Source organism: Mus musculus, chromosome Y (genome assembly GCF_000001635.26).
Source record: "Mus musculus strain C57BL/6J chromosome Y, GRCm38.p6 C57BL/6J".
NCBI classification, from domain to species: domain Eukaryota; kingdom Metazoa; phylum Chordata; class Mammalia; order Rodentia; family Muridae; genus Mus; species Mus musculus.
In genome coordinates, this window is record NC_000087.7 from 43302416 (window position 1) to 43374504 (window position 72089).

Here is a 72089-nt window from a genome sequence, read left to right on the forward strand (position 1 = left end):
AGACACAATAAAGAAAACCCAAAGTGAGGCGACGCTGGAGATAGAAACCCTAGGAAAGAAATCTGGAACCATAGATGCCAGGATCAGCAACAGAATACAAGAGATGGAAGAGAGAATCTCAGGTGCAGAAGACTCCATAGAGAACATCGGCACAACAATCAAAGAAAATGGAAAATGCAAAAAGATCCTAACTCAAAACATCCAGGAAATCCAGGACACAATGAGAAGACCAAACCTACGGATAATAGGAGTGGATGAGAATGAAGATTTTCAACTCAAAGGACCAGCAAATATCTTCAACAAAATTATTGAAGAAAACTTCCCAAATCTAAAGAAAGAGATGCCCATGAACATACAAGAAGCCTACAGAACTCCAAATAGACTGGACCAGAAAAGAAATTCCTCCCGACACATAATAATCAGAACACCAAATGCACTAAATAAAGATAGAATACTAAAAGCAGTAAGGGAAAAAGGTCAAGTAACATATAAAGGCAAGCCTATCAGAATTACACCAGATTTTTCACCAGAGACTATGAAAGCCAGAAGAGCCTGGTCAGATGTTATACAGACACTAAGAGAACATAAATGCCAGCCCAGGCTACTATACCCAGCCAAACTCTCAATTACCATAGATGGAGAAACCAAAGTATTCCACGACAAAACTAAATTCACCCATTATCTCTCCACGAATCCAGCCCTTCAAAGGATAATAACAGAAAAAAAACAATACAAGGACGGGAACCACGCCCTAGAAAAAACAAGAAGATAATCCATCAACAAACCTAAAAGAAGACAACCACAAGAACAGAATGCCAACTTTAACAACAAAAATAACAGGAAGCAACAATGACCTTTCCTTAATATCTCTTAATATCAATGGACTCAATTCCCCAATAAAAAGACATAGACTAACAGACTGGCTACACAAACAGGACCCAACATTCTGCTGCTTACAGGAAACCCATCTCAGGGAAAAAGACAGACACTACCTCAGAGTGAAAGGCTGGAAAACAATTTTCCAAGCAAATGGTCTGAAGAAACAGGCTGGAGTAGCCATTCTAATATCGGATAAAATCGACTTCCAAACCAAAGTTATTAAAAAAAGACAAGGAGGGACACTTCATACTCATCAAAGGTAAAATCCTCCAAGAGGAACTCTCAATTCTGAATATCTACGCTCCAAATGCAAGGGCAGCCACATTCATTAAAGACACTTTAGTAAAGCTCAAAGCACACATTGCACCTCACACAATAATAGTGGGAGACCTCAACACACCACTTTCATCAATGGACAGATCGTGGAAACAGAAACTAAACAGGGACACAGTGAAACTAACAGAAGTTATGAAACAAATGGACCTGACAGATATCTACAGAATATTTAATCCTAAAACAAAATGATATACCTTCTTCTCAGCACCTCACGGGACCTGCTCCAAAATTGACCATATAATTGGTCACAAAATAAGCCTCAACAGATACAAAAATATTGAAATTGTCCCATGTATCCTATCAGACCACCATGGCCTAAGACTGATCTTCAATAACAACATTAAGAATGGAAAGCCAACATTCACGTGGAAACTGAACAACACTCTTCTCAATGATACCTTGGTCAAGGAAGGAATAAAGAAAGAAATTAAAGACTTTTTAGAGTTTAATTAAAATGAAGCCACAACGTACCCAAACCTTTGGGACACAATGAAAGCATTTCTAAGAGGGAAACTCATAGCTCTGAGTACCTCCAAGAAGAAACGGGAGAGAGCACATACTAGCAGCTTGACAACACATCTAAAAGCTCTAGAAAAAAAGGAAGCAAATTCACCCAAGAGGAGTAGACGGCAGGAAATAATCAAACTCAGGGGTGAAATTAACCAAGTGGAAACAAGAAGAACTATTCAAAGAATTAACCAAACGAGGAGTTGGTTCTTTGAGAAAATCAACAAGATAGATAAACCCTTAGCTAGACTCACTAGAGGGCAAAGGGACAAAATCCTAATCAACAAAATCAGAAATGAAAAGGGAGACATAACAACAGATCCTGAAGAAATCCAAAACACCATCAGATCCTTCTACAAAAGCTTATACTCAACAAAACTGGAAAACCTGGACGAAATGGACAAATTTCTGGACAGATACCAGGTACCAAAGTTGAATCAGGATCAAGTTGACCTTCTAAACAGTCCCATATCCCCTAAAGGAATAGAAGCAGTTATTAATAGTCTCCCAACCAAAAAAAGCCCAGGACCAGATGGGTTTAGTGCAGAGTTCTATCAGACCTTCAAAGAAGATCTAATTCCAGTTCTGCACAAACAATTTCACAAGATAGAAGTAGAAGGTACTCTACCCAACTCATTTTATGAAGCCACTATTACTCTGATACCTAAACCACAGAAAGATCCAACAAAGATAGAGAACTTCAGAACAATTTCTCTTATGAATATCGATGCAAAAATCCTTAATAAAATTCTCGCTAACCGAATCCAAGAACACATTAAAGAAATCATCCATCCTGACCAAGTAGGTTTTATTCCAGGGATGCAGGGATGGTTTAATATACGAAAATCCATCAATGTAATCCATTATATAAACAAACTCAAAGACAAAAACCACATGATCATCTCGTTAGATGCAGAAAAACATTTGACAAGATCCAACACCCATTCATGATAAAAGTTTTGGAAAGATCAGGAATTCAAGGCCCATACCTAAACATAATAAAAGCAATCTACAGCAAACCAGTAGCCAACATCAAAGTAAATGGAGAGAAGCTGCAAGCAATCCCACTAAAATCAGGGACTAGACAAGGCTGCCCACTTTCTCCCTACCTTTTCAACATAGTACTTGAAGTATTAGCCAGAGCAATTCGACAACAAAAGGAGATCAAGGGGATACAAATTGGAAAAGAGGAAGTCAAAATATCACTTTTTGCAGATGATATGATAGTATATATAAGTGACCCTAAAAATTCCACCAGAGAACTCCTAAACCTGATAAACAGCTTTGGTGAAGTAGCTGGATATAAAATTAACTCAAACAAGTCAATGGCCTTTCTCTACACAAAGAATAAACAGGCTGAGAAAGAAATTAGGGAAACAACACCGTTCTCAATAGTCACAAATAATATAAAATATCTCGGCGTGACTCTAACTAAGGAAGTAAAAGATCTGTATGATAAAAACTTCAAGTCTCTGAAGAAAGAAATTAAAGAAGATCTCAGAAGATGGAAAGATCTCCCATGCTCATGGATTGGCAGGATCAACATTGTAAAAATGGCTATCTTGCCAAAAGCAATCTACAGATTCAATGCAATCCCCATCAAAATTCCAACTCAATTCTTCAACGAATTAGAAGGAGCAATTTGCAAATCATCTGGAATAACAAAAAACCTAGGATAGCAAAAACTCTTCTCAAGGATAAAAGAACCTCTGGTGGAATCACCATGCCTGACCTAAAGCTTTACTACAGGGCAATTGTGATAAAAACTGCATGGTACTGGTATAGAGACAGACAAGTAGACCAATGGAATAGAATTGAAGACCCAGAAATGAACCCACACACCTATGGTCACTTGATCTTCGACAAGGGAGCTAAAACCATCCAGTGGAAGAAAGACAGCATTTTCAACAATTGGTGCTGGCACAACTGGTTGTTATCATGTAGAAGAATGCGAATCGATCCATACTTATCTCCTTGTACTAAGGTCAAATCTAAGTGGATCAAGGAACTTCACATAAAACCAGAGACACTGAAACTTATAGAGGAGAAAGTGGGGAAAAGCCTTGAAGATATGGGTACAGGGGAAAGATTCCTGAACAGAACAGCAATGGCTTGCTCTGTAAGATCGAGAATTGACAAATGGGACCTAATGAAACTCCAAAGTTTCTGCAAGGCAAAAGACACCGTCAATAGGACAAAAAGACCACCAACAGATTGGGAAAGGATCTTTACCTATCCTAAATCAGATAGGGGACTAATATCCAACATATATAAAGAACTCAAGAAGGTGGACTTCAGAAAATCAAATAACCCCATTAAAAAATGGGGCTCAGAACTGAACAAAGAATTCTCACCTGAGGAATACCGAATGGCAGAGAAGCACCTGAAAAAATGCTCAACATCCTTAATCATCAGGGAAATGCAAATCAAAACAACCCTGAGATTCCACCTCACACCAGTCAGAATGGCTAAGATCAAAAATTCAGGTGACAGCAGATGCTGGCGTGGATGTGGAGAAAGAGGAACACTCCTCCATTGTTGGTGGGATTGCAGGCTTGTACAACCACTCTGGAGATCAGTCTGGCGGTTCCTCAGAAAACTGGATATAGTACTACCGGAGGATCCAGCAATACCTCTCCTGGGCATATATCCAGAAGATGCCCCAACTGGTAAGAAGGACACATTCTCCACTATGTTCATAGCAGCCTTATTTATAATAGCCAGAAGCTGGAAGGAACCCAGATGCCCCTCAACAGAGGAATGGATACAGAAGATGTGGTACATCTACACAATGGAGTACTACTCAGCTATTAAAAAGAATGAATTTATGAAATTCCTGGCCAAATGGATGGACCTGGAGGGCATCATCCTGAGTGAGGTAACACATTCACAAAGGAACTCACACAATATGTACTCACTGATAAGTGGATATTAACCCAAAACCTAAGATACCCAAGATATAAGATACAATTTCCTAAACACATGAAACTCAAGAAAAATGAAGACTGAAGTGTGAACACTATGCCCCTCCTTAGAAGTGGGAGCAAAACACCCTTGGAAGGAGTTACAGAGACAAAGTTTGGAGTTGAGATAAAAGGATGGACCATGTAGACACTACCATATCCGGGGATCCATCCCATAATCAGCTTCCAAATGCTGACACCATTGCATACACTAGCAAGATTATGCTGAAAGGACCCTGATATAGCTGTCTCTTGTCAGAGTATGCCTGGGCCTAGCAAACATAGAAGTGGATGCTCACAGTCGGCTATTGGATGGATCACATAGCCCCCAATGAAGGAGCTAGAGAAAGTACCAAAGAAGCTAAAGGGATCTGCAACCCTATAGGTGGAACAACATTATGAACTAACCAGTACCCCGGAGCTCTTGACTCTAGCTGCATATGCATCAAAAGATGGCCTAGTCGGCCATCACTGGAAAGAGAGGCCCATTGGACACGCAAACTTTATATGCCCCAGTACATGGGAACGCCAGGGCCATAAAAGGGGAGTGGGTGGGTAGGGGAGAGGGGGTGGGTGGCTATGGGGGACTTTTGGTATAGCATTGCAAATGTAAATGAGCGAAATACCTAATAAAAAATGGGAAAAAAAAAAGATATAGACTAACAAACTGGCTACACAAACAAGACCCAGCATTTTGCTGCTTACAGGAAACTCATCTCAGAAAAAAAGATAGACACTACCTCAGAATGAAAGGCTGGAAAACAATTTCCCAAGCAAATGGTATGAAGAAACAAGCTGGAGTAGCCATTCTAATATCTGACAAGATTGACTTACAACCCAAAGTCATCAAAAAAGACAAGGAGGGGCACTTCATTCTCATCAAAGGTAAAATCCTCCAAGAGGAACTATCAATTCTGAATATCTATGCTCCAAATACAAGGGCAGCCACATTCATTAAAGAAACTTTAGTTAAGCTCAAAGCACACATTAAACCTCACACAATAATAGTGGGAGACTTCAACACACTACTTTCACCAATGGACAGATCAAGGAAACAGAAAGTTAACAGGGACATAGAGAAACTAACAGAAGTTATGAAACAAATGGATCTGACAGATATCTACAGAACATTTTATCCTAAAACAAAAGGATATACCTTCTTCTCAGCACCTCATGGTACCTTCTCCAAAATTGAACACATAATAGATCACAAAACAGGCCTCAACAGTTACAAACATATTGAAATTGTCCCATGCATCCTATCAGATCACCATGCAGTAAGGCTGATCTTCAATAACAAAATAATTAATAGAAAGCCAACATTCACGTGGAAACTGAACAACACCCTTCTCAATGATATCTTGGTCAAGGAAGCAATAAAGAAAGAAATTAAGGACTTCTTAGAGTTGAATGAAAATGAAGCCACCTCATACCTAAACTTATGGGACACAATGAAAGCATCTCTAAGAGGAAACCTCATAGCTTTGAGTGCCTCCAAAAGGAAACTAGAGAGAGCATACATTAGCAGCTTGACAACACACCTAAGAACAAAAGGAAAGCAAATTCACCCAAGAGGAGTAGATGGCAGGAAATAATGAAACTCAGGGGCAAAATCAACCAAGTGGAAACAAGAAGAACTATTCAGAGAATCAACCAATCGAGGAGCTGGTTCTTTGAGAAAATCAACAAGATAGACAAACCCTTAGCCAGACTCACTAGAGGGAACAGGGAAAGCATTCTAATTAATAAAATCTGAAATGAAAAGGGAGATATAACAGATCATGAAGAAATCCATAAAACCATCAGATCCTTCTACAAAAGGCTATACTCAACAAAACTGGAGAACCTGGATGAAATGGAGAAGTGTCTAGACAGATACCAGGAACCAAAGCTGAATCAAGATCAGGTTAATGATCTAAACAGCCCGATATCCCCCAAAGAAATAAAAGCCATCATTAATAGTCTCCCAACCAAAAAAAAAAAAAAAAAAAGCCCAGGATGAGATGGGTTTAGTGCAGAGTTCTATCAGACCTTCAAAGAAGATCTACTCCCAGTTCTGCACAAACTATTCCACAAAATAGAAACAGAAGGTACTCTACCCAACTCATTCTATGAAGCCACAATTACTCTAATACCTAAACCACAAAAAGACCCCACAAAGATAGAGAACTTCAGATCAATGTCACTTATGAATATTGATGCAAAAATCCTCAATAAAGTTCTTGCTAACCATATCCAAGAACACATCAAAACAATCATCCATCCTGATCAAGTAGATTTCATCCCAGAGATGCAGGGATGGTTCAATATACGGAAATCCATCAACGTAATCCAGTATATAACAAACTCAAATACAAAAACCACATGATCATCTCGTTAGAAGCTGTGAATGCATTTGACAAAATCCAACACCCATTCATGATAAACGTCTTGGAAAGATCAGGAATTCAAGGCCCATACCTAAACATGATAAAAACAATCTACAGCAAACCAGTAGCCAGCATCAAAGTAAATGGTGAAAAGCTTGAAGCAATCCCACTAAAATCAGGGACTAGACAAGGCTGTCCACTCTCTCCCTACCTATTCAACATTGTACTTGAAATCCTATCCAGAGCAATTAGACAACAAAAAGAGATAAAGGGGATACAAATTGGAAAGGGAGAAGTCAAAATATCACTTTTTGCAGATGATATGATTATATGTATACGTGACCCTAAAAATTCCACCAGAGAACTCCTAAGCCTGATAAACAGCTTCAGTGAAGTAGCTGGATATAAAATTAACTCAAGTCAATGGCCATTCTCTACACAAAGGACAAACAGACTTAGAAAGAATTTAGGGAAACAATACCCTTCTCAATAGCCATAAATAATATAATATACCTAGGCGTGACTATAACTAAGGAAGTGAAAGATCTGTATGACAAGAACATCATGCCTCTGAAGAAAGAAATTAAAGAAGAACTCAGAAGATGGAAAGATCCCCCATGCTCATGGATCGGCAGGATCAATATAGTAAAAATGGCTATCTTGCCAAAAGCAATCTACAGATTCATTGCAATCCCCATCAAAATTCCAACTCAATTCTTCAACGAATTAGAAAGAGCAATCAGCAGATTCATGTGGAATAACAAAAAACCTAGGATAGCAAAAACACTTCTTGAGGATAAAAGAACAACTAGTGGAATCACCATGCCCAACCTAAAGATGGACTACAGAGCAATTGTGATAAAAAATGCATGGTACTGGTATAGTGACAGACAAGTAGACCAATGGAACATAATTGAAGACCCAAAGAAAAATCTACACACATATGGTCACTTGATCTTTGACAAGCAAGCTAAAACCATCCAGTGGAAAAAAGACAGCATTTTCAACAAATGGTACTGGCACAACTGGATGTTATCATGTAGAAGATTGCGAATTGATCCATTCCTATCTCCTTGTACTAAGGTCAAATCTAATTGGATTAAAGAACTCCACATAAAACCAGAGAAACTGATACTAATAGAGGAGAAAGTTGGGAAAAGCACTGAAGATATGAGTACACGGGAAAAATTCCTGAATAGAACAGCAATGGCTTGTGCTGTAAGATCGAGAATCGATAAATGGGACCTCATTAAATTGCAAAGCTTCTGCAAGGCAAAAGACGCTGTCAATAAGACAAAAAGACCACAAACAGATTGGGAAAAGATCTTTACTTATCCCAAATCGGTAAGGGGACTAATATCCAATATATATAAAGAACTCAAGAAGGTAGACTCCATATACTCAAATAACCCCACTAAAAATGGGACTCAAACTGAACAAAGACTTCTCACCTGAGGAATACCGAATGGCAGAGAAGCACCTTAAAAAATTTTCAACATCATTAATCATCAGGAAAATGCAAATCAAAACAACACTGAGATTCCACCTTCACACCAGTCAGAATGGCTAAGATGAAAAATTCAGGTGGCAGCAGATGCTGGCAAGGATGTGGAGAAAGATGAACATTCCTCCATTGTTGGTGGGATTGCAAGCTTGTACAACCACTCTGGAAATCAGTCTGGCAGTTTCTCAGAAAATTGGACATAGTACTACCGGAGGAACTTGCAATACCTCTTCTGGGCATATATCCAGAGGATGTCCCAACCGGTAGGAAGGACACATTCTCCACTATGTTCATAGCAGCCTTATTTATAATAGCCAGAAGCTGGAAAGAACTCAGATGCCCCTCAACAGAGGAATGGATACAGAAAATGTGGTACATTTAAACAACGGAGTACTACACAGCTATTATAGAAATTGAATTTATGAAATTCCTAGCTAAATGGATCGACCTGGAGGGTATCATCTTGAGTGAGGTAACCCAATCACAAAGGAATTCTCACAATATGTACTAACTGATAAGTGGATATTAGCCCAGAAACTTAGGAAAACCGAGATATAAGATACAAATTGCTAAACACATTAAACTCAAGAGAACGAAGACCAAAGTATGGACACTTTGCCCCTTCTTAGAATAGGAAACAAAACACCCATGGAAGGAGTTACAGAGACAAAATTTGGAAGTGTGACAAAAGGATGAACAATCCAGTGATTGCCATATCCAAGATCCATCCCATGATCAGCTTCCAAATGCTGACACCATTGCATACACTAGCAAGATTGTGCTGAAAGGACCCGGATATAGCTGTCTCTTGTGAGACTATGCCAGGGCCTAGCAAATAGAGAAGTGGATGATCACAGTCAGATATTGAACAGACCACAGGGCCCCCAATGGAGGAACTAGAGAAAACACCCAAGGAACTAAAGGGAACTGCAACCCTATAGGTGGAACAACAATGTGAACTAAGCAGTACCCGGGAGCTCTTGTCTCTAGCTGCATATGTATTAAAAGATGACCTAGTCGGCCATCACTGCAAAGAGAGGCCCATTGGACTTGCAAACGTTATATGCCCCAGTACAGGGGAACGCCACGGCCAAAAAGGGTGTGCGTGTGAGTAATGGAGTGAGGGGGGGCTTCATATGGGGGACTTTTGGTATAGCTTTGTAAATGTAAATGAGCTGAATACCTAATAAATGAAAAAAAAAAAAAAAAAAAAGAACTGACCATAAATTTCACCAAAGGAGCAGGTTGTAATTTTAAGAAATAAAAACAAGTGGTTTTACCATTAAACAAAGAAAAAAAAATTATAATAGCTGAATGCTGGAAACAACCCAGATGTCCTTCAATGAAAAATATATACAGAAAATGTGGTACATTTACCCAGTGAAAGACTACTCAAGAGGCAGGCAGATTTCTGAGTTCAAGGGCAGCCTGCTCTACAGAGTTATTTCCAGGTCAGACAGGGCCATACAGGGAGATCCTATCCCGAAAAAAAAAAAAAAAAAAAAAAAAAAAAAAAAAAAAAAAGAAAGAAAGAAAACAAACATACAAACAATAAAAAAAACAACAAAAAAAAAACGATCACTCAGCTATTCAAAATGAGGATATCAGTTTTTTGTTTTTTTTTTTCTTTTTCTTTCCAGGAAAATGCATGGAAATAGAAAATATCATCCTGAGTGAAGTAACCCAGACACCACAGGAGATATGTATGAATATATGGTATGTACTCACTGATAAGTGGATATTACACAAAAAGTTCAGAATATCCATGAAGAATTCACAGACCATATGAAGCTTAAGAAGAGGGAAAGCACAAATGTGGATGCTTCAATCTCCAATCTCACTTAGAACATGGAACAACATAATCATTGGAGGCAGAGGTATGGAGGGACATGTGTTTAACAGGGGAGGTGGAGGGAAGAAAAGGAGGCAGTATCTGGTATGAGGGAGACAGGAAAGAAGCCTTGAGGGTCAAGAGAATGAATAGAAATATCAAGTAGTGTGACGTGAGGAATAGGAAGAACCACTACTAAATCCCAGACAGCATGGTTGTGGGAGCCTCTCAGGACCCAATGAAGATGACATTAGACGAAATGCCCAACAGCAGTGTGATAGAACCTGAAGAGACCATTTCAAGTACAAAGTAAAATGGATCTATTTGAATATATAGAAACGTTCATATAATTTTTGCCCTTAGATATGCATAGGTGTTCTATTATATTGTTTCATGTGTGGTAAATCGTGATTATGAGGGCATATCTCTGATGTAGAGCCAGTTTGATTACGGTGATTTTTTTTTCAATGCAGTATGAATCTTTTTTCTACTAAGGTTGCAAACCTGGAAACCACTTTTGAAAGGAGAGAACCAGCTTTTGAAAGTTGTCCCATGACCTGCACGTTCATGATGTGACGTATGCAACCACAGAAATGAAAGCATATACAGAGAAACACAAATGTAGTTACATTTACAAAAGAAATTCTGTAGTCTGGTAGAACTCATTGTTAAATCCATCTAGTCCTGGACTTTTATGGTACTTTCCCTGCCATGATACCATTACCACATTTCAAGAACATGAGTTCTTATATTGGTTTTCTTTTATCCCCTTCATTTAAATATGTAGGTAATATATACCTATAATTTTTTCAGTTTCTTCAAGATTTTATACTGTTTGTATTATTATTTCAGAATAATATCTTATGTTTCATTGAATTTCTTTGGTATATGTTGGACTATACATGGTTTTGTTGACTTCTGTACTGTACTGTCCTTAGCAATCTGCTCCAATCCAATCACGTGGGACTTGAAACTGCATTAGTCAGGGAAGCAAAAATCCGGTCTGAGTAGGGGCACAAGGCCCTTTCGGTCGGAGCAGCACCAGGATAGCTAGGGCACACAGTCAGCTGACTATCACCAGATACCCACAACACCAGCCATGCGAACGTAAGAATTCTGAGGATTGGGATCTGCCTGGCACGGGAGCGCTTTGCCCGAACATTGGCAACAGACATCTTAGTTCCGGGACCCTGCCAAGTGTATCCTGCACAGCTCCAGAGAATTTCAGAGGGCAAAAGGCAAACGTAAGAATCCTACTAACAGAAATAAAGACCACTAACCATCATCAGAACACAGCACTCCCATGCCACCTAGTAATGGGCATCCCTACACAACCGAAAAGCTAGACCCGGATTTAAAAGCATATCTCATGATGATGGTAGAGGACATCAAGTATAACTTTAATAACTTACTTAAAGAAATACAGGAGAACACTGCTAAAGAGTTACAAGTCCTTATAGAAAAACAGGAAAACGCATCCAAACAGATGATGGAAATGAACAAAACCATACAAGACCTGAAAAGGGAAGTAGACACAATAAAGAAAACCCAAAGTGAGGCAACGCTGGAGATAGAAACCCTAGGAAAGAAATCTGGCACAATAGACGCGAGCATCAGCAACAGAATACAAGAGATGGAAGAGAGAATCTCAGGAGCAGAAGATTCCATAGAGAACATCGGCACAACAATCAAAGAAAATGGAAAATGAAAAAAGATCCTAACTCAAAACATCCAGGAAATCCAGGACACAATGAGAAGACCAAACCTACAGATAATAGGAGTGGATGAGAATGAAGATTTTCAACTCAAAGGACCAGCAAACATCTTCAACAAAATTATTGAAGAAAAATTTTCAAACCTAAAGAAAGAGATGCCCATGAACATAAAAGAAGCCTACAGAACTCCAAATAGACTGGAACAGAAAAGAAATTCCTCCTGACACATAATAATCAGAACAACACATTCACTAAAAAAAGATAGAATATTATAAGCAGTAAGGGAGAAAGTTCAAGTAACATATAAAGGCATACATATCAGAATTACACCAGACTTTTCACCAGAGACTATAAAAGCCAGAAGAGCCTGGAAAGATGTTATCCAGAAACTAAGAGAACACAAATTCCAGCCCAGGCTACTATACCTGGCCAAACTCTCAATTATCTTAGATGGAGAAACCAAAGTATTCCACGACAAAACCAAATTCACACATTATCTTTCCACGAATCCAGCCCTTCAAAGGATAGTAACAGAAAAGAAGCAATACAAGGACGGAAACCACGCCCTAGAACAAGCATGAAAGTAATCCCTCAACAAACCAAAAAGAAGACAGCCAAAAGAACAGAATGCAAACTCTAACAACAAAAATAAAAGGAACCAACAATTACTTTTCCTTAATATCTCGTAATATCAATGGTCTCAACTCCCCAATAACAAGACATAGACTAACAGACTGGCTACACAAACAGGACCCAACATTCTGCTGCTTACAGGAAACCCATCTCAGGGAAAAAGACAGACACTATCTCAGAGTGAAAGGCTGGAAAACAAATTTCCAAGCAAATGGTCTAAGAAACAAGCTGAAGTAGCCATTCTAATATCGGATAAAATCGACTTCCAAACCAAAGTTATCAAAAAAGACAAGGAGGGACACTTCATACACGTCAAAGGTAAAATCCTCCAGGAGGAACTCTCAATTCTGAATATCAACGTTCCAAATGCAAGGTCAGCCACATTCATTAAAGACACTTTAGTAAAGCTCAAAGCACACATTGCACCTCACACAATAATAGTGGGAGACTTCAACACACCACTTTCATCAATGGACAGATCGTGGAAACAGAAACTAAACAGGGACACAGTGAAACTAACAGAAGTGATGAAACAAATGGACTTAACAGATATCTACATAACATTTTATCCTAAAACAAAAGGATATACCTTCTTCTCAGCACCTCACAGGACCTTCTCCAAATTTGACCATATAATTGTCACAAAACAGGCCTCAACAGATACAAAAATATTGAAGTTGTCCCATGTATCCTATAAGACCACCATGGCCTAAGGCTGATCTTCAATAACAACATAAATAATGGAAAGCCAACATTCATTTGGAAACTGAACAACACTCTTCTCAGTAATACCTTGGTCAAGGAAGGAATAAAGAAAGAAATTGAAAATATTTTAGAGTTTAATGAGAATGAAGCCACAGCGTACCAAAACCTATGGAACACAATGAAAGCATTTCTAAGAGGGAAACTCATAGTGCTGAGTGCCTCCAAGAAGAAACAGGCGAGAGCACATACTAGCAGCTTGACAAAACATCTAAAAGCTCTAGAAAAAAAGGAAGCAAATTCACCCACGAGGAGTAGACGGCAGGAAATAATCAAACTCAGGGGTGAAATCAACCAAGTGGAAACAAGAAGAACCATTCAAAGAATTAACCAAACGAGGAGTTGGTTCTTTGAGAAAAATCAACAAGATAAATAAACGTTTAGCTAGACTCACTAGAGGGCACAGGGACAATATCTTAATTAACAAAATCAGAAATGAAAGGGAGACATAGCAACAGATCCTGAAGAAATCCAAAACACCATCAGATCCTTCTACAAAAGGCTATAGTCAACGATACTGGAAAACCTGGATGAGATGGACAAATTTCTAGACAGACACCAGGTACCAGAGTTAAATCAGGATCAAGTTAACGATGTAAACAGTCCCATATTCCCTAAGAAAATAGAAGCAGTCATTAATAGTCTCCCAACCAAAAAAAAAAGCCCAGCGCCAGATTGGTTTAGTGCAGAGTTCTACCAGACTTCAAAGATGATCTAATCCCAGTTCTGCACAAACTATTCCACAAAATAGACGTAGAGGTAACTCTATCCAACTCATTCTATGAAGCCACAATTACTCTGATACCTAAAAAACAGAAAGATTCAACAAGTTAGAGAATTTCAGACCAATTTCCCTTATGAATATCGATGCAAAAATCCTCAATAAAATTCTTGCTAACCGAATCCAAGAACACATTAAAGCAATCATTCCATCCTGACCAAGTAGGTTTCATCCCAGGGATGCAGGGATGGTTTAATATATGAAAATCCATCAACGTAAACCATTATATAAACAAATTCAAAGACAAAATCCACATGATCTTCTAGTTAGATGCGGAAAAAGCATTCGACAAGATCCAACACCCATTCATGATAAGAGTCTTGGAAAGATGAGGAATTCAAGGCCCATACCTAAACATGATAAAAGCAATCTACAGCAAACCAGTAGTCAACATCAAAGTAAATGGTGAGAAGCTTGAAAAATCCCACTAAAATCAGGGACTAGACAACTGCCCAGTTTCTCCCTACCTCTTCAACATAGTACTTGAAGTCCTAGCCAGAGCAATTCGACAACAAAAGGCAATTGAGGGGATACAAATTGGAAAAGATGAAGTCAAAATATCACTTTTTGCCGATGATAGTATATATAAATGGCACTAAAAATAACACCAGAGAAATTTTAAGCCTGATAAACAGCTTAAGTGAAGTAGCTGGACATAAAATTAACTTAAACAAGTCAATGGCCTTTCTCTACACAAAAGACAAACAGGCTGAGAAAGAAATTAGGGAAACAACACCCTTCTCAATAGCCATAAATAATATAATATACCTAGGTGTGACTCTAACTAACAAAGTGAAAGATCTGAATGACAAGAACTTCATGCCTCTGAAGAAAGAAATTAAAGAAGATCTCAGAAGTTGAAAAGATCTCCCATGCTCATGGATCAGCAGGATCAATATAGTAAAAGTGGCTATCTTGCCAAAAGCAATCTACAGATTCAATGCAATCGCCATCAGAATTCCAACTCAATTCTTCAACGAATTAGAAAGAGCAATCAGCAGATTCATCTGGAATAACAAAAAAACTAGGATAGCAAAAACTCTTCTCAAGGAAAAAAGAACATCTGGTGGAATCACCATGCCCTACCTAAATCTGTACTACAGAGCAATTGTGATAAAAACTGCATGGTACTGGTATAGTGACAGACAAGTAGACCAATGGAATAGAATTGAAGACCAAGAAATGAACCCACACACCTATGGTCACTTGATCTTCAACACGGGAGCTAAAATCATCCAGTGGAAAAAAGACAGCATTTTCAACAAATGGTGCTGGTTGTTATCATGTAGAAGAATGTGAATCGACCCATTCCTCTCTCCTTGTACTAAGGTCAAAATTAAGTGGATCAAGGAACTCCACATAAAACCAGAGACACTGACACTTATAGAGGAGAAAGTAGGGAAAGGTCTTGAAGATATGGGTACAGGGAAAAATATTCCTGAATAGAACAGTAATGGCTTGTGCTTTAAGTTTGAGGATTGATAAATGGGACCTCATGAAACTGCAAAGCTTCTGCAAGGCAAAAGACTCCTTCAATAAGACAAAAAAAGACCACCAACAGATTGGGAAATAATCTTTACCTATCTTAAATCAGATAGGGGACTAATATCCAATATATATAAATAATTCAAGAGGGTGGACTCCAGAAAATCAAATAGCCCCCTTAAAATATGGGGCTCAGAGCTGAAAAAAAGAATTCTCACCTGAGGAATACCGAAAGGCTGAGAAACACCTGAAAAAAATGTTCAACATCCTTAATCATCAGAGAAATGCAAATCAAAACAACCCTGAGATTCCATCTCACACCAGTCAGAATGGCTAAGATCAAAAATTCAGGTGACAGGAGATGCTGGTGAGGATGTGGAGAAAGAGGAACACTCCTCCATTGATGGTGGGATTGCAAGCTTGTACAACCACTCTGAAAATCAGTCTGGCTGTTCCTCCAAAAATTGGACATAGTACTACCAGAGGATCTCGCAATACATCTTCTGGGCATATATCCAGAAGATGTCCCAAGCGGTAAGAAGGACACATTCTCCACTATGTTCATATCAGCCTTATTTATAATAGCCAGAGGCTGGAAAGAACCCAGATGTCCCTCAACAGAGGAATGGATACAAAAAATTTGGTACATTTACACAATGGAGTACTTCTCAGCTATTAAAAAGAATGAATTAACAAAATTCCTAGGCAAATGGTTGGACCTGAAGGGCATCATCCCGAGTGAGGTAACCCAATCACAAAAGAAATCAAATGAAATGTACTCACTGATAAGTCAATATTAACCCAGAAACTTAGTATAGCGAGCAATAAGGTACAATATGTAAAACATATGAAACTGAAAAAGAACGAAGACCAAAGTGTGGACACTTTGCTCATTCTTAGAATTGGAAACAATCACCCATGTAAGGAGTTACAGAGAAAAAGTTTGGAGCAGAGATAAAAGGATGGTCCATCTAGAGACTGCCATATCCAGGGATCCATCCCATAATTAGCCTCCAAGCGATGACACCATTGCATACACTAGTAAGCCTTTGTTGCAAGGACGGTGATATAGCTGTCACTTGTGAGACTAGGCCAGGGCCTAGCCAACACAGAAGTGGATGCTCACAGTCAACTATTGGATGGATCACAGGGCCCCCAATGTAGGAGCTAAGGAAAGTATCCAAGGAGCTAAAGAGATCTGCAACCCAATTGGAGGAACAACATTTTGAACTAACCAGTACCCCAGAGTTCTTGACTCTAGCTGCATATGTATCAAAAGATGACCTAGTCGGCCCATCACTGGAAAGAGAGGCCCATTGGTCAGGCAAACATTATATGTCCCAGCTCAGGGGAATGCCAGGGCCAAAAAAATGGGAATGGGTGAGTAGCGGAGTGGGGGGGGGAGGGGGGGCTTTTGGGATAGCATTGGAAATGCAATTGAAGAAAATACGTAATTAAAAAATATTAAATTGAGAAATACTCAAAATGATTCAGCAAAATCAGGAACAAGAAAAGGCTGTTCAGTCTCTGCAAATCTATTTAATACAGTACTTGATATTCTAGTTAGAGGAATAAGACAACTGAAGAGGATCAAGGAGATACAAATTAGAAAGGAAGAAATCAAAGTATCATTATTTATAAGATAGCATAGATAAATAATCCCAACAGTGCTACCAGATGATAATTACCTTGAACACAGATGATAAACACCTGGAGCAATGTGTCTAGATTCAAGATTAATTAATTAAATAATTATAAATAAATAAATAAATAAATAAATAAATAAATAAATAAATAAATAAATAAATAAATAAATAGGAGAAGGTGCTGGAAGAGTGTGACCCAGTTTGGCAGTTCTCTGGTTCCAGGGCAACAAAATTAACATAAAGAAGTTAGTAGGTAATAACCAGGATTGTCAGTGGGAGGTTGACTAACCACATAGAGGCTAGAAAGTGGCCCAACTGTTACACTGTTTAAAGCATAACAAAATATAAAATTTCTGTGAGTTATTTTCATAAGGGAGTGCAAATCATTGGGGCAGGAAACAGAAACATGCCACTATGATTTATACATAAAAATATTGTTACACTGAATATAATAATAAAATAAGTTCCAGAGAACTATTGAATTTTGTACTTGTTATACTTAATATTATCATATACATATACAGTGAGTTAATTGTCAATATTCTTTAAACTCATTATAAAATACCATAACTGTATCAAGTAATAGATTGTTGTAATCAGTTCATTATTATTTATACATATAAAACATGTATAAGACATGCATTTGTGACATACACCTTAATAAAAAAATGGTAATACAAATTTTACAAATATTACAGAACTCTGCCTATGTATTCTGGGTGCTCTTAAATGCACATTAATACAAAAAACAGCCAAGAATCACTGCCATTGAAAAATTAAAATTGTAGTACAATTTACCCTATTGATCCATGAAACTCATTGTACTATAGAAGACATATTTCATAAAGTACAAAATAGGTGAATTAGAGTGTTTTAATTACTTTTCTGTTGTCACAATAAGACACTGTGGCAAAAACAGCTTACAAATAAAGAGTTTATTAGGGGTTTATTCTTGGTTTCAGTGGCTTGGAATCCATGGTCATCATAATGGAAAGCATAGAAGCAAGTAGACACACATGGTATTGGGATAACAATTTGAAGGCAGACAGACTAATCTAACCAGGAATAGTAAAAGCTTTTACATCTCAAATCCCATCCACAGTGACACAACTTCTTCAACAAGGACATATCACCTAATTATTCCTAAAAATATACACTAACATGGGATCAAGTACTCAAGTATTTGAGCCAAATGAGATCATTCCCATCCAAAGAAACCCCCAAAACATACTTATTTTGTTTTTCAGATCATCTGTTAATGTGTTTCTTTATTGTCTGTTGTGGTGTTTACTTTTAATTGTTATCTTGACACAAATTAGAATCACTTGATAAAGCAATCAAAATTGTGTGGATAAGACAGACAAATGTGCCAGGCAGGGTGGCGCACACATTTAATCCCATAACTTGGAAGGCAGAGGCAGGCAGATTTCTGAGTTCAAGGCCAGCCTGCTCTACAAAAGGCGGTCCAGGACAGCCAGGGATATACAGAGAAACCCTGGCTCGAAAAAACAAAACAAAACAAACAAACAAACAAACAAACAAACGAAAACAAAAACTAACAAACCATCAAACAAAAAAGACTGACATATGTTTGTGAGGAACTTTCATGATTATTAGTTGATGCAGGAAAACCCACCCTGAATATAGTTGACACAATTTTTTATTTAGGCTGTGGACACTTCTGAGAATGTAAAAAGTAGCTAAGTCACAAGAACATACAAGGATATACTCATTTCTCAATCCTTCTGAAGCAGACATGTGACCATCTGCCTAGGCAACTCTCATTAGATAAAAAGTGAAAAATTGTAACTTCTAATTACAAGACAAATTAAGCCTTTCTCCCTAAGATGGTTTGTTTAGAGCATTTTATTGTAGTAATAGAAATAAGAATGGAAGACTCATAAAGTAACAAGACATATTTATGAGTTCTCATCATATACTTTTCAAGTTCTGTGACATTTTTTACACACAATAATTTCTACACACCCTTTGATTAACATGGATGTTTGCTGAAATTATAAACAAAAAGTCTAGACCAACTTCAGGCACCCCAGGCAACATTCCACTCTAGGCACTAGGCTCACCAACTCCCTTCAAGTATTTTGAACAATTATAAAGTGCAACCCATGACCTGACTCCATATTCCTTCTCACAAATTGAGCTGAAGATCTCTGCTTTTTTTTTTTGGAGGCCCTATCTAGGGAACCCAGAGGTAATGTTGACACCCAAAACCTCAGAAGACAGAGGAGTCACAAAACTCTCAGCAAAGACACCCTCCTGGACCTGAAGAACGCCTGGTCATTAGAACCCCAAGGCATTAAGACCAGAAAACCTGGAGGAAACAGAGACCAAGGGAAAAAAACATCAACAAAACAAAACAAAAATCCATGCATCTGACAATTACATATGTAGAAATCAATATATAAATCTGTAATAATCTCAAAATTCAAGTAGCTAGAGTACAATCTAAGAACACACTCTACAACAATTTGGAAAACCTGACAGCACTTAGCCACAGATGCCTTACTGTAGAACACTCTGGCTGTTCCATCATAGGTGAAGCACAAGAAAATAATCTTAAATCCAATTTTATGGAGATGGTAGATGTCTTTAAAGAAGAACTGCATGAGTCCCTTAAAGAAATAGAGGCATGCACAATGAAACAGGTGAAGTAATTGAATAAACTGTTTAAGACATGAAAGTGGAAATAGAAACAATAAAGAATGAAAAATGTCGCTAGGAGAGAGAAAATGTAATGAGTGACTTTCTGAAGATAGTCCAACATTTTGGACAGATGTGATGGATCTCTGAATTGCAAGGCCTTCATACATTTCATTTGAGGATTCGATCATTCCTCTAAGTATTCTAGAGTATAATTTTCCCTGGCATATAGCCCATCCTATTGGATGCAGATCAACAAACATGTACTCTCTTGTAGTAATGCTATGTAAATAAATTAATGATTTCTTACTACTTTATATAATTTTATAGAATTACTAAATGTACATAAGTAATTTTGAGCTCTTTATTGAAAAGCTGCAGTTGAAGATCTGTAAGACTTCTTGTGTCACAGACTAATTGCATTAGGATAAAATGCAGGCTTAGAACAAATTTATAATCAGAGAAACTATTCCTTCTATGATAGATGTGAATGCATTATTTGATAAGTATTTTCACAAACTTAGAATGAACAATTTCTAGGACGTTCAAAGACATAAGATAAAATATTGACTAGATTTATCTATACAAAACTTCAAAATAAATGAGACACTAGGCAGATGATTGACCCCCTTGACATAAAATTTAGTTAAAACTTGTATGAACTTGTGGAGTTACAAGCAGCTAATGAATATATAATTAATAACCAATCACAAGGGACTTGCAGGTAAACATTCTTCCTGACATTGCTTATTTGATTTATTGACTTGTATTAATATTGTGAACTTGCTAGTACCTTTTATAAAATAGAAGCTTGGAATACCATATGATCATGTATCCTGAGAAAGTGTAAGAATTTAATACAATAGGAAATAGGTTCCCCCTTTTCTCTCTCTCTCCTAGAAATAAAGTCTAAAGCCTTATTTTGAAGTGAGTACTTTTTCTTGTGAATGGGAATTTCTCTGGCTACACAAGGTTAAGGAACTTTTAGCACTGATCAGGGAAGGCACTGTGTCCTAACTCAATACTCCACTATTAAACCAAAGTTATTAATCATCAAAGTTGGGCAAATTTAACCACAAAATAAACCAGAAAGTTTTAAGCTTCCAGAAGCCATCAGCTTTCAACCATCAGGGCAATTAGAAGAAAATTTAAAAAGGAAAGAGGAATTAAAGATTTTCTAGAATTCAATGAATTGCACAAAATTCCAAGTAAATGGGGTACAATGAAAACAGACCTAAGATGAATGTTCATAGTTATGAGTGTCTTCATAAGAAATTGTAGAGATCTCCTACTCACCAATTAACAACATGTCAGAAAGCTCTGGTACAAATAAAAAGCACAGCCAACAAAGATAAATAGACAGCAGGAAATAATCAAACTCAAAACTAAAATCAATAAAAAAATCAAAGAAAACAAGACAAAAAATCAGGCAACAAATATTGGGTTCTTTGAGGAAATCATCAGGATGGACAAAACTTTTTTCAAAACTAAATAAAAGAAAGAGAGCGAAAGCATACAAATTAACAAAATTAGAAATGAAGAGGAAGACATAACAACAGACACCGAGATCTTTGGGTTTCACTTCAATCCCTGTACTCCAGAAACATGGAAAACCAAAATAAAAAAAAAATAAAAAGGACAATTTTCTCAATAGATACAATTTGGTAAAGCTGAATCAAGATCAACTTCAATAGTCCTATAGCCAAAGGAAATATAACCTATATTTTAATATCTCCCAAACAAAACCAGACAAGGTCAGATGGTTTTAGAGCAGGATTATACCATACTTTCAAAAAAGTGCTAATACTGGTACACAAATTATTTCACTAGATATAAACAGAAGGAAAATTGACAAAATTTACTTTATGGGAATAGAGTCAATGTGAGACTTAAGTCACACAAAGACTCAACAAAGAAAGAGAATTTCGGACCAATTGCACTTATAAACATCCATTTGAAAATACTCAATAAAATACTTGTAAACAGAATTCAAAGATATATGAAAAATATCACCCCTATCCTGAAGTAGAGTTCATTTAACATATGCAGGGATGGATCAACATACCAAACGCTTTCACTGTAATCTACCATGTAAGCAAACTAAAAGGAAAAAATACCACAAGATCATCATAGTCAATTTTGAAGAAGACTCCAACAAAATCCAACACTCCTTGATGATAAATTCTTAAAGAGATGAGGGATACATGTCACATGATTGAACATAATAAAGCCAATGCATTGAAAGCTGACACCCAATATTAAATTAAATGGAGAAAAAAATATTCCCTAAAAAGCAATAATATGGTAAAAGTATATATTCTCTGTATCTATTCTGTATAGCACCTGAAGTTTTAGCAACAACAATAAGGAAAGGAAGAAGATCAAGGTATGCAAATTGAAAAGGAAAAACTGAAACTATTGCTATTCAGATACAGTAGTATACATAAGTGACATGATGCAAAATTAACTGAAAATAAACAGTATACTTCCTATAAAGAGTCTCTCTTCCTATTGATGCCAGATAAGGCCATCCTTTGCTACATGTGCACCTGGAGCCATGGGTCCCTCCATGTGTTTTATTTGGTTGGAACTTTAGATCCTGGGAGCTCTGAGGAGTCTGGTTAGTTGATATTGTTGTTTTTCCTATGATATTGCAAACCTCTTCAGCTCCTTCAGTCCTTCCCCTAACTTCTACATTGGGGTCCCAAAGCTCATTCTGATGGTTGACTGCAAGCATCCACATCTGTATCAGTAAGGATTTGGCAAAGCCTCTCAGGAAACATCTATATCAGGCTCCTCTCAGCAAGCATTTGTTGCCATCAGCAATAGTGCCTGGGCTTGGTGGCTGCATATGGGATATATCCCCATGTGGGGCAGTCTCTGGATGGCTTTTCCTTCAGACTCTGCTCTACTCTTTGTCCCTGTATTTCCTCTCAACATGAACAATTCTGGGTCAAAATTTTTGAAAATGGTAGGGGACCCATCTGTCAACCAGACCCAATTCCTAACCTCTGGATATGGTTTCTACAGGTACTCTCTCCCCTTTGTTGGGGATTTCACCTAATGTCATCCCCGTAGGGTCCTGTGATTCTCTTGTTTCCTGGAATCTGGAACTTTCTTTTGGCTTCCCCCAGTTCCCTATCCCCAGTTTCAAACTGTACTACAGAGAAGAAGCGATAAAGACTGCATGGTATTGTCATAAATAGATAGGTTGATCAATAAATTGATGTGAAGACACAGAAGTGAATCCGTACCTATGAACACTTGATTTTAAAAAGACGCCAAAATTCTACAGTGGAATAGATGAAACATTTTCAACAAATGATGCTGGTAGTAATGGATATCTGCTTGTGGAATACTACAAGTAGATCCATATCTATTACCCTGCACAAAAGTCAAGTCCAAATGGATCAATGATCTGATCAAGAAACACTGATATACTAAATCTGATAAAAGAGGAAGTGGAGAATAACCTTGAAATCTTTGGCACAGAAGATGACTTCCTAAACAGAACTCTAGTAGTTCAGCCACTAAGATCAACAATTGATAAATGAAACCTCATTAAACTGAAAATATTTTGTAAGGCATGGGGCACTGCCAATAGAACATTATGTTAGCTTACAGAATGGCTTAACTAATCCTATATCTGACAGAATGCTGATATCCAAAATATATAAAGAACTCAACAAATGAAACATCAACAAAGCAAATAATACATTAAAAATGGGGACCAGTGCTAAGCAAAGAATTCTTGATAGAGGAATCTAATGGCTGAGAAGCACTTAAAGAAATGTTCATTATCCTTAGTCATAAGGTAAATGCAAAATGATATGATCCTGAGATTTTATCTTACAAACATCAGAATGGCTAATATCTAAGACTTAAATGACAGCACATTCTGCCTCAGGGACAAAGACAGAAAACACATCAGATAAAAAGGCTAGAAAACAATTTTCCAAGCAAATGGTCTGAAGAAAAAAGCTGGAGTAGCCATTCTAATATCAAACAAAATCGAATTCCAAAACAAAGTTATCAAAAAAGTCCAGGAAGGACAGCACATTATTTTGAGGTTGTGGAAGTAATGGAAGACTCCTTCATTGCTGGTACGAATGTAAACTTGTACAACAACTTTGGAAATATATTTGGTGGAGTCTCAGAAAATTGGGAGTAATTGTATCAAAAAAACAAAAAACAAAACAAAACAAAAAACAAAACAAAACAAAACAAAACCAAAAAAAAAACAAAAAAACAAAAAAAAACAAAAAACAAACAAACAAAAAATACAGCTATAACACTCTTAGTTATATACCAAAAGGAAACTCCATCCTACCACAATAAGAGTACTTACTCAATTATGTCCATAGAGACATTATTCATAATAGACAGAAAATGGAAACAACCTAGATATCCCTCAATCAAAAAAAGAGTAAAGAAAATGTGATACACTTACACAGTGGAATACTTCACAGCTATTAAAAACAAAGACAATTTGAAATTTGTACAAAAAAAATAGATGGCACAAGAAAATATCACCATGAGTGAGGTAACCTAGACCCACATAGGAAAACATTGTACATATTCACATATAAGTTGGTACTGATTATAAAGGATAACCATGTTGTAATCCAAAGATGTCAAAAATAATATCTCACTGAGATTGGAATATAGACTAGGCATTTTCATTGGACATGGGACTAGCACTGGACAAGAGTTGGTGTTTGGACGCAAACCAGAAGGATCATGTTGGGGAAAGAATTGAGGTAGGGAGTACTGGAAGAGACAACTGAATTGGGGGAATTCATCTCTGGAATGAGCTAGAAACCTACAGAAATAGAAATTCCTCAGAATCTAAGACAGTGAATTGAGGGTAACAGTAACTAACCCTCTTTGCAATGGGTAATATGAAGCCTGAAATGTCCATCTCCTGTAACCAGGAAAGATTATCAATGGAGGGAATGGGACACCAGTCCTACTATAAAAACTTCATCCTCCAATTTCTCCTGCCTACAAGATGTGCAGGGGTAAAGTTAAAACAAATATTGAGGGAATGGCCAACCAATGACTGGACCAGCTTGAGACATATGCCAAGAAATAGAGCACATCCTTGATATTGTTAACAATGTTCTGCTATACTGGCAAATAGGAGTCTAGCATAACTGTCATGGGAAAGAATTCAACTAGCAATCGATGGAGGCATATGCAAGAACCACAGCCAAAATTTCATTTGACTTTAAGGGATCTGTGAAAAAGGAAGAAGGTTTACTGGAGTCAAGGAGGTCAAAGAAACCACAAGAAAAATTCACAGAATCAACTTACCTGAGTTCTTGGGGCCACAGAGACACTGAGACAACAAGGTAGCATTCATGAGAATGACCTTGGCTCTTGGCACATATGTAAAATTTATGTAGATTGGGATTCATGTGGAACCCTTAACAATGTGAGAACAGTCTCTCCCTGTCTCTATTGCCTGCCTTTGAGACATTTTCAGCTGATTGAGATGCTCCTTCTAGCTTTAATAGGAGAGGATGTTCCTAGTGTGTAATTTTATATGACAAGGCAGTTTTATATCCATGGTAGGTCTCTCCTTTTCTGAAGAGAAAGAGAGGAGGAATGCATTGGGGAAGGTGAGCTCCTGGGAAGGACTTCAAGAAGAGGAGGGAGGGGAAGCTATATTTGAGATGTATTTTCTTATTACAGTTTCCCCTAACAGTTATTCCTTAAGGTTACTTCCCACTTCTCCTGTAATCCAGATTCCTACTGTCTGTCACTTTTAAGGAAACAAATAGTTATCTAAAGAATACTAATGAAATAAACCAAACTAACTGAATAGGACAAAACAACCAAAGAAAATAAACAAATGCACACACACACACACACACACACACACACACACACACACACACACACACACAAAACAAACAAACAAAAAAAATCATATATTGATACAGAAACACACATTCACATACTCTATCTAATCAAAACCCCAAACCAGAAAACATAATATACACAAAGAACCTGTATGATAGGAAAGCAAACAAACAAAATACCCAAAGTTAACTTTCTTAGACAAAGAGGCTCTAAAGATGCTGTCTTAGTTAGGGTTTTACTGCAGTGAACAGGCACTATGACCAAGGCAAGCCTTATAAATGACAACACTTAATTGGACCTAGCTTACAGGTTCAGATGTTCAGTCCATTATCATCAAGGTGGGACATGGCAGCATCCAAGCAGGCATAGAGTTGGCACAGCTGAGAGTTCTACATCTTCATCTGTAAGGCTGCTAGTGGAAGACTGACTTCCTCACAGCTAAGATGAAGGTATTAAGCCCACACCTATAGTGACACACCTACTCCAAGACCACATCTCCTAATAGTGCCATTCCCTGTGCCAAGCATATACAATCACAGATATCATTAAGTGGAATCCATACTCAACAATGCTTGAATGGCCAAGAACCTGAAACTAGAAATGCCAGGGATCTAGAGAAAGACCAAATACTACTATTCTACTAAAGGATTATAGCAGTTAAATGACTCCTGTTGACATTTTGCTATACTCACAGATCTGTATCTTGTTCATTCATCATCACAGAAGTATCCTCATGCAGCAGATGGAAACAAATACAGAGACTTGCAGCCAGATAATATGCAAAGCCTGAGGGACCTTCTAACATTCAGTCCTACAAGGGAGGTCACCATCAAATCTCTACCTCAGTGTTCAGAAAACACTGTAATAAAAGACAGAAACAGTGTAAGATCATAAAAACTTTCTTGATTGAAACTACTAGAATTTAGTCCTAGCTACACACTTTTATTAAAAAACTAACATCAATGAAATTTATATTGTAGAGTTGTTTCTACAACAGAACAAACTATCTACATTTGGGGTTGGTCTTCCTATCTCACATAATCAAATCAGGAAAAAAAAATTCCTCACATGTGCCCCAAGTTCCCAGAGTTTTAATGAATTCCTAATATTATCAGGGTTACAACCAAGACAAGCCATCATAAGTGTACCTCTTGTCAATAAGACATACAATCATATCTCCTTGTATTATGTTAATTTCCCAAGGAAAGCAATAGTTATGCCTAGCATAGTATCCAATATCCAATATATAACTGCAAATAAAGTATATGAATTTCCAGGGCATAATCATGCCTAACATGAGATAAAATTCCATATACAACTACAATCATATTTTATCTTTTAGAAGAGAATACAATTTCTTAATTGTAACACCATATAAAATCAAAGTCAAAACATTGTTTACTTTCAAAGTACACTGACATGAATATACATTCTCATTCAATATAAGAGGAAAAGAAACATAAACAGGAAATACTGGAACAAATCAAGATCAAATCTAGCTAGACAAACCCCAAATCCTAAATTTATGTACATTGTGGCTTAAAAAGATCATCCTATCTAGTTTCATGACTGCAATATATTTCTCTGTCTTGGGCTGGTTCCATTCTTTGTTTGTAGCTTTCTTTGAGAGATATCCCACAGCTGTGGACCTTCTTACATCCTGAGTGCTATATCACAATATAGGCTTCCCTTTCATACCTTCACAAAAAGCCTCTCTAGGCATCTATTCAGGGAATTCGCTGCAACCTGGATGCCCTCATTGGCTTTCCATAACCACGTAGGAAAACTCCATGGTTCTTTTACTTCTGTATCCTTCATTAATCTGACGAAAGAACTCCATGGTGGATTTTGCCAAGTTCTTTTGCCTGCTTAAGATAGAACCTGCCTGCTTCCTTGAATATTTTTTCATAAATTTGATATGTTGTTTTTCTGCTATAAACAGACAAATCCTTAGGACAGTTCTTTGCACAAGTTGCAGGATTAGCTTGGTGGATTCTCACCTCGAGGAAACAATTCCCTTTATTACATTACTCCTTATATCTTTCAACACTAGCTATGGCTCCCACCAAAAACTTTCTGGTGCTCTTTTTTTCTCCAAACTTAAATTCTAGCCCATCCCTTGAAGAATGAGTACAATCTGGAAAACAAAAGTCAAGAAGCATTAGCGATGTGGGAATAAAGTACAGGTCTACTGCTGGTGGGTGTTTAAGTTGGTACATCCAGGATAAAATCAGTGTGGAATTTGCTTAAAATATCTAAAAATAGAACTAACTGGTGACTCACCTATATCACACTTGAGTGTAGAAAAGATAGCATGGTTATCTAGTGATACTTGATCAGTCATTTTTGTTGCTTTTGTTTTCAAATTATCTAGGAGATGCAATCAGTTGTAACTAAATTTGCTAGAGAGTATATGGAACTTGAAAATACTATATAGTAAACGTGTTAACTCAGGCCTATAAAGAGAAATGCTACGTGTCTGTAATCACATTTGGTCTAGCTTCAACTTTTAGATTTTATGTTTAACTTGGAGTATCTGTGGAGATAAGGAACCCCAAAGTGGCACAAGGCATGGAAGAAAGGATGAAGCCTTTATGGAAGGAGGGAATGACAGAACACATGCAACATAATAGGAGGAGGAAACATTAGAGATTACAAGTTTAGGTAAGCATGAGGATAGGATTATGTCTGTTATTCCCTTACGGAATGCCACAATTTAGGAAGTTTATTTAAAATATTACATTTAAGTGGCATTACTCTTGGTTACAGTCCAAAACTTGATACTACAACACTTTCTGAAAAAACCACATAATCGAGTAATAGAACATGAATAAATAAAGTTATAACCAATCTTGAAATTTAATTCTTAGGGCTTGCAGTTATATAGTGGCAGAAAGTTTTGTTTATGCTACTAGCAGGAAAAGTAATCAAGCAGATTACACATCTGTGATCCCTGACAACAAGATTAGTGACTCATTTGAAATATACTGTGTACATATATATCATCTAGGTTTAAAGTAATATATTCCTGTTGTCTATTTTTCTGTGTTTACTTCTAGATCATAGAAACTATTTTACTGTTACCTAGAACTGATTTTAGAACGAGGAGAGAATACTTTGTCTTAATAATTTCATGCCTACCTAAACATAAATACACAATATTGTTTAAAAAATAATAATTATGAATATTTTCTATCTGCATTGGATAGTGCCATAATAAGTACATATTTTAAACTACTGATTAATAATATGAAACAAAAAATGTTAAATTTTAGGATAGATAATTATAATACTTCATAAAGTTGTCAACAAGTTACACAGGGAAGGAGAAATAGAATACATCGGTTTCTCCATCTATGGTTATTGAGATTTTGGCCAGGTATAGTAGCCTGGGCTGGCGTTTGAGTTCTCTTAGTGTCTGTATAACATCTGTTCAGGCTCTTCTGGCTTTCCTAGTCTCTGGTGAAAAGTCTGGAGTAATTCTGATAGGCCTGCCTTTATATGTTACTTGACCCTTCTCCCTTATTGCTTATAATGTTCTTTTTTTTAGTGAATGTGTTGTTCTGATTCTTATGTGTTGGGAGGAATTTCTTTTCTGGTCCAGTCTATTTGGAGTTCTGTAGGCATCCTTTATGTTCATGGGCATCTCTTTCTTTAGGTTTGAAAAGTTTTCTTCTATAATTATTTTGAAGATATTTGCCGCCCCTTTAAGTTGAAAATCTTCATTCTCATCAACTCCTATTATCTGTAGGTTTGGTCTTCTCATTGTGTCCTGTATTTCCTGGATGTTTTGAGTTAGGATCCTTTTGCATTTTGCATTTTCTTTGATTGTTGTGCTGATGTTCTCTATGGAATCTTCTGCACCTGACATTCTCTCTTCCATCTCTTGTATTCTGTTGCTGATGCTTGCATCTATGGTTCCAGATATCTTTCCTATGGTTTCTATCTCCAGCGTTGCCTCACTTTGGGTTTTCTTTATTGTGTCTACTTCCCTTTTTAGGTCTAGTATGGTTTTGTTCATTTCCATCACCTGTTCGGATGTGTTTTCCTGTTTTTCTTTAAGGACTTGTAACTCTTTAGCAGTGTTCTCCTGTATTTCTTTAAGTGAATTATTAAAGTCCTGCTTGATGTCCTCTACCATCTTCATGAGATATGCTTTTAAATCCGGGTCTAGCTTTTCGGTTTTGTTGGGGTGCCCAGGACTAGGGGGTGTGTTCTGATGATGGTGAGTGGTCTTGATTTCTGTTAGTACAATTCTTACATTTTTTTCCTGTACAATTCTTACATTTGGCTTTCGTCATCTAGAAATCTGTGGAGCTAGTTGTTATAGTTGTCTCTGGTTAGAGCTTGTTCTTCAGGTGATTCTGTTAGCCTCTATCAGCAGACATGGAAGAATATATCTCTCCTCTGAGTTTCAGTGGTCAGAGCACTCTCTGCAGGCAAGCTCTAATCTCACGGGGAAGGTGCACAGATATATGGCCTTAAGACCTCCCTCCTGGCCGAAGATGAAGGCCCAAAACAGGACCTTTCCTGAAGCTGAGTTTTTTGGCCTGTCCCAGAAGGTGTTAGCTTCTGTATTCTACACTCTCACATGTCCAGAATACTCTCAGAGGAGTCCTGGAACCAAGATGTCTGCAGCTGATGCTCATGCAAAGCACTCCTGCACTGGGCAGACCCCTTTCCTCCGGCTGGGAAAGTGGCCAGATGTCTGGGGCCTGTGCAGAATACTCTCGACTGGGTCCTGGAACCAAGATATCTGCTGCTGATGCTTAGTCAAAGCGCTCCCGCACCGGGCAGACCCCTTTCCTCTGGCCGGGACAGTGGCCAGCTGTCTGGGGCCCGAAAAAGGGCTGCCTTAGAAGCTCTGTGGCTCCAGCCTCTCCCAGAAGCTTTAGGATTCTGTAGTCCGTACTGTCACCTGTGCAGAATACACCTGGCGGGGTTCCAGAACCAAGGTTTCTGTTGCCGATGCTCAGGCAAAGCACATCTGCACCGGGCGGACCCCCTTTCCTCTGGCCGAGAAAGTTACCAGATGTATGTGGCCTTTGCAGAACACACTCGGCAGAGACCTGGACCAGTCTGGTGGTTCTTCAGAAAATTGATATAGTACTACCAGAAAACCAGCAACACCTTTCATGGGCAAATACTCAGAAGATGTTCCGATGTGTAATAAGGATTCATTCTCTATGATGCTCACACCAGCCTTATTTATTTATTTTATTAATATTTTTTATTATTACATATTTTCCTCAGTTACATTTAGAATGTACATTTAGGAAGTCCCCCACACCCTCCCCGCTAATTCCCTACCCATGCATTCCCATTTTTTTGTCCCTGGCATTTCCCTGTACTGTGGCATATAAAGTTTGCAATTCCAATGGGCCTCTATTTCCAGTGATGGCCGGCTAGGCCATCTTTTGATACATATGCAGCTAGAGTCAAAAGCTTCGTGGTACTGGTTAGTTCCTAATGTTATTGGACCTACAGGGTTGCAGATCTCTTTAGCTCCTTGGATACTTTCTCTAGCTCTTTCAATAGCTGTGCTCCATCCAATAGCTGACTGTGAGCATCTACTTATGTATTTGCTAGGCCCCAGCCTTGTCTCAAAAGAGACAGCTATATCTGGGTCTTTTCAGCAAAATCTTGCTAGTGTATGCAATGGTGTCATCTTTTGCAGGCTAATTATGGGATGGATGGACATGGAAGTCTCTAGATGTTCGATCCTTTTGTCTCAGCTCCAAACTTTGTCTCTGTAACAGTCTGGCGGTTCCTCAGAAAATTGGACATGGTACTACCAGAGGATCCCACAATACCTCTCCTGAGCATATATCCAGAAGATGTCCCAACCGGTAAGAAGGACACATGCTCCACTATGTTCATAGCAGCCTTATTTATAATAGCCAGAGGCTGGAAAGAACTCAGATGCCCCTCAACATTGGAATGGGTACAAAAAATGTGGTACATTTACACAATGGAGTACTACTCAGCTATTAAAAAATGAATTTATGAAATTCCTAGGCAAATGGATGGACATGGAGGGCATCATCCTTTGTGAGGTAACACAATCACAAAAGAACTCAAATGATATTTACACACTGATAAGTGGATATTAGCCCAGAAACTTAGTATACCCGAGATATAAGATACAATTTGCAAAACACATGTGTATCAGGATTAGGTGTTCTCTGTTGAAATTTTTGGGGTCATAGATACATGCTATCATATCTTCTGGAAATAGAGACATTTTGACTTCTTCCTTTCCAATTTGTTTTCATCTGTTCTCGTTTTTTTGTATAATTGCTCTGGCTAGGATTTCAAGTACTCTATTGAATAGGCAGGGAGATAGTGGGCAGCCTTTTCCAGACCCAGATATTAGTGGGATTCCTTCCTGTTTCTGACCATTTAGATTAAAGTTAAGTCCTGGGCTTTCTTTGCTTTTTTTTTATGTTTAGGTGTATGCCTTGAATTCCTGATCTTTCCTGGACTTATTATGAATGGGCATTGTATTTATCCAACTATTTGCTCAGCATCTAATCAGATGATCATGTTGTTTTTGTAGTTGAGTTTTGTTGTTTCTTTGTTTTTTTTCTATAATGTATTTAATTGATGGATTTTTGATATTAAATTCTCCCTGCATCATAAGAAAGAGGCCAACTAGATCATGATGGATTATCCTTCTGATGTATTCTCGGACTCATTTTGAAAGGATTTTTTTTTAGTATTTTTGCATCGATATTCATAATGGAAATTGCTATAAAGAGTCCTTTCTTCATTAGGTCTTTGTATCGTTTGAGTATAGTTGTAATCTTGCTTCATAGAACATATTAAATAGTGTTCCTTCTCTTTTAAATTTGCATAATAGTTTGAGGAGTATTGGTATTAGGTCTCCATGAATATCTGATAGAATTCTGAACTAAACCCATCAGATCCTGGGCTTATTTTTGGTTGGGAGATTATTAATGATTGCTTCTAGTTCTTTAGGGGTGTTATGACCCACACTACATTCTTGCCAGCAAGAACACCCACAGGACACTCGGATCCTTCTGCAGTAAAGCTTTAATACATCTCGAGAGATAGATGATCAGCTTCAGGACAGGAGACCCAGAGAGCAGAAAACCTCTCCCTTATATAGGCTGTGAAGTATGGTTAGAATTATTGTTGGAGACGTGCATTACCGGGATTGGCTGCCCACCATCAGCCAGATGACGCCAGGGGAGAGGCAGGCCTCAGGTAATGGAAAGATACACTGACACCTGTGCACACTCACTACGAGTAATGGTGACAATGGTGTTGTGAGCGCCATCTTGTAATGGTGACCGTGAGGACGGCTTCTCACATCTCACCCTTTTCTTTTAATGTTAGAAGCAACAGGCCACACAGTACTGAGAGTGGAGATAGAGGTCAAATCCCAAGTGTGCAAGCATAGGGTTCTTACACAAAACCTCTTCCCAGGCTCGTCACCCAGAGGGGCCTTGGTCAGCTCCCATGTTGTCTTTCCTGGGGGAATGATACTAGGACACTCAACCTTCTGGAAAGATGACATATCTCCCAGGAAGAAGCTCAAATTAGACCACAAAGTCATTCCAGTGTAGTTCTTAGCCTCACAACTCTCCTGGGCTGTTAAAGCACACCCGCTCCACCCCATGCAGCAAGACTCACCTCATGGTTTTGTGGAGCTGGATGGCCAGCAACCTTATTGCTTGAACATCATCGATATTCATATATCTGGGGAGACACCATGCTTCAAAGCAACAAGTGCCTGGGCTACTACCATCCTGTCCCTCCTTGTTTGGACTTTAAGTTTGCAGGTCATCCATAGTAGGAGCAGTACTCCACCATACACAGCCACTCCAAACAAACCCACCCCCACCAATTGCTTGAACTAGGAGAATGCTGCAGAAATCCAGGTAGAAAATCCTACCATCAATGACAGGTCAAGACATGTCGAATTGAATTATATGATGGTGATTCTCAGCTCCCGGAGTGTCTGTTCAAATTCTATGGTCCAATTCTGTAACAAATAACGAGACAAAGCCTTTGACAGGTTAGCTGCTCTTGTAAAATTCTCAAATTGTCCTAAGGTGATACAGATGCTAGACAGCTTATGCTTGCAACCCAGCTGAGCCATTTGCCACAGAATATACACTTGCTCTTGTACCAGATCTTTCCTTGGTTTACCAACATGAGGCCTCTCTGTATCTGGGAGTTGGCTATGGCCTGCCTGTTCAGGGCCAATGTCACTCTTGCCGAAAGGTCATTTTATGGTTTGTGTTGTCTGAACCATAGCAGACAAGGCAAAGGCTGAAACAGTGAAAGAGGCAGCTACTGCTGCTGTTGCTACCAAGCCAACTATAATAGCAGAGATTCCAAAATCTCTCTTTTCTCTAAATATGCTTCAATTCTAGAGGCTTCCACAGGAACTGGAACAAATCTAGGCACATGAGTAACCAAAGCAAAGCGATACTTAGTAGCATCCCAACACAGAGTATAGAAACTTTCATTAAGCAGGCAATCTAATTCTAATTGATTATTATTTAAACTTTTATTACTTACCACCCACAGAAAGGTGGTCAAACACAAACCGGGGTGACAGTATAATTCACCCTTTTAAATGCTTTATATTTAGTATTAGAGGAGGAACAATCGAATGACACCAAACCAGCACTCAAAGGGCCCTACCACTCAAAACCCATTTGGCCCTTTTCACTGTATCCACCTCCAATCGTTGCCATAGGTGAAAGATCGGTACAGTTCTCATTAACCCCACAAAGTAACCATTGAACAAAAGGGTTTGCATCTGCCCGATCAGGATCCATGAAGTTAAAATCATGTCCAGCAAGGATTTCATTAATCTCTACACTTATGTATGGGGAAAAGAAAAAAAAATCCTTCAACCACCCAAGAGGGTTTTATGGACTGGCACCCAGTCCAAGGAAGCATGGAGTCCTCCGAGGATCTTCCTTTACAAAAGGGTGCCATTCTGGGTTGCTGGGGCGGAACTTTCCTGGATTTACGACTAGGCCACCAGTCTTGGATTATCAAGGCATTAGCTATTATTACAGAGTGGGTTCCACAAGCAGCAGCTTTCAGGCAGGCCGCTGATTTGTTATATAAGGATATACACTGGCGTTGGTCTTTCAAGTCAGAGATCATTACAAAGCACAGGTTTCCTTTGAGGGAAAAGTTCTGTTTTCCATCAGAGCCTGAATTTGCCCATCTAATGATAAAAAGGCAAGTCCCAGCTTCCTATCAGTAGTAAAGAAATGTGGAAACACTTGTGCACTGTGCATGACAGGCATGGGCAGAGGAAAGGTGGACATAATGCCCCAACACAATTCCCCCGATATACTAGGAACCATGATCTCCAGTAAAAGGGTCAGTATCCATCGTTCAGTATTCCCTCTTTTGTCCACATCTTCTGAAGGGGAGATCCTTCAGATGAGGCTGAACCCAGAGAGTATTGTCTTCTTCCTGTGGAAAGACACAAATAACTCCCCTGGATCTTATTAAAATAGGATGCGGACCTCTCCATTTTCTGGTTAAGACATCTTTCCATTTGATCATTTCTCTAGATCTGTTTGGTTCTGAACAGTGACGATGAGCCGCAGTGTGGCCTTGTTCATCAATATTCAAAAAATTAAGAGTAAAGAGTCCCATGGAGATGGCCACTCTCAGTGTTAAGGGCAGAGCCTCATCGACTCACCCTTTCTGTTTGATAAGGTATGTTTTAAGAGTGTGGTGGGCCTGTCCCACAATGCCTTGTCCCTGTATGGCAAACCAGTTAAATACATTACATTCATATGGAGACAGAACTTTAGAAATTTTTGAGAGGTGTAGGCCAGTCCATTATCTGTTCTAAGAAATTTGGGTTGTCCTCAAGCACTCCAAGATTCAAGGTAATGTTGAATTACATGTGAGGCTTTTTCTTAGTAGAGGGATCAGTTTTACTGCCTTCTTTTCTCTCTCCCTTTCCTTCTGAATCCCGGGGAGGGCCCTTTTTCTTAGACATGTCTTTATTTTTTTGAGCTCCCATTCTCTCATTCTGTTAGGTTTCTGACATACTGTCCTGAACCTCGTCTAGTATTCCCTGTCCCTCCACATTGGCTGGTCGGCAGGTTTCATCCTCTAGACAGTTTTTTATCAGCTTCCAAACTGCCTTGGTGCCAATGCATAAGTCTCCCTCTTCATGCTTACGGTCAAGGTCCCATCCTAGCTTATTCCATAAGGCTACAGTTAGAGACCCCGAATAGGCATACCAGGGAGAAATGTGATCCACCTCCTTAACAAAGATCTGCAGCATATGGGAGGCGACCTGCAGGTCGCGTTGCTTTAGCACTGCCTGTAATATGGTGATCACTGACTGTGAGGAGCCCATGATAGAGTGAGTGCCTGCAGCTGATCTACAACCGACTTATAGTACTCCTTAAGCAAAGTGAAAGTAAACACAGCGCTCTGCTCCCTTATCTATGGAAGGCTTAGAAGATACCTCAGTGCTGCCACTTATCTATGTCGGACTGACAACACCTCATTTTTCATCACCAGCCCCGATGGCCCTCAAATTTCAGCACCAGCTTTGATGGACAGAATAAGAAACAGAATGAGGGCCAGGACTAACAACATTAGAGCTTCTACTGCCCCTTCCTAGGGTGCATCTAGATTAAGACCGAAATTAAAAGGTATAAGAGGTTCACGAAACTTACCTTTTCCCTGCAGTTCTGAATCAACCTCATTTCCAGGGGTTCTCCTCAATGCCAGCGATGTTGATTCTGGGTTTCTGGCACCAATGACCCACGCTACCATCTTGCCAGCAAGAACGCACACAGGACACTCGGATCTTTCTGCAGTAAAGCTTTAATACATTTTGAGAGATAGATGAACAGCTTCAAGACAGGAGACACAGAGAGCAGAAATCCCCTCCCTTATATAGGCTGCGAAGTATGGTTAGAAGTAAGGTGGGGGCTGTGCACCACCGGAATTGGATGACCACCATCAGCCTAAAGACGCCATGGGAGAGGCATGGATCAGGTAATGGAAAGATACCATGACGCCTGAGTACACTCACCATGAGCAATGGTGACAATGCTGTTGTCAGCGCCATCTTGTAATGGCGACCTTGAGGCCGGTTCCTCACAGTGGTAGAAGTAATTACAGGGTTTATCTGATCCTGACTTGAATTTAGTACATGATATCTGTCTATATAAGTGTCCATTTTATCCAGATTTTCCAGTTTTGTTGAGTACAGCCTTGTATAATAGGATCTGATGATATTTCAAATTTACTAAATTTCTGTTGTTATTTCTCCCTTTTCATTTCTGGTTTTGCTAAATTAGATACTGTTCTTGTGTTCTGTATTTAGTCTGTCTAATGGTTTATCTATCTTGTTGATTTTCTCAAAGAACAAGCTCCCAGTTTGTTTGATTTTTTTTTTGTATTGTTCCTTTGTTTCCACTTGGTTGATTTTAGCACTGAGTTTGATTATTTCCTGACTTCAACTCTTTTTAGGTGAATTTGCTTCCTTTTGTTCTATAGTGTTAAGGTGGGTTGTCAACCTACTCCTATATCCTCTCTCCGGTTTCTTTTTAGAGGCATTCAGAGAGAGCTATGAGTGTCCCTCTTAGGGCTATTTTCATTGTGACCCATAATTTGCAGTATGTTGTTGCTACATTTTCATTAAACTCTAAAAAGTCTATAATTTAGTTCTATATTTCTTCCTTGACTGTTTTGTAATTGACTAGATTGTTGTACACATTCCACGTGTATGTGGGTTTTCAATTATTTATATTATTGTTGAAGATCAGCCTTAGTCTGTGGTGATCTGATAGGAAGCATGAAATTATTTCAATAATTTTATACCTGTTGAGGCATGTTTTGTGACTGAGTGTTTGGTCAATTTGGAGAAGGCATCGTGAGGTGCTGAGAAGAAGGGACATTCATTTATTTTAGGATACATTGTTCTATAGATATCAACTAAATGTATTTGCTTCATAAATTCTGTGAGTTTCACCATGTATCTTCTTAGTTTTAGTTTCCAGGATCTGTCCATTAATGAGGGAGGGGTGTTGAAGTCTTCCAATATTATTGTGTGTGGTACAATGTGTGTTTTGAGCTTTACTAAAGTTTCTTTTATGAATGTGATGTCATTGCATCTGAAGTATAAATGTTTAGATTCGGGAGTCCATATTGGTAAATATTAACTTTAATGAATATGAAGTTTCCCTCCTTGCCTTTTTTAATAACTTTGGGTTGAAAGTCAATTTTATTTGATATTAGAATAGCTGCTCCAGCTTATTTCTTGGGATCATTTGCTTGGAAAGTTTTTTCCAGCCTTTTAGTCTAAGGTAATGTCTGACTTTGTCCTTGGTGGTTGTTTCTGTTATGCTGAATATTGCTTACACATCCATTTTGTCATTCTATGCCTTTTTACTGGTCCACTGATATTAAGAGATACTAAGGAAAAGTCCTTGTTGTTTCTTGTTATTTTTGTTATTAGAGTTGGAATTTTGTTCATGTAGCTATCTTCTTTTAGGTTTCCTTCAAGTTTAATTTCTTGCTTTTTCTCGAGTGTAATTTCCCTCTTTATATTAAAATTGTCCCTTTATTATCGTTTGAAGTGCTGGATGCATTGGTTGATATTGTGTAAATATGGTTTTGTCACAGTATACCTTGTTTTCTCAAGCTATGTTAAAAGAGTTTTGCTTCATATAGTAGTCTTGGCTGACATTTCTGCTTTCTTACATTCTGTATGACATCTGCCCTAGATATCCGGCTTTCATAGTCTCAGTGGAGAAGTTATGTGTTATCCTGATAGCTCTTGCTTTATATAATACTTGACCATTTTTTCCTTACTGCTTTTAATATTCTTTCTTTGATTTGTTCATTTGGTGTTTTGACTATTATATGATGGCAGGATTTTTTTTTCTGGTCCAAATTATTTGGCGTTCTGTAGGCTTCTTGTATATTCATGAGCATATCTTTCTTTAAGTTAGGGAAGTTTTTTTCTATAATTTTTGTAAAAATATTCAATGGCCCTATAATTTGGAAACCTTACTTCTCATCTATACCTATACCGGATTTCATGTATGTAATTATGTCATTTCTAAAAGCTCTTTCAAAAATTCACATGGGTAGTATTTCCTGAGAAATTCAAATCATTCTTACTTTATTCCCTTTTACTAATATAGCATATTATGTTTCCATTTTCTGTTGTCCATACAGTACAGACCCCAGCATTTGACAAAGCTGAGAATATATCACCTCAGGTAGAAACAGATGAAGATATGGTGTAATATTTTCATTTTTTCCCATTTTGATAGAGTACTTCATAAGCGGTGTTTGTGATCCCTTAACTGGAGAAGTAGATTCAGAAAAAAGAGCAATTCAGGGTCAGGTGCTCTTATATGTGTAGATCAAGACCAGATTGTGGTCCTTTAGACCTTGTGATCACACAAAGATAACAACTAGTACAATACAACCACCTGCATGAGATGTTCCCAGATATACATACAAAGAAAAGGAGAACCTTTATAAAAATAAGAGAGGGACCATTTGGGAAGAAGAAGGATCTCAGCAAGGGTAGTACAGTTATGAAGAAGTGCTGTGGGGTGTAAATGTATGAATTGTTTAAAGTAAGTATTACACATTTTTTTTGAATTCTACCATGCATTTTATATGGATATGACATTTGGTTCAAACCAAATATTATATATTTATTATAAACAATTGAAATAATTTTCTGTGTAAAGTTTTGTGTGTGGTAGAAAAAAATGTCCTACTGTGAGAGTCCAACTTAAAGTATATCTCCCAGTAAGGTAAAGCCCCTAGACGTTCCCCAAGCTTGTTTTCCCTGATCTCTGAAAATACAGCTATGAAGAAGCTCTTTGTTCTCTATAGCCAGCAAAAAAAGCTTTTTGTTTCTATACTTTACAACCAGAGATGCCTGCCTTCCTTTTCCAAGGACAAGGAGATAAAAATTCAGAAAGAACTCACTCCCAACTCCTGCCTTGTAAATTTCACCAAGAACACCAGGAAGAGAAGAACTCTCCTTCCAACATTTCCCAACTCCTCCCAACTCTCCTCCAACTCCTCCCAATTCCTCAGCTAGTTGTTAAAAGCCCCTTACTGTCACAGCTCGGTGTCAAACTCCCCTGCCCTGCTAGGCAGAGGGACTTTGTCCTCAGCTAGCTAGTAATAAAACCTCTTGCATTTTGCATCAGTTGTGGTTTTCTCTAGGGTCACAGGGGTGCTGGCCAGCTCATCCTGGGACTTGAGAGGAGTCCCAGATTCTGAGGTCTTACATTTGGGGGCTTCTCCACCATGATTTGTGGCCTATCCCAATTCTCAGAGACCCTGCTTGGAGGTAGGATTCTATCTTTGTCTGTATCTTTGTCTCTATCTTTTTCTATAACTTTCCTCTATCTTTGTCTCTATCTTTATGTGTCAGCTCTGTTTGAATTAACTATTCTCGGTTTGCATTTGTACATGTTCCTGAGAGCATCGAACTCCCTCTCTCAGATGGAAGAGAGTTACTGACAGACATGTGAGGAGAAACCTGCTAGCACCTTGTGGGACATCCCAGGAGTACTGAGGGAGTTCCAGGGATACCTGGAGATCTTCTATTAGGGTGCCAAGTGAGAGTGTGCTCACTTGGCTGTCTGTTTCTGTTACTGGGTGCCAAGTGAGTGTGTGCTCTCTCGGCCATCTTATTGGGGCCTGGTCTTGGTTATTGTAATCTTTTTGTGTGTATATATTGGTTTTTCCCCTGTATGTAACTCTGATGATGGGACCGACTATTAGCATGCCCCTTGGACTGACCCGTGTGCACAGGACTGAAATTAAGACTAAGACTCACATTCTCTTGGTGGATGTCTGAAATAGATTTTAGAGAACTTTCTGCTCTATGGAATGGCCAGCTCTGATGTTAGTTGGCCACTAGAGGGCACCCTTGGTTTGGTTCTGTTTACAGCTCTTAAAGTTGTTTTACAGAGGGGAGCAGGGTCTCAGCCAGATTGAGTGCCCAACATTCTCATCTAGAAAAAAATTAGCACAGGACCCCCCCTCTCCCATCCTGTTTAAAGCCTTGGGTTCAAAAGAATAATCCAGGCTAATCAGTTCTGGCCCTCTGCCATCCAGAGGGGAAAAAAAATAGATAAAACTGGCACCGGTTGAACAGCAACCCTCGGTTTCTCCCAAGATGTATCCAGAGTTAGAAGAACCTCCAAAATGGCACAGCACCCCACCCGCATATTCCCAACTTGTCCCCCCAAAGAACTCTCAACAGGGTGCCACTAGATATTTGGGGAGGGACCACTTGCTAAAGCCCAAGGCCAGGGAGCTCGAAGCACAGACTCAACCATTACACTGCATTTATGTACTTATGACCCTCATCCAGCGGAACCCAGACAACTGCAGCCCCTTCAGTAATGGCCTTTTTCCTCCTCTGATCTCAATAACTGGAAAGCAAATCACACCCTCCTTCGTGAAAACCCCTCTAGCCTTGCTAATCTAATGGAATCTCTCATATTCTCTCTTCAGCCTACTTGGGATGACTGTAATCAATTTTTACAGGTTCTTTCACCACAGAGGAGAAGGGGAGGATTCTGAGAGGAAAGAAAGAGCATGCTGGGGGCCAATTGTCTACCAATAAAACTTCTGAATGAAATAGATGCAGGCTTCCCTCTGAGATGTCTTGACAGGACTGACCATATGGAGCAATTGACAATTTTCTGCTGGGCTCTGATAATAGGACTGAAAGGAGCTGGCAGGTGCCCCACCAATTTGGCCAAGGTAATAGAGATCGTACAAGTGAAAAAGGAGCCCCCAGCAGTGTTTTTAGAGTACCTCTTAAAGGTATAGAAGTGTTACACTACCTTTGACCCTCCTTCAGCGTGCCAGCAAGTGACAGGTGTCATGGCTTCTATAGGGCAGTCTTCTTCTGACATTAGGAAAAGGTTACAGCGTGTAGAGAGTCTGAAAACATTATCTTTACAACATCTGTTTAAGGAGGCAGAGAAAGTGTACCATAAGAGAGAGACTGACAAGCTAGCACCAGGGTACATTGGGCTCGGAGTCTGCAGACACCCGTAAGGTCCCCAAAAGACCCTCAATAGGATCATAAGACCTCTGGTGAATGTAACACAACCTCTGCTCCAATCCTATCATGCAGGTCCTGAGACTGCATTAATTAGGGAAGCAGAGAAACCGGTCTGACCATGGTCACAAGTCCCTTCCAGTCCAGGACAGCACCGGGCACCTTGGAGGCAGAATCTGTGGAAAACCCAAAAGTCCCCACAGGACTCTCCATGGGATGTTAGTACCTCTAGTGAGTGGATCATAACATCTGCCAGGAGGAAGGTTCGAACACCAGATATCTGGGCACCTTCTCTGCAAGAGGAGATCTTGCCTGCAGAGAGTACTCTGAACACTGAAACTCAGGAGAAAACAAGTCTCCCAGGTCTGCTGATAGAGGCTAACATAACCACTGAGGAACAAGATATAACCAGAGACAATTATAACAACTAACTCCCGAGATTACCAGATGGTGGAAGGAAAACATAAGAATCTTACTAACAGAAACCAAGACCAATCACCGTCATCAGAATTACAGCACTCCCACCTCACCCAGTCCTGGAAACGCCAAAACACCTGAAAAGGTAGTCCCATATTTAAAAGCATATCTCAGGTTGATGGTAGAGGAAATCAGGAATGACATTAATAACTCACTTAAAGAAATACAGGAGAACACAGCTAAATAGGTAGAACCTTAAGAGGAAGCACATTAAAAAAAAAAAAAAAAAAAAAAAAAAAAAAAAAAACCTTAAAGAATTGAAGGAAAACACGACCAAACAGGTGATGGAATTGAATAAAACCATCCAAGACCTAAAAAGTGAAGTAGACACAATAAAGAAACCCCAAAGTAAGAAAACACTGGAGATAGAATACCTAGGCAAGAAATCTGGAACCATAGATGTGAGCATCAGCACCAGAATACAAGAGATGGAAGAGAAAATGTCAGGTGCAGAAGATTCCATAGAGAACATTGGAACAGCAATCAAATAAAATACAAATTACAAAAGATCCTATCTCAAAGATCCAGGAAATCCAGGACACAATGTGAAGTCCAAACCTACGGGTAATAGGAGTAGATGAGAATGGAGATTTTCAACTTAAAGGGCCAGCAAATATCTTCAAAAAATTATAGAAGAAAACTTGTCAAACCTAAAGAAAGACATGCCCATGAACATAAAAGAAGCCTACAGAATTCCATATAGACTGGACCAGAAAAGAAATTCCTCCTGACACATAATAATCAGAAGAAGAAATGCACTAAATAGAGATATACTGTTAAAAGTAGTAAGGTAAAAAGGTCAGGTAACATATAAAGGCAGGCCTATCAGAATTACACCAGACTTTTCACCAGAGACTATGAATCACAGAAGATCCTGGACAGATGTTATACAGACACTAAGAGAACACAAATGCCAGCCCAGGCTACTATACACAGCCAAACTCTCAATTACCATAGATGGAGAAATCAAATTATTTCATGATAAAAAAATAAATTCACACATTAACTTTCCATGAATCCAGCCTTTCAAAGGATAATAACAGAAAAAAATAACAATACAAGGACAGAAACCATGGCCTAGAAAAAGCAAGAAAGTAATCCCTCAACAAACCAAAAAGAAGAGAGCCACAAGAACAGAATGCAAACTCTAACAACAAAAATAATAGGAAGCAACAATGACTTTTCGTTAATATCTCTTAATATCAATGGATTCAGTTCCCCAATAAAAAGACATAGACTGACAGACTGGCTACAAAAACAGGACCCAATAGTCTCTGCTTACAGGAAACCCATATCAGGGAAAAAGACAGACACTGTCTCAGAGTGAAAGGCTGGAAAATAATTTTCCAAGCAAATGGTCTGAAGAAATCAGCTGGAGTAACCATTCAAATATCGATTAAAATTGATTTCCAACCTAAAGTTATCAAAAACGACAAAGAAGGACACTTCATACTCACCAAAGTTAAAATCTCCCAAGAGGAACTCTCAATTCTGAATATCTATGCTCCAAATGCAAGGGCAGTCCCATTCATTAAAGAAAGCTCAAAGCACACATTGGAGCTCACACAATAATAGTGGGAGGCTTCAACAAACCACTTTTATCAATGGACATATCTTGGAAACAGAAACTAAACAGGGACACAGTGAAACTAACAGAAGTTATTAAACAAATGGACTTAAAAGATATCTACAGAATGTTTTATCCTGAAACAAAAGGATATAACTTTTTCTCAGCACATCATGGTACCTTCTCCAAAATTGACCATATAAGTGGTCAGAAAACAGGCCTCAACTGAAAAAAAATATTGCAATTGTCCAAAGCATCCTATCAGACCTCCAAGGACTTAGGATGATTGATATTCAATAACAACATAAATAATGGAAAAACAACGTTTACGTTGAAAATGAACAACAGTCTTTTAAGTGATACCTTGGTCAAGGAGGAATAAAGAAGGAAATTAAAGACATTTTAGAGTTTAATGAAAATAAAGACACAACATTCCCTAACTTATGAGACGCAATGAAATCATTACTAAGAGGGAAACTCATAGATTTGAGTGCCTCAAAAAAGAAACCAGAGAGAGCACATACAAGCAGCTTGAAAAAACATGAAAAATCTCCAGAATCAAGGAAGCAAATTCACTCAAGAGGAGAAGATGTAAGGAAATAATCAGACTCAGTGGTGAAATTAACCAAGGGGAAACAAGAACTACTTAAAGAATCAACCAAAGAAGAGCTGGATCTTTGAGAAAATCAACAAGATAGATTAACCCTTAGCTAGCATCCCTTAAGGCACAGAGACAGCATCCTAATTAACAAAATCAGAATTGAAAAGAGAGACATAAAAACAGATCCTGAAGAAATCCAAAACACCATCAGATCCTTCTACCACAGGCTATACTCAACAGAACAGGATAACATGGACAAAAGGGACAAATTCCTAGACAGATACCAGGTAACAAAGTTAAAGCAGGATCAAGTTAACAATCTAAACAGTCCCATATACCCTAAAGAAATAGAAGCAGGAATTAATAGTCTCCCAACCAAAAAAAAAAAAAAAAAAGGCCCTGGAACAGATGGGTTTAATGCAGAGTTCTATCAGACCTTCAAAGAATATCTAATTCCAGTTCTGCACAAACAATTCCACAAAATAGCAGTAGAAGATACACTACCCAACTCATTCTATGAAGCCACAATTACTCTGATACCTAAACCACAGAAATATCCAACAAAGATAAAGAACTTCAGAACAATGACCCTTATGAATATCGAAACAAAAATACTCAGTAAAATTATCCCTAATCATATCCAAGAACACATTAAAAATTTCATTCATCCTTACCAAGTAGGTTTTATACCAGGGATACAGGGATGGTTTAATATATGGAAATCCATCAACATAATCCATTATATAAACAACCTCAAAGACAAAACCACAAGATCATCTTATTAGATGCAAAGAAGTCATTTAAGTATATCCAAAACCCATTCATGATAAAAGTCTTGGAAGGATCAGGAATACAAGGTCCATACATAAACAGGATAAAAGCAATTTACAGTAAACCAGTACCCAACATCAAATGAAATGGTATGAAGCTGGAAGCAATCCCACTAAAATCAGTGACTTGACAAGGCTGCCCACTTTCTCCCTACCTATTGAACATTGTTCCTGAAGTCCTAGGCAGAGCAATTTGACAACGAAAGGAGACAAAGGGGATACAAATTGGAAAAGAAGAATTCAAAATATCACTTTTTTGCAGATGATATAATAGTATATATAAGTGAACCTAAACATTCCACCACAGAACACCTAAACTTGAAAAACAACGTTGGTTAAATAGCTGGATATAAAATTAACCACTCATGTCAATGGCCTTTCTCTTCACAAAGAATAAACAGGCTGAGAATGAAATAAGAGAAGCATTACCCTTCTCAATAGTCACAAATAATATAAAATACTTTGTTGTGACTCTAACTAAGGAAGGAAAAGATCTCTATGATAAGAACTTCAAGTCTCTAAAGAAAGAAATTAAAGAATATCTCAGAAGATGGAAAGATCGTCCATTATTATGGATTGGCAGTATCAACATTGTAAAAGTGGCCATCTTGCCAAAAGAAATCTACAGATTCAATAAAATCACCATTAAAATTCCAACTCAATTCTTCAATGAATTAGAAAGGGCAATCTGCAAATACATTGGGAATAAACAAAACCTAGGATAGCAAAAACTCTTCTCCTGGATAAAAGAACCTCTGGTGCAATCACCATGCCTGACCCAAAGCTGTACTACAGAGCAATTGTGATAAAAACTGCATGGTACTGATATAGTGACAGACAAGTAGACCAATGAAATAGAACTGAAGACCCAGAAATGAACCAACACACCTATTGTCAATTCATCATCTACAAGGGAGCTAAAACCATCCAGTTGAAAAAAAGACTGCATTTTCAACAAATGGTGCTGGCACAATTGGTGGTTATCATGTAGAAGAATGTGAATCAATCCATTCTTATATCCTTGTACTAAGGTCAAATGTAAGTGGATCAAGGAGCTCCACATAAAATCAGAGACACTGAAACTTGTAGAGGAGAAAATGTGGAAAAGCCTCAAAGATATGGGAACAGGGGAAAAATTCCTGAATAGAAGACAAATGGCTTGTATTGTAAGATTTAGAATTGACAAATTGAACCTCATAAAGCTGCACATTTTTGTAAGGCAAAAGACACCTTCAATAAGACAAAAAGGCCACCAACAGATTGTGAAAGGATCTTTCACTATCCTAAATCAAATAGGGGAATAATATCAAATATATATAAAGAAATCAGAAGGTTGACTCCAGAAAATCAAATAACTCCATTAAAAAACGGGGCTCAGAGCTAAAGAAAGAATTCTCACCCGAGGAATAGCAAATGGCTAAGAAGCACCTGAAACAATGTTCACCATCCTTAATCAGCAGTGAAATGTAAATCAAAACAACCCTGAGATTCCATCTCACACCAGTCAGAATGGCTAAGATCAAATATTCAAATGACAGCAGATGCTGGCACAGATGTGGAGAAAGCAGAGAACTCCTCCATTGTTGGTGGAATTGCAAGTTTTAAATCAACTCTGGAAATCATTCTGGCGGTAGTTCAGAAAATTGGACATTGTACTACCATAGGATCCCACAATACCTCTCCTGGGCATATATCCAGAAGCTGTTCCAACTAGTAAGACACATGCTCCACTATGTTCATAGCAGCCTTATTTATAGTAGCCAGAAGCAGGAAAGAATCCAGATGCCCGTCAACAGAAAATGGTTACAAAATTGTGGTACATTTACACAATGGAGTATTATTACTAATATTACAGCTATTAAAAAGAATGAGTTTATGAAATTTATAGGCAAATGGTTGGACCTGGAGAGCATCACCCTGAGTGAGGTAACTCAATCACAAAAGAATGCTAATGATATGTTCTCACTAATAAGTGGATATTAGCCCTGAAACCTAGAATACCCCCAAGATATGAGATACAATTTGCCAAACACATGAAACTCAAGAAGAACGAAAACCAAAGTGTGGACACTTTGCTCATTCTTAGAATTGGAAACAAAACACCCATGGAAGTAGTTACAGCGACAAAGTTTGGAGCTTAGACAAAAAGATGGACCATCTAGAGATTGCCATATGCAGGGATCCATCCACTAATCAGTCTCCAAACAGTGAAACCACTTCATACACTTGCAAGGTTTTGCTGAGTGGACCCTGATATAGCTGTCTCTTGTGAGATTATGCCAAGGCCTAGCAAACAAAGAAGTGGATGCTCACATTAAGCTATTGGATGGATCACAGGGCCCCCAATGGAGGAGCTAGAGAAAATATCCAAGCAGCTAAAGGGATCTGCAATCCTATAGGTGGAAAAACATTATGAACTAACCAGTATCCCGAAGCTCTTGACTGTAGCGGCATATGTATCTAAAGATTGCCTAGTAGGCCATCACTGGAAAGAGAGCCAGATTGGGCATGCACACTAATTATGCCCCAGTACAGGGGAACTCCAGGGTTAAAAAGTGGTAGTGAGTGGGTAGGAGAGTGGGGGAGGGGGAGGGCATGGGGGACTATTGGGATAGTGTTGGAAATGTAAATGAGTAAAATACCTAATAAAATATATTAAAAAGAGATTGAGACTGAAGAAGAAAAAAGACAAAGAAAAAAGAGAGAGGCTGAGGAAAGAGAAAATAGACGAGATCGAAGACTTAAAAAAATGTAACTAGGTTTGTGGATGTATTCACAGGTGATAAAGAAGTTTATAGAAAAGGTAGACGAAGTAGGCAGAAAGAGTACCTGGGTAACACAGGGCCGAGAAGATCTCAGAAATCCAGAGGACCTCCACGACCTCTAGATGAGGACCGATGTGCATACTATAAAGAAAAGAAACATTTGGTAAGAGACTGCCCCCCAAAAAGAGACAAATTCCAGACAGCTCAAGGTTTTTCCCCTAAAAGATGATGACTAGGAGAGTCAGGGCTCAGACCCCCTCCCCAAACCTGGGGTAATCCTAAGTGTGGAGGGGACCACAACAGTTTTCATTATTGATACTAGAGCACAGATTTCAGTCCTGAAGGAGCCACTGGAGAAATTGAACAACAACAACAACAACAACAACAACAACGACAACAAAAGAAAAACACCAAAAAACAAAAAAAGAACAAAACAAAACAAAACAAAAAACGTAGTAATCGTGGCTACTGATCAGAAACCATACTCTTGGACCACTGATAAGAAAGTTCATTTTAGAAGAAGCCAAGTAACTCATTCCTTCCTCAACATTCTTGAATGTCAACGCCATTGTTGGGTAGAGACTTACTATCACATTAAAAGTCCAAATAAGCTTCTCTTTGGAAGGAAATTCAATCTCTTGATAAGCCCCTCTCTCTATAATTTTAGTTTTAAAATTAGAAGTATATAGATTATATGAGCCTCAAGTCACATTGAGAAAAGTTCTAGAATGGACCAGGTTAGAGAGATTATCTTATCGCCTGGGCAGAGATGGAAGGTATGGGAGAGGCAAACAGGGTGCCCCCCATCATAGTGAAGCTGAAAACTGGTGTGACTTTTATTGGGGTACAACAATACCCCATGAGCAGAGAGGCACAAGAGGGCATCAGACCTCACATTCAAAGGCTCATAGAACTAGGTGTTTTGGTCCCTTGTCAATCTCCCTGGAATACTCCATTACTACCAGTTAAAAAGCCAGGCACTAATGTTTATCTGCCAGGACAAGACTTAATAAAAGTAAACGAAAGAGTATGAAATATTCATCCCTAACTCCTACAATCTACTTACTTCTCTCCACCCTGACAGACATTGTTATATAGTCCTGCACCTGAAGGACGCATTCTTCTGCCTAAAACTACATCCCATGAGTCAGGTAATCTTTGCTTTCAAATGGAGAGACCCAGATTAGTGATAGGCTGGACAAACTAACTTTGAGACATTTACCTCAAAAATTTAAGAACTCTCCTATTCTCTTTGATGAAGCCTTCCACTCAGACTTGGCACAGTTCAGGTCAGAAATCCCCCAAGTTTTTCTTCTTCATTATGTTTAAGACCTGCTTCTTGCTGCCACCACCGAAAAATGGTGCAGACTGGGAACTGAAAAATTACTGGCAGAATTGAGCAAGTTGGGATACAAGGCATCTGCTAAGAAAGCCCAGAATTGCCAGACAGAAGTAACCTATTTGGGTTATAGTCTCAGGGAAAGGAAATGGTGGCTGACAGAAGCTTGGAAAAAGACTGTAACTCAAATCCCCATCCCAACAACCTTAAAGCACGTGAGATAATTTGTGGGAATAGCTGGATTTTAGACTCTAGATTCCAAGTTTTGCCACTCTGGCAGCCACACTCTACCCCTTTACTAAAGAGACTGGGACTTTCTCATGGACCCCCATTCACCAGTAGTCCTTTAAAGAGATTAAAAAGGCATTGCTTAGTGCACCAGCCCTAGCCCTGCAAGACCTGACTAAGCCTGTTCACTTCATATAGAGGAATGAGTAGGAATAGAAAGTGGGGCTCTGATCTAAGCTCTGGGGCCAAAAAAACAACCTGTGGAACACTGGTCCAAAAAAAAAAAAAAAAAAAAAAAGAAACAAAATCCAAAAACCAAAAACCAAAAACCAAACAAACAAACAAAAAAACTAGACTCAGTGTCCAGTGGATGGCCATTTTGCTTAAAAGCTATCGATGCTTTGGCCCTACTTCTCAAAGATGCTGATAAACTGACTCTAGGTCAACGAATGATAGTGGTAGACCCATGCCTTAGAAAGCATCATTAGACCACTGCCTGATCGCTGGATGACTAAATCTCACATGACCCATTATCAGAACCTCTTACTGACTGAGAGAGTGCAGTTTGTACTCCCTGCTATCCTGAATTCTGCCACCTTGCTGTCAGAAGCTTACAAATCCCTACCAGAGCACCATTGTATGGGCATCCTGGCAGAAGAAACAGGAACTAAGAAAGAACTCACTGATCAGCCATGGCCAGACTACCCCAACTGGTGCACAGATGATAGCAGGTTTTTGGTTAAAGGTAAGCGAAAGGCAGGGGCAGCCTTGGGCAATGGAAAACAAACCATCTGCACCAGCACCTTGCCTGAAGGGACAATAACCCACAAACCAGAGCTAATTGCACTCACAGAAGCTTTGTAGCTGGCCAAAGAGAAAAACAAAAATATCTACACAGACAGCAGGTAAGTTTTCACCACCACTCACATATGTGGGACAATCTATAGGCAACGGGGGCTACTCACTTCTGCTGGGAAAGATATTAATAATAAAAAAAATCTTGGGCTTATTAGAAGCCAAAACTTGTAAATAAATAAATAATTTAAAAAACACAAAACAAACAAAATATAACAAAACAAAACAAGAACAAAACAAAAAACAAAAAACAAAACAAAAAAACAAGCAAAACAACAACAACAACAAAAAACAAAAACAAACAAAACAAAACAAAACAACAAAAACAAAAAACCTAGCCACCATACATTGTTCTGGTCACCAGAAAGGCCTTGTTGCCAGATAGAAAGGAAATATGATGGCTTACCTGGCTGAAAAACAGGTGGCTCTAAGAGAAAAATAAATAACTTAAAGACCATTATAAACTCAAAGACACAGGCTTTGAAAAAACTCAGAAGATCAGGAACTAATCGGCAAAATACCTGAGACATGTGGGTACACTCCTCAGGAAGTAGCTAAGTCCCAAGATGGTTGCTATTACCTGCCCACCAGAAAAGGGCAACAATATGTAGCCAGTCTGCACAGGCTCACACATTTGGGAAATAAGAAGCTCAAAGAAACTGTTAAGAGCTCAAACTACTATGTTATAAAAATGTCTGATATTGCTCAAGATAGTGATAATAAATGCCAAGCCTTTGTCCTCATCAATGCCGGACACAACAAGAAAGCCCCTGGAAGGTGGCAAAGCTGTAACTGTCCAGAGGCATACTGAAAATTAGACTTTACTGAAGTTAAACCAGCCAAGTACAGTAATAAATATCTATCAGTTTTTATAGACACCTTTTCAGGTTGAGTAAAGCCCTCCCCACTAAGAAAGAGATCTCCAATATCATGGCAAAGAAGATATTAGAGGAAATTTTTTCAAGATTCAGCATCCCTAAGGTACTTTCCTCAGACAGTGGCTCCTCCTTCATTGCCCAAGTACGTCAAGAGTTAGCCAGACAATTGTGGATCAATCAGAAGTTACATTGTGTTTATAGACCCCAGAGTTCAGGACAGGTAGAGCAGATGAATAGAATGTTAAACAAAACCTTGAATAAATTGGCTTTAGAGATTGAAGAAAAGATTGAACAACTCTCCTTCCCTTCACTCTGTTCCAAGTTCAGAAAAAATTACCCTTTGAAATTCAACATGGGGGACTGCCCCCCTTAACAGAAGCAGGGGGAATGTGTGACCCTGATGTTCCTTTTTTTCCCAACACCTTCTAGCTCACTTGAAGGCCTTAGAACTGGTTGGAAAGGACACCTGGAAATTGCTGAAAAAAAAAAAAAGGAACGAACCAGGAACTGACCACAGTTCCACACAAAAGTCAAGTAGAGGATCCTGTCCTGGTCTGGCATCATTGTTCCAGGAACCTTGATCCCAGATACAAGTCCAGCTGCTCCTCCAGCATGTGCCTGGTTACCCATCCTGACCACACCGAGGTCCACTAGCCTGGCCCTGCTCACACTCTGAAGACACTGCAGAGGAACCTCCTTCCTCCATGCTACCACTGACGAGAGACTCTCTATTCTCATTTGAGGAGCTTCTGAGGCTCTCAATGTTACAAATCCTAAAGATGCAAACTCATGTTGGCCTTATTTGACAACTGGGCCAGAGGTTTAATTTTCCCAGTTCTAAGATAAGAACTCTATACTAGAAGGAATGGGGAATGTGTGACCCCAACTTAAAGTGTTTCTCCCAGGAAGGTAAAGCCTCTAGATATTTCCCAAGCTTGTTTTCCCTGATCTCTGAAAATACAGCCAGAAAGAACCTCGTTTTCTCTAAGCCATCAAAAAAGCTTTTTGTTTCTATACTTTACAACCAGAGATGCCTCCCTATTTGTGCCAAGGACAATAAGATAAAAATTCAGAAATATCTCACTCCCCACTCCTGCCTTGTAAATTTCAGCAAGGACACCCAGAAGAAAAGAACTCTCCTCCTAACACCTCCCAACTCTTCCCAACTTCTACCAATTCTCCTCCCAACTCCTCCCCATTCCTCAGCTAGCTGTTAAAAGCCCTCTACTGTCACTGCTCAGGGTCAAACTCCCCTGCCCTGCATGGTGGAGGGACTTCATCCTCAGCTTGCTGATAATAAAACCTCTTGCAGTTTGCATGAGGTGTGGTTTTACTCTGGAGTCACTGGGGTGCTGTCCAGCTCATCCTGGGAATTGAGCATAGGCCCAGTTTTGGGGTGACTTACACTAGCTTTCCACTATATTTCTTGCTTTAATCTTTTATTGTTCTTTCTTCTAAAAGATGAATTAGACAGTATGTTGGATAAATCTGGAAGTATGTGTTTTTGGAGATATTTGTCTGTTTTTTGAAGAGTCCAGAAGAGGGCATTACATCTCCATAGACCCTATAGCATAGGGGAATAATTTTAGGTTTCACAGAAATCATAGTTTTCCTTAAAACACATACAGATGACTTTTCACCCAACATTTAGAACTAATGTTTACCTGGAGATATAGCTCAGTGTTAAAGAACCAAGTAACAGTTATGAGTTTCATCTTCAGTTGTGGAAAAATCAAAACAAAACAAAACAAAAAATAAAACAGAAAAAAACAAAATTAAAAAACAAAAAGCAACCAAATAATCAAGCAAACAAAAAAATTCAACCAACCCACCAAATTAAAAAAACAAAAAACAAAAAACAAAAAATAAAAACAAAAACCTAACAAGCAAACAAAACACAGCAACAAGTCTCACAAATGAAATATGAGTCTGACAAGTTTACCCAATTAACTGTATAATGTAAACTGAACAAGAAAACCAATTTTCTAATGTAAATAAACAAGCAAAACCAGCCTTAAACACTTTAGGAGCCTAAACTTAGGCATGATTAGAGCATAGGGAAAAAAAAATAATAATGGTAGTGACTACAGCAGAACAAATCTCACAAGGTGTCTAGAGAGATGGTGTTTTGGAAAATTGCTTCCCTTGAAATTATATGGAATTAAGATGGGGGTCTAGAATCCACATTAAAAATACATTCTGCAGGCCAGTGCTGAGTAGGTGATGACAGATGGCTGGCTAGCCAGGCTAGTGGCGTTTGTGAGCTGCAGATTCAGAGATATACTGTCTCAACTTTTAAGTTGTGTCAGACAGTGGTGGCACATGCCTTAATACCTGCAGTTTTGAGGAAAAAGCAGGGAAATTTCTGAGTTTGTGGCCACACTGGTATAAAGGGTGAGTTCCAGGACAAACAGATCTATACAGAGAAACCCTGTCTCATAAAAAAAAAATGTTGGAATATAATTTAGGATAAAACATGTGTCTATTTCTGACCTCCGTATGCACACATATACTGAAATGTATACACATCCTTTTTTGCTGAAACTCTTTTTCTGATTTACACAATCTATTCAAATTATGGTGTTTTTATTTATTTTCTGGAAATAGAAAATATTAAGAAAGTGTCGTATTTTTATTATCTCCACTGTATAGTAAAATTAAACATCTAGCAAGAGAAATGATCCAACATACTATAAAACACAGAGGGCAGGGAATGAAAGATGACTTAGACATTAAGAGCACTTGTTGCTCTTGGACAGAACCAAGGTTTAGTTCGTAGGACCCACATAATGGCACACAATAATTTTTAATTAAGATCCAGGGGATTTTGCCATCCTATTCTAGTTTCTAAGAGCATGAGACATGCATGTCGTATAAACATCAGATATGCATGTTGTAAAAATACAAATGTGCAAAAACACGTTAGGTAAATAAATAAAACAATTTAGAATTACACACGACAGTCCCTTCAACTAAAACAAAGTAGGAGAGACTTCCTTGGTGTTTTGTTTTTGTTTTGTTTTTTTTGTTTGTTTGTTTTGTTTTTGTTTTGGGTTTTTTTGTTTTGTTTTGTTTTTGTTTTTGTTTTTTTCTTACTTTCAAGTTACTATTGCAAACTTGAAAAATGGAAAAACTCTTAGTAGTAGTGGAAGCTAAAATACTACCTCCTTTTTGCTACTGTGATGACAGATGACTGATAAATCCTCTCTCACCCTTTGTAGGAATGTGTAAATAGGCCAATCAGCAATGGGCTTGGCTAAGATTGTTTTCCTGCTGTCCAAACCCTGTTATTCAGTATGCTTTGTGGTGGCCAGGAAGCTGAGTTCCTGAGGAAGTAAAGTTCTTGAGGAAGCATGGTAGGGAGAAGTCTCTGTGGAGGGAGTCAATGAAATGTTGAAAGATGGTTAATCCTGGTTCAGCTGGGGGTCCCAGTGGGATGATGGTGGAGGGATGGAGGAGAAAGGAGAGCAGGTGACCCTCAGTGGACTCCTGCAGTTAATGCTTCTGGGTTCACAATCCACTTTACCCAAGAAAAACAGAGAACTTTTTCGCTATGGGCAGGATATTGAATAGATGATCACCTAGCAAAAAGCAGGAAGGCTAGGGAATTGGAGACCCAAAAAGTATTCTTGGGGCCCAGGGATGTGAGTTGTGAGTAAACTGGGGGTCAGTTAGTGGTGGAAACAGACTAGATCCTTTTCTGTACTGCTGCTGCCAGCCAAAAATTCATTAAAAACAAACTGAAGACTAGTCTTCATTTTCCTTTACCTGGTTTTGAAAGGCCAGATTTCCAAAATTTGCATATATAGGCGCCAAATTGCTTCCAAATCCAGAGGCTTCTCTCAACCTCAGAACAGCTGGTACTTCAGACATAATTCAGTGAAGGCTGTGTTTATGTATGTGTTGTTTTGGTATAGGAAGGAAAGCTCTAACTCTATATCTCAGTATTATCTCAAAGCACATGTGCAGTTTGGACTGGCCTTGAAATTAAAATACTCAGCCTTACAATTTTACTGGGGCCTAAGGAAACAAGTCTTCTATATTTTTTATATTTAAATTTTATTTTTTATTTATTTATTTTTTCATTGTTGAAGATTGAATGCAGAGCTCTTTTGTGTAGCATTAAAATATAAGTCCAGTCAGGTGAAAACTATTTCATTAATATTTGCAAAAAAAAAATTGTTTATATATCTTGTTGTATTAACAACCGAGAACAGAATCTCCATTAACTAGTGATAATTAGAATGCAAATTCTGAAGAAATAATTGGAGATACCCTGTAATATGTTCATACTTATTATTTCCTTCTTAGTGTAAGTATTTAAATGAATTTATAATTGATTGTATAGGAAGTAATCTATATTAATATTTTGCATATGATGTATATTCCAAACAATAATTCTGTATGATTAATCTTTAATTTTAATAGTTTTCTTGGAGGGTATAGTGGTGTGGGTCAAACTCTCATTGTCATGCCTGTATGTCAAAAGCTGAGCCATCAAACTCTAATATCTGCATTCTTACTTTTTAAAACTTTAATTTCTATATAGATTTCCAGTACAAAATCTTCTGGAAAAATTTGAAGGTACATTTTTGGATATATAATTTTTTTAAACTATAGAGTATTAGCATAATTTCTATATTAGGAAATATTAGTTAATATTCTGTATGACATCATAGTGAATAATTCTTTTTATATGTAGTATTTTTTAACTATTTTTATTTATTTATCTATCTATCTATTTATTTATTTATTTATTTATTTATTTATTTATTTATTTATTTATTTTTACTAGATATTATCTTTCTTTACATTTCAAATATTAGTCCTTTCTTTGTTTCACCCCAGATAATCCCTATTCCATTTACCCTCTCTGTGTTTCTACTAGGATCTTCCTCCATCTGCCCATTTTACCCTCCCCACCCTGGTACATGCCTACACTGAGTAATCAAGCCTTCACAGGACCAAGAACCTCTCCTCCCACTGATGTCTGACAAGGTCATAATCTGCTATATATGCAGCTGGAACCATGGGTTGGTGCTTAGTCCCTGGGTGCTCTGGACAGTCTGGTTGGTTCATATTGTTGTTCTTCCTATAAGGTTGCAAACCCATTCAGCTCCTTCAGTTCTTCCTGTAACTCGTCTACTGGGGACCCCATGATCAGTCTGATAGTTGTCTTTGAGCATCAGCCTCTTTTCTTGCCAAGAAATGGCTGAGCTTCTCAGGAGATAGCCATATTTGGCTCCTGTCAGCAAGCACGTGTTGGTATCCACAACAGTGACTGGGTTTGGTGTCTGTATATGGGATGGATCCACAGGTTGGGCAGACAATGGATAGTTATTTCTTCAGTCTCTGCTCTGCACTTTGTCTCCATATTTTTTCCAAGGAGTATTTTGTTCCCCATTCTAAGAGGGATAGAAACACCCACACTCTCATCTTCCTTCTTCTTGACTTCATGTGGTCTGTGAATTACATTTTGGATATTCTGAATTTTTAGAATAATATCCATTTATCAGTGACTGTGTACCACGTTTGTAATTTTGGATTTGGGTTACCTCACACAGGTTGATATATTTTATATCCTTCCATTTGCCTGTGTATTTAATTAAGTCACTGTCTTTGTATCATTCTTATATTTTTAGCTCTCTTGCTCTATTCTACAGATTGAGTTCGAGGATGATTCCCCATGTAGTTCTTTTATTGTTGAGAATAGTTTTTCCGTATCCTGGATTTTTTTATTCCAGATGATTTTGTAAATTGTTCTTTCTATCTTTATAAATAATTGAGTTTGAATTTTGATCGTGATTTCACTGAATCTATAGATTGCTTTAGGCAAGATGACCATTTTTACTGAATTAATCGTGCCAATTTATGAGCAAGGGAAGTCTATCCATCTTCTGAGATTTTCAATTTCTTTCTTCAGAGACTTGAAGTTCTTGTCACACAGATCTTTCACTTGCTTGGTGTGAGTAACAGAAAGGTATTTTCTACTTTAAGTAAATGTTAATGAGATTTTAAATTTTGATTTACATTTGTTGTGGAAATACAGAAGTTTTGCACAAAGTTTTAGAAATGTACTTTATGGTTTATTATATTTAACAGTATGGAAAATAATCAGTTACATAATAAGGCAATTTGTATATTTTAACTGAATTATGTTTTACACTAAGTCTTAACTGAGTCAATATAGGAAAAAAAATTAGACCTTCTATTTGGTAGAACAGAAAAATCCCTACTTTGAAATACACTTGAAACTAAATTAAGTCTCATTATCTAACTATTCTTGGTTCTGTTCTAGTCCTACTGAATGGTAAATCAGATAGGTATGGTCACATACTATACCAATGAAAACCACTAAGAATTTTAATGGAGACGAGATCATAAATTTTCAAGAGGCAGACATTTGCTGAGAGATGAAGAGAGGATTACCAGTTTTTACAATATGTCAGCCTCAGATCTAGTTGAAAGATAGAGAGAGATTACTTACTGTTGTCATCTGGACTCTGTCGTTAATTTTAGAAAACCAACTCAAACTAGCAAATTAGTTTTTACAATCCTAAACTTAGTCCCTATTTAGTAAAAAAAAAAAAAAAGTGTATGGAAACAACTTTCCTAACAACCCTGGCAAAATACTCCTGTGGAAGAATATCACCAAACTATTTTAGATCATTTCCCCATTAATGCAACAATCACTGTAGTCATCAAATGGTTTCCAAGTAAGATCTGAGTCAATTCCATATTAACCTTTTTTTTTTTTTAATTTGGTTGGTTAATTGTTTGGGGATATTCAATTTGAAATGAACAGGAGATCATTTCCTGCCTACGAACAACGTGGAGGGAGCTGCCATTTTGAGTCAGTTCAGGAAACAGATAGGGACTAAAGATAAAAAATAAATAAATACTCCAAATGAAAACAATTTTTAAAACTTTCATAGCATGGCAAAAAACACTGTAGTCATTTACAGACCAAAAGCTAGAACCTCTTTATAGTGTGGGCATTGGACTTACCAGCCTAGTCTCAGTATACTACCTTACTTGAAAATTATCATAAAAAAATACACTGAATATTTTGTCTTTAGATCTCTAAAAACCTCAGAAATACTTATCAAAATAACAGACTACAATAAATTCAACAGAATAAGTTTCATTTTCTTTCAACAAAATTTTAGGCTTTTTATAATATTAAATATTTGTTATGAGTAATTCTAGCTCATTTGGTCACAAATATATATGTTTTAAGGAAAATAATTCTAAAAACTTAAAATTTATGTTTTGTATTATTATGTATAACATTGGCAAATTAGATAAGACATGCTCATTCATTTTAAACTCATAAATCTACTCCTATTTATTGAATCTTATAAAAATCAGAAATCTCCCTAGGCAAGATCTTAAACTACTGTTCTCCTGTATGCCATGACAATTTTAGTAGATATTTAAATTTATTAACTGATCTACTAAAGAGTAGAAATCTGAAAGACCAGAATCTCTGTTACTTTTCACATAATGACTGTATTCAATGTAAACTATGACTACAATTAGAAAAATACCCAAATCCTAAAGTCAAATCCTCACCTCTTTTATCAGTCATAGAAAATCTTTTAATAGCTATGGTACTGTAATCTGTAATCCCAGCACTTGGCAGTTGAATGCAGGACTATCAAGGCCTTTGACTGTCCATAGCTACATAGCGAGTTTGAGGTCAGCATGAGTAATGTAGGACTGTCTCAAATAAACCTGTCCCCTACAAATAAAACAGAAATATAATGTTAGTATAAAGATATAAAAATAGTAAATATTTCTATCTCTTCAGTAGGAAAATGTTGACCAGAAATACTAAAATAAATGTACAATTGGATTTTTTTACTATATTTTTGAAGGGAAAACTATTGAAATCTGGATATCCTTAGAGTTCCCTGTTTAGAACATTATCCTGACAGCATATAGCCCAGAACTGGTAAGAAGCAAGGCTTGGAGTATCACAGGAGTTGCCTTGCCCAGACTTTAGAGATGGCAGCAAATAACTGTAAGTATCACCTCGTATTTTAGACTGAGGAAGTGCAATTGATGATGACATGTTCCAATATAATAATAGAAAAACAAACAAACAAACAAATAAAAAACTATTATTTCTGCTTTAGATCTTGGCAGGGCCATTCTAGCCCCATCGTTTGACAAAAGCACAACACAACTCAGAAAATTGTTTTGATGACATCAAAAATTGTCAGACTTAAAATCTATCGATGTGCTTCAAACTTCTCTCATCTTCTGGGGTTATACATGGTGGTATTTATGAGACCTCTAAATGATCCCGAGGATTAGGAGCATAGTGTGTAGAGTTGGGAGTGGATATATAGACTGGAGAGATAAAATGGGAAGCATGGTGATCCTTGGATTGCCTGTGCCACATACCTTTGCAGTTGTGGTAATAGATTCAGTGCAGATTGCCAATACCTTCTATGAGCACTACCCTAGCACACAGTACAGTGCTTTCTTTTCTTTTTCCGGGCTTTTGCCTGTGACAGGGAATGTAGCTTGGATACTACTGGGTGGTGTGTGGAAGATAAAAATCATTGGATCGGTTCAAAGCTATGGGAGCTGCCAGTTAATAGGCTAAGCTTCAGACTAAATACTTCCAATGCATTACTAGGGTCCAGTCTAGATGAATTTCTGGATCCCCAGGATACATGAATAGCATGCAGTATTCTAGAGTATTATCCAGCTTAATGATACTTCTGTTGCTCTTGTGTCTTTCCCTCTTCTGTATCCCCCAAATTCATTCTGCTTTCTTGGCATGACTCACAAATGAGCCTTTGTGTATTAACCTGTGGTATATGAGAGGAGTTCTCTGAATAGAGATGAAATATTGAGTCATGGCAAACACAACTGTGGAAATGGAAACCATCAAGGCGCAAATGTTGTAAAATTAACATAGTCTGTGAAAGAAAAATGCTTTTGATTTCAGACGGAGAGTGAATGGATTTTTTCACTAAGCTGGAAGGGGGCTAATAAAGGCCTTTTTTTTTTTTTACTGGATAATTTAATAAGAATTAACCAAAACCCAGGTGCAATTATTCTTACAGGAGTGAACTGGATAGATGGGTAGAGTTTGGCTAGTATAAGATACTTGATTTAATGACGTTTGAGATCCTTTTTCAAAATCATGATCAATAAACTCTGCCCTCTGTGACATTTCTACTATATTTGTTTGAAAGATGAATAAACTAGGATACATAGATATAGCTTTATAGTATAGTTCTTGAACTTTCATGATGTGACAATTAAATCTGTATGATCAGGACATAGTCTAGAGCTCTGCATTAGGCACACATAATCTATAGCTCCTGGGGACATACACGCAAATTAACAAACATGACTTTATAGTGTTTCTTGTTTTCAGAATGGAATACATTTTATAAATAATCTAAAAGCAATAGGTTCAGTTTCTATATTCTTAGAGACAGAACCTTAAAGACCCTAAAAACTCTAAAAAATAAAAAAGAAAAAGAAGAGAAAAGAAAATAAACTTGAAGCTTTAAATAAACAACAAAAACCCTAAAAAAACAAACAAACAAAAAAAAACATAAAATTTTTGAAAAAAGAAAACTAAAAGAACCTAAAACCCTAAAGAAAAACAAACAAAACAATCAACAAAAAAAAATCTAGATCTCTACAAAGACCCAAAAAACCATAAAATCATTACCACAAACAAACAAACAAACAAAGAAAGAACAACAATAACCACACTAAGCCTTAAAAAAAAATCTCATCAAATACACTGAGAACAACCCTAAAATCATTTAAAACCGTAAAAAAAAAAACCGTAAAACAATAAAGCAAAACCTAAAACCCTAAAAAACCCTAAAATTATTAAACAAACATTAATGACCCTAAAAAGCTATTTTTTTAAATTTTTAATAAACATTTTTAAAACCCTAAAATTCTACAAATAAGAAAACACAAGAACTCTAAAAAGACCCTAAAAAAATATAAAACCCTAAAAAAATCCAAAAACTTTACAAGTCTAGATCCCTAATGAGACAATAAAAAACAATTAAAAAAAGAAAAGAAAAGAAAATGAAAAGGTACAAAACAACCACCCCAACAACTACAAATTCTACTGCCTTAAAAAATCGCCAAAACACTGTAGATGAAAATCATTTTACAAACCTTATTAAAAGAAAAATGCTTAAAACAATTTTTAAAAATTCCTTAATTAAATTAAAAAACAAAACAAAACAAAACTAAAAAATAAAGAAAAACCCTAAAATTCTAAAACAATCTCAACAACAGTAAAAAGACCCAAAAGAACTGTAAAACCCTAAAAAAAGTTCCTTTAAAATGTTCTAAAAACACATCAAAACTGAAACTCAAAAAAAAAAAACCTTGAAAATCCGCTTAAAAAAAGCAAAACAAAACAAACAAACAAACAAACAAACAAACAACAACAACAAAAAACCTACAATACCCTGAAACCCTAACTAAAATCCTGAGACTATAAAAACAATCCTACCCCCCCAAAATACATACAAAACCCTGAAACATTAACTAAAAACCTAAGATATAAAAATAATCCTAAACCCATAAAAAAAAGCAAACACACACACAAGAAAACAAAACACCCTTACAAAATCCTAAAACCCTATAAAACACTAAAAGTATAAAAAGAAACAAAAATAAAACAAAACAAAAGAAAACAAAAAGAACAAACACACACACAAAAAAAATCCAATTATCCTAAAGTTATTTATAAACCCTAAAAAGCCCTAAAACCCTGAAATACCTTAAATTTCTAGGAGAAATCAAGATCTAAATTAAATAAATAAATGAATAAATAAATACATAAATAAATACATAAATAAATACATAAATAAATAAATAAAATAAAAATAAACCTCAACCCTACCCAAAACAAACAAACAAACAAACAAACAAAAAACTTGTAAGGACAAAACAACCTCCCAAATTTAAAACCATTAACACCCTAAAACTCTAAATAACCCAAAGGGCTTTACCCTCTCGCACCCCCCCTCAAAAAAAACCCTGGAAACTGTAAAATACTAAAAAACCCGAAAAAAAAGCCTAAAATATTAGAAAAAGTAAATCAAAAAAAAAAAAAAAAACTAGAATCTTTAAGCAAATACTGAAATAGTCATAAAATCCCAAAAAAAGCAACAACAACAAAAAAAAAAAACAAAAAACAAAAAACAAAAAACAAAAAAAAGAAAAAAGAAAAAGAAAAAGAAGAGAAAAATAAAATTCTGAAAACACACCTACCAGCTAGGCAGTCATTCAACTTACAGAGTTTAGCCTGCTTCTGAGTGCTGGTATTAAAGGGGAGTAAAACTATACTTGACTCCTTTTTGTTTGTATAATTGTTTTCTAAAATATTTCTTTTTCTCTGTGGGTGAGTGTATGTGTGTGATGTGTGTGTGTGGGGGGGGGTGAGTGTATGTGTGTGATATGTCTGTGTGTGTGTGTGTGTGTGTGTGTGTGTGTGTGTGTGTGTGTGTGTGTGTGTGTGTGTGTGTGTGTTGTCCAAAGAGGTCATCAGATCGTCTAGAACTAGAATTGCAGGTGGTTGTGAACAACCATGTGGGTGTTAGAAATTGAACCCTGGTCCTGTGCAAAAGCAATCAGTGGGCCTAAGCAGTGAGCTATCTCCTCAGTCCTTTCTGCCTGCTCTAATCTCTACTTCACTATTCATCATGCCCAAATATGTCTTTAATTCCTACTTCTTCTGTCTGTTTTTATGTGATGAATTCTCCTTTGCTTTTCTCTTGTTTCTCCAATTTCTTCACCAAGATTCTGCATTTCCTTTTGTTTTGGAAGATTCTCGAGGAATCCTAAATCCAGACTTTAGGGCAGTTATTTAAAATTCTTGCTGGAGGTTCTGACAATGGTTTCCTCAATTTTTTTTTTTAAATTAGGTATTTTTTCATTTACATTTCCAATACTATCCCAAAATTTCCCCTATACCCACCTCAACCCCCACCACCACATCTTGTCCCTGGCATACCCCTGAACTAAGGCATATAAAGTTTGCAAGACTGATGGGCCTCTCTTTCCAATGATGGCCAACTAGTCCATCTTCTGATACAACTGCAGCTAGAAACATGAGCTCTGATATGCTGCTAGAAAAATGAGCTCTGAGGGGTTTCTTTAGTTCATATTGTTGTTCCACTTATGGGATTGCAGACCCCTTTAGCTCCTGGGTACCTTCTCTACCTCCTACATTTCTGTCCCTGTGATTCATCCAATAGCTGACTGTGAGCATCCACTTCTGTGTTTAATAGGCCATGGCATAGCCTCACAAGAGACAGCTAAATCTGGGTCCTTCCAGCAAAATCTTGCCAGTGTATGCAATGGTGTCAGTGTTTGGAGGCTGATTATGGGAGGGACCCCTAGGAATGGCAGTCTCTAGATGGTCCATCCTTTTGACTCATCTCCAAAGGTTGTCTCTGTAACTCCTTCCATGGGAGTTTTGTTCCCAATTCTAAGAAGGGGCACAGTGTCAGCATTTTGGTCTTCAATCTCCTTAAGTTTCATATGTTTTGAAGATTATATCTTGTATCTTGGGTATTCTAAGTGTCTGGGCTAATACCCACTTATGTCACCACTAGGGTACTGGTTATTCTCCTCTGCTTCTCATTTGTTCACAGTGATTTTCATTTTGATCTCATTTGTCTAATATGCCAGCATGCCCTGCTTATAGACTGTGGTAAAATAGATGTTTAACTTTCATAACTATTGGGTAGTGTTTTGATTTTTCTGCGTTTGCCTGATTGAATAAAGGGGATTATTCCTCCAGCCCATAGTGACAGGCATGATTTAGAGAAGTCAGGACTAGTGGTCCTCAATCTTCAAAATGTTGTGAATCTTTAATATACAGCTCCACAACAATGTTATTTCATTGAAACTTCATAAATATAATTTTGCTATAGTCATGAATTGTAAAGTATATATCTTATAAACAAGATATATGATATGTGACAGTTGTGAAAGGGTTGTTTGAACACTCAGAGGAGTCTAATTCCATGGTTTGAAAACCACTAATTTGAACACAATGGGGCTACTGCTGCCAATGTAGACTGTTTATCCAGCGTTGCTGGTCAGAAATCTCCGTACTTTGAAGGCAATGGGTTTTCCCAGAAGAGGCTTCTTCTGAGTCCCCAAACTTATGTCAACACCTGTTCACCTTGGTGATGATCACTGATGTATCAAATGACCATACTTAGTAAATTAGAGTAATACCGTTTTCTTTTCCACCCTAGAAAGTGGGGATTCTAAAAATATGTCTACTAGCTAAAAGCAGTGATGGTGCTCTTCCTAGGGTTCCTTACATTGTGTCCTCCTTGGATGTTCCTCTCTGATCTATACTCACCATCTATGCTGCTTCCTCTCATGAACAGCACACATGATAACACTCAACCCATCTGATCTTCAGTCAGCAGAAATATAGTAATTGTATTTCGCATATGGCCCAGTTGCTCATGATTCTGAGGCATAATCATACATTTATATATTAATCATATTGCCATACAATTTGGCAATAATCATATTGCCAAATAAAATGACACTAATTGTCTAGTATATAATGAAGCATATTTTGTATGACTATTTTCAGGAGTCTGTATATTCAATGATGAACACACCATCAGCAAATGAATGAATTCTTGTGAGATGATGTCATCACAGTGGGATTCAATGGGCTAGAAAGAGAAAAGAGGGAACCAAACTCCCTTTCATAATTAAACCTTTTCTATAACAGCATTATTAAATTATTTTTATATGTAGGTCATATCCCTCCTGACCCATTCAATTTCTTCCAAATATATTCACACCTGGGGATTAATCTTCAGAAAATTATTTTGGGGAAAGACATGTGATTATTTCAACATCTATAGTAGTGTGGGGCCATTATTCTCCCTACGTCATGTACACTTAAGATCTTTAGATACCTCCTTCCCTGTGATAGCCTTGCAGCTCACTGAGTGACATGTGCATTTGATGATAAATGATACACAAACATTGAAGCCCCTTACCATATGCTGTCACCCATATCATGTTCAACATAGCAAGAACCACATGTGAGTTGAAATATACAAATACATTTTATAGTGGCTTGAAGCTAAAATCCCCAAATTAATCAAAATATTATTTGGACTCTGTTACTTTATACCAGTGTTTTTTAAGTGTACAAGTCGCAGGCCTTTTCTGTGACCCTTTGCACAGGTTTATAGTGTCCTTTTACCATCTTCATCCTCCCCAATATCCTCCATTGCTATCAGATCTCACCCCTGCTGCTGTGCTTACACTTCCAAAATACCTCTTATTTTTTAATGTCCCTTATTAAATTTATATTTTCACAATTGTCATTTTGAGTTTTACTTGTCTAACCTAATATATAGTATTTTACCGTTCCATCCATTTTTTTTGAAAACAAAGCCCTGCACTAATACACATAGATGAGAAATCTCTCTCTCTCTCTCTCTTTCTCTTTCTCTCTCTCTCTCTCTCTCTCTCTCTCTCTCTCTCTCTCTCTCTCTCTCTCTCTCTCTCTCTCTTTCTGTCTCTCATTTTAAGGCATTCATCCTGTAGTTGACATCTAAAATCACTCCATAGCATGTATGTTTCATACAGTGAGGAAATCAATATTGACGATATGGATATGTAGAGGTCCTTCTTAGATTTTTTTTTTTGTGAACTTAAATCAACCTGGGAAGATAGAATCTCAGATAAAGATCCTCCATCACATTGGCCTGTGGCCACACCTTAAGGAATGATTTTTTTTTTTTGATGACTGTTGTTGCAGGATCTAGCTCTCTATGGATAGTGTCATACCCTATGAAGAGGATGTACAGGGTGTGGTGGGGACCGTGGAAGGTACTGAAAAGGATTTTTTTTGAAGAAATGAAGATCTATGTGGCATGAACAATTAAAGTGTCCTCTAATTTGTAAGTAACATTTAAACGTACCTGTGTCCAGTATTCTGTCTACATATATTTCAAAAGTAAAATTACCTCATGTATTTCATCCTGTTGTACTGCATTTAATCTATGAAATTCCTTATAATCAGAAGTGCTGGTAAATTTTAAAAACCTTTAAAATATGACTGGGAGATATCAGGTTTTTTTTTTTTTAATTTTATCACAACTTTGTAAGCATGCCCAAGATCTACGTTGTCCTCTTACTTTCCAAAGAATCCATAATTCATGATTGCCATTGCTTTCAATACATGTCATTTAACCCTGTCAAATTCCAGCTTTGTTTGCATAAAAATAGTCCTCCTCTAACTGTGGGTTTTCATAAAGTGAAAATTGGTGTGCTATCCAGCGTGCTGCCTCAAAGAGTCTGGCAATATTTATGATAAGAAGCACAGCTTAAAGATAACCAAGGGAAAGGTTGGAACATGAAAAATAACCACCATGGATGTTGTCAAGTCAGAAACCGAAGACTTTCTCAGAACGAAAATAAAAACAAAAATGAAACAAAACAAAGCACACACCAAATAAATAAATAAAAATCCAACAACTAAACAATAAAAACAATGCTAGGGTGAAATTCTTTGGCAGAATATTACTCAGATCATCAGGCCTTTCAGTTGGGATTTCATTTATTATTTCTAGCAGGCCATATGAAAAGGTAAAGTCGAGATGCTGAAAGTTTTTGAGTGTAACTAGGGAATGAACCAGCCTGAGTGGTGTTCTAAGATGTAAGTTGAACTAGTGTGATGTCACAGAGCACTGGCTGGAGATTGCGCATCTATTCCACTTGGAGGCGCTAGAATCCATTGAAGGTGAGTTCACTATCTTCACAGTGGTGTGTCAAAGCCAGGTCATTTTTTCCCACAGGCTTTTGGTGCCTGGTCTGTATCAGGAGACAGAATCTTGACGACTAGGATATTTTTCTTTGGGTAAGTACATTTATGAAGTAATTGGGACCCTCATAGCTACAGAAAGCTAAAAATTTTCTCTCCTACAGTGAGTTACTGTACATTCTACTTTCCCCATGTTTATTAGCTAGGGAGATGAATGGTCTAGGTTAGTTTATGTCCTGAAATTATTATCCTTGCTAACAATATCTTGATCACAATTCCACTAAAATGCCAAAGCTCCTCTTTGTCCATGTGCACGTTAGAAGATATTAGTGCTAAATGGCTGATATTGCCTCGACTTGTTGAGTTGTTCTTGAGTTCAGTGATGCAATGGCTTCATCAAATAATTCTGAAGCTGGGTCAGGAGAAACAATAAAGAAGGACAGTTGTGTGCTGTGTCCCTGGGAAGATATTTGTGAATGCAGGCACTTAGCTCACAGCTTACACGTACAAGAGATTCGTGGTGACCCATCTGGCCTTTTTTTTTTTCTCTCTCTTCTTCTTGATCATTGGGGGTAATAGTCATAGCACCACCGAAATTGACATAGAAATTCAAGGAGAGGATCCTCATCAGAGGCAAATTAACTCAGGGCTGAAGAAATAAATGTTGATCTGAGTATGTTATTCTGAGCTCTAGAGAATTACTTGTTAATTACACTATTTTTATTTCCTTGTTTCTCTTGTTTCTTTGTTTCTTTGTTTGTTTGCTTGCTTGCTTGGTTAATTTTATTTGAGTTTCTGTATGTTTAGATTAGGCTGTCAGGAAACTCACTGTGTAGACCAGACTAGCCTTTATCTCACTAAGGTCTGCCTCGCTCTGCTTCTTGATTACTATGATTAAAGTTATGGGTCACCACCACTTCCTATTAACTTCTCCATTTGATTGTTTGTTTTGTCATTTTTTTGTTTGTATTTCTGTTTTGTTTGTCTTTCGTTTGATTTTCATTTGTTTAATTTTACTTGTTGTTGTTGTTGTTGTTGTTGTTGTTGTTGTTGTTGTTGTTGTTGTTGAGACAGGGTTCCTCTCTATAGCACTGGCTGCCCTGGAACTCACTTTGTAGACCAGGCTGGTCTCTAATTTAGAAATCTGCCTGTTCTTGCCTTCTGAGTTCTGGGATTAAATGTGTGTACCACCATGGCTGACTTATTAACTTCTTATTTTTATAAAATTAATTTTAGGAGCTCAAAACTGTTTAGCATAGTCTTCTTCACCTGCTCAGAAGTTCTCATAGAGAAGAGTCTTGGTCCAGCATTCACTCCCAACCCATAACCATTGCCCATCAGGAACTCATATATATGACAGAGGCAACAGCATTGTGTCTGGTTTAAACGGGCAAGATCTTCAGTCCCAGGCAATGGGCAAGTATGATATATGAAGAGAGAATGGAAGCCACAAGACAGTGTGATCTACAAAAACAGGTCTACAGCCAGGTAGAAGACAATACCTCTGAAGACTCTGAGCATGACATCACTCAAGAAGAAGAGTAGGGGGAAGCCTTCTTCCCAGGCCCTGGGGAATATTGTTGGCTGCAGAATTTCTCACGGGTGGAAGGAAGGTAATGAGCCTGTCACCCATTGGAAGGCCATCATTCTAGGGCAACTGCCAACAAACCCTTCTCTTTATTTGGTGAAGTATGACAGAATTGACAGTGTCTACGGACAGGAGCTCCACAGCGATGAGAGGATTTTAAATCTTAAGGTCTTGCCTCACAAAGTAGTTTCTCCTCAGGTGAGGGATGTCCACCTCGCCAGGGCCCTGATTGGCAGAGAGGTACAACACAAATTTGAGGGGAAAGATGGCTCTGAGGACATCTGGAGTGGGATGGTGCTAGCCCAGGTGCCATTCTTACAGGACTATTTTTACATTTCCTACAAGAAGGATCCGGTCCTCTACGTCTATCAGCTCCTGGATGACTACAAGGAAGGTAACCTCCACATCATTCCAGAGACCCCTCTGGCTGAGGCAAGATCAGGTGATGACAATGACTTCTTAATAGGTACCTGGGTGCAGTACACAAGAGATGATGGATCCAAAAAGTTCGGAAAAGTTGTTTACAAAGCTCTAGCCAATCCTACTGTGTACTTTATCAAATTTCTTGGTGACCTACATATCTATGTCTATATTCTGGTGTCAAATATCACTTAAATTGAAAAAAAATCACAAAGTACAGAAATGTAAATTTATAGGATTGAAAAAAATGTTTGTTTTCCTTTGTTGGGTACCTATGGGTCTTTGACAACCTCAGTATCTTTGTCAATAAAATTGTTTTGTTCTAAAAATTAATACGTGTGACAGGACAAGCTTTTAGTGAACACTTTGTTGGAAGAGATGGACTATGGTGGAAAGAACATCAAAGCAAGATGAAAGTTGCAACTCAGGCTGTGAACAGTGCATACATCTAATATCACACAGGCTAGAATGGACAGGACTTAGCTACTGTCGTCTGCATAGTGAGCAAGGAATTGGAGATATGACTTAGAGGAGCAGGGATGGCAGCAAAAGATGGATTTTTAGGAAGAAGGGGAGAAAGACAGGACATAGATAGAATCTCTGGTATGAAGTCTGAGGGAGAAGCAACAAGTTGGGGAAAGAGTGATAGATAAAAGGAATGTGGCCTTGTTACACAAAGTGCAACCCAGAAAACTGATCCAAAGAGACTCAGAAATCAGACAAAATAAGGTTTCATGTGAATAATGAAACCAAATGAAACTTGTCTCTCATTTTAAGATTTATTATCTTTATTTATATGGGTGGGAGTAGGGCATGAGCTTGAGATTATAGGTGACCACAGAGACATGAGTTGTCAGATCTCATGGAGCTGGCATTAAAGCTGATTGTTACCATTGGATATGAATTCAAGAAAACAAATCCAGTTTTTTTGCAGTACAATGGTGCTCTTAACAACATAGTCATCTCTCTATTCCCATTAAGATATCTTTTTAAGAAATCCAATATTAACATGCAGAAAAGAGACCAGGAAGAAGTTAAGAAAGATTTAATTGATGGTGACCTTTAAAAACAATAAAGGACACACAAATGTGTAGAGGACACTGAATTCTAAGATGAAGTTCTCAAAATGTGAAGCAGGAGACCCAGGAAGAATAGAAATTTTCTGCAAGTAGTTAAAATTGGGCATATCCACATTAGGTCCTTTGGTTTCTTAACAAATAGCCAGCCGATCAGGTCAAAGAGTAATTTAAAAGAGAAAATGAGTATACTGTGAGATAATATATGGTGGGGCATGGATCCTGAGTGCTTTCCCTGAGCACTCTTTGCCTGGGATGAATCCTGTGATCTTTTGAAGGTCTCTGTTGAGTGCCCTAGATGACCATCAAAAAGCTCCCACACTGGCCTGTTCCCCTGGCTCTCCTCCAAACATCTGACTCCCAACATACCTATGTACCATTTCAGCCTTTCTATTCCCTGGAAATTCCAGTCTTAAATTTATGTGTGACCTCATTCTCATAAAACAGTGAAGGTGTACTCAATGCATTTGTGCTGACCTTTTTTCTATGCCAGTTCTCTTGGGTTTCAAACTCTATGAGGTTGCCCAATATGTTGGTCACTACTCCTGAGTAGCCCCTGTGCTTCATGGGGGTCTTACTGGGTCCCATATGCACTCTGAGTGTTTCTTTTTTTTGTTTGGTTGGTTGGTTTTATTGTTGTTGTAGTTTTGTTTTTGTTTTTGTTTTGTTTGTTTGTTTTTTCTTGTTTTTGTATTGTTTTTTTGTTTTTGTTTTTAGTCAGGCTTGTCATGGACTCAATCATTGGAGTTTTTTTCTCTAGAATAAGTTTGAATGCCAAATGACTTGAAAATACTCTCTATTGTTGATTAATTTTGATATCTGGGAGAGTTTCTGTGCTAGCTGGATGTCTTAATTAGGGTTTCAATGCTGTGAAAAATCACTATGACTAAGGCAACTCATTAGAAACATTTCATTAGGGCTTTTCAACATTTCATTGCAGTTTCAGAGGTTCAGTCCACTATCATCAAGGAAGTGAACATGCAAGTGTCTGGGCATATGTGGTGGTGGTGAGTAAGCTTAGAGTCTTCTGCATGCAGGGATGGTGTCTTCCACACTGAGCAGAGCTATAAAGCCTCACAGTGATATGCTTCCTCCAAAAAGGCCACACCTACTCCTACAAGGTCACACCTCCTCAGAGGCCAACTACATTCAGAGTGCCATAATGGTTTTATAGCAACTTGACAAGATCTAGAGTCTTGAAAGAGGAGAAGCCTCAGTTGAGAAAATGCCTCATTGAGATCAAGCTGTTAGGAATTTTCTTAATTGGTGGGAGAGGACCCAGTTCATTGTGGGTGGTGACACCCTTGTGGTGGTAGTCTTGTGCTCCTTATGAAAGCAAGACTTATGGAGCATGTCAATAAGCATCACCACTCCATGGCCTATGCATGCGCTTCAGGCTCCAGGAACATGTGTTGTTTCAGTTTCTTTCCAAACTACTTTGATGATGAACAGCAATTTGGAATATAAGCTGAATAAAACTTTTGCTATGGAATTAGCTCTTTGGACATGGTATGTCATTACAACAATAGAAATTTTAAGTAAGACAATTTCTTAGAGAAACAAAATATCTAATAGTACCACTGTCACTTATCCTATAAGGACAAATAATGTGTAGATA